This window comes from Glycine soja, chromosome 11, assembly GCF_004193775.1.
Source record: "Glycine soja cultivar W05 chromosome 11, ASM419377v2, whole genome shotgun sequence".
NCBI lineage: Eukaryota > Viridiplantae > Streptophyta > Magnoliopsida > Fabales > Fabaceae > Glycine > Glycine soja.
This window is the reverse complement of record NC_041012.1, coordinates 16572192-16633139: the sequence shown is the minus strand read 5'-3', so window position 1 is coordinate 16633139 and position 60948 is coordinate 16572192. Positions and strand designations below refer to the sequence as shown.

At 32.4% G+C, this 60948-nt stretch overlaps 5 protein-coding genes and 1 long non-coding RNA gene across 13 annotated transcripts; 1 reads left to right on the top strand and 5 right to left on the bottom strand.

Moving 5' to 3' along the window:
* Positions 1-19267: 19267 nt before the first annotated feature.
* LOC114374787 (recQ-mediated genome instability protein 2) lies at positions 19268-22096 on the bottom strand. Its single transcript, XM_028332475.1, has 4 exons — positions 21886-22096; positions 21690-21798; positions 20900-20961; positions 19268-19688 (listed from the first exon to the last, which is right to left on the bottom strand). The coding sequence occupies exons 1-4, from the start codon at positions 22027-22029 to the stop codon at positions 19575-19577; spliced, it is 429 nt and encodes a 142-aa protein (XP_028188276.1). The 5' UTR covers positions 22030-22096; the 3' UTR covers positions 19268-19574.
* An 803-nt stretch (positions 22097-22899) lies between these two features.
* LOC114374168 (GDSL esterase/lipase At5g22810-like) lies at positions 22900-26373 on the bottom strand. 3 transcript variants are annotated; one of them, XM_028331777.1, is made up of 7 exons: positions 26247-26373; positions 25652-25808; positions 25081-25485; positions 24830-24960; positions 24489-24722; positions 23849-24104; positions 22900-23339 (listed from the first exon to the last, which is right to left on the bottom strand). In XM_028331777.1, the coding sequence occupies exons 3-7, from the start codon at positions 25325-25327 to the stop codon at positions 23146-23148; spliced, it is 1062 nt and encodes a 353-aa protein (XP_028187578.1). In that variant the 5' UTR covers positions 25328-25485; positions 25652-25808; positions 26247-26373; the 3' UTR covers positions 22900-23145. The 3 variants fall into 3 exon arrangements, with proteins under 3 accessions (XP_028187578.1, XP_028187579.1, XP_028187577.1); XM_028331778.1 differs by lacking the exon at positions 26247-26373 and adding an exon at positions 26010-26174 and having other exon boundaries at positions 24830-24927; XM_028331776.1 differs by lacking the exon at positions 26247-26373 and adding an exon at positions 26010-26168.
* Positions 26374-31146: 4773 nt separating this feature from the next.
* On the bottom strand, positions 31147-32907 carry LOC114373744. Its single transcript, XR_003658457.1, has 2 exons — positions 32240-32907; positions 31147-31419 (listed from the first exon to the last, which is right to left on the bottom strand). It is a non-coding gene; the product is annotated as an uncharacterized LOC114373744 (long non-coding RNA).
* A 755-nt stretch (positions 32908-33662) lies between these two features.
* Positions 33663-38467, top strand: LOC114372883. Of its 4 annotated transcripts, XM_028330442.1 has the most exons (7): positions 33663-33967; positions 34121-36643; positions 36739-36895; positions 36995-37059; positions 37144-37408; positions 37490-37762; positions 38052-38467. In XM_028330442.1, exons 2-5 carry the CDS (start codon positions 36593-36595, stop codon positions 37300-37302), a joined length of 432 nt encoding a protein of 143 aa, XP_028186243.1. In that variant the 5' UTR covers positions 33663-33967; positions 34121-36592; the 3' UTR covers positions 37303-37408; positions 37490-37762; positions 38052-38467. The 4 variants fall into 4 exon arrangements, 2 of the variants coding, with proteins under 2 accessions (XP_028186243.1, XP_028186242.1); XR_003658377.1 differs by having other exon boundaries at positions 36739-37059; positions 37490-37685; positions 38052-38368; XR_003658378.1 differs by having other exon boundaries at positions 36728-37059; positions 38052-38368.
* A 2627-nt stretch (positions 38468-41094) lies between these two features.
* LOC114377620 (pentatricopeptide repeat-containing protein At5g66500, mitochondrial-like) lies at positions 41095-49793 on the bottom strand. 3 transcript variants are annotated; one of them, XM_028336225.1, is made up of 7 exons: positions 48073-49793; positions 45356-45851; positions 44595-44817; positions 43849-44452; positions 42899-43070; positions 42036-42301; positions 41095-41756 (listed from the first exon to the last, which is right to left on the bottom strand). In XM_028336225.1, exon 1 carries the CDS (start codon positions 49737-49739, stop codon positions 48096-48098), a length of 1644 nt encoding a protein of 547 aa, XP_028192026.1. In that variant the 5' UTR covers positions 49740-49793; the 3' UTR covers positions 41095-41756; positions 42036-42301; positions 42899-43070; positions 43849-44452; positions 44595-44817; positions 45356-45851; positions 48073-48095. The 3 variants fall into 3 exon arrangements, with proteins under 3 accessions (XP_028192026.1, XP_028192024.1, XP_028192025.1); XM_028336223.1 differs by having other exon boundaries at positions 43849-44132; XM_028336224.1 differs by lacking the exon at positions 45356-45851 and having other exon boundaries at positions 43849-44132.
* LOC114372974 (putative phospholipid:diacylglycerol acyltransferase 2) lies at positions 42715-46324 on the bottom strand. Its single transcript, XM_028330537.1, has 7 exons — positions 46119-46324; positions 45752-45831; positions 45356-45605; positions 44595-44817; positions 43849-44132; positions 42868-43070; positions 42715-42767 (listed from the first exon to the last, which is right to left on the bottom strand). Exons 1-7 carry the CDS (start codon positions 46322-46324, stop codon positions 42715-42717), a joined length of 1299 nt encoding a protein of 432 aa, XP_028186338.1.
* Positions 49794-60948: the final 11155 nt, after the last annotated feature.

Here is a 60948-nt window from a genome sequence, read left to right as displayed (position 1 = left end):
ACTTTAAAAAAAATCATAATTTTAATTTATATATTTTTTAATTATGACATTTTCTTCTCCACTTTAAAAAAATTATTATTTTAATCCCTTAATTAATTTAAGACTTGTTGACTGTACATATTTTAATTTTTTTAATAAATTAAGCTTATTAATAATTAAATAATTTTAATTGTTAATCAATATATTAAAAAGTATATAAATTAACGTTTGAAATTAATCATAAAAGTTAAAATTATAAATTTTTTAAAAAAATTAACGAATTATCTTAATTAAAAAATAGAAGACTAACATTATAAATTTTTTAAAGTAAAAAAAAAATTTAATTAAAAAATGAGACGATTAAAAACATAAATATAAGATAATAAGAAGACAAAAATTATATTTTAACATTTGTGATGTAAATCAAATGGAAGAGGTGACGAGATATTATTATTTAATTTAATGATTTTATTTTACATATTTGCAGGAAAAAAAAAACACGATTGGAATTCTATATAAATGATTGTGAGGGTATTTTTTTTTTTACTTGGTTTTCTTTTTCTTTTATAACACTTATTATAGCAAAAAAAATAATTTTTTTTGGAGTGTCATTCGAAAGCAATTTATCTACATCTTTCGGTTCAAGCATTAAGAGGGGGGTATTTATTTATTGGTATGTGTTGTGTTAACTCAAAAAGAGAATTTTATTATTCATTATTGTATCTAATTTAAGCATAACTTGAATAAAATTATCTCAACAGACGATACGTGGAATAATTTAAAAGTTTTGGGTATAAGAGGAAAAGACATGATTGGAAATTTTTTTATTAAAAGTGATTTGTTAAGTTTATTTCAAGGAGATTAATCATTTATGAACAATCAGTCCTTAATAGTTACATGATTTTAAATTAAGTTACCAACCTGAAACGGAAACACACAATTACTAAGTAAGCAGTATAAATATTTAAAGATTGGGTGTGCTGCATAAACGTAAACAGAATAACACGGAAAAGTATTCGAAATTACTTCTAATTGGAAGATTTTTTTCTTCCTTTGACAAAAGTAATTATAGCATTAAATTTATTAATTATTTATATTATTTTTTATCTATTTATTTTTTCTTATTAATATTTTAAAAAAGAAAAATTAAATAGAAATATATATAAAAAATAATAATTAATATATTAAAAAAAGAAGAGATAAATAAATTTTTAAAAAATGATTTTATAATTTAGGAGTATAACACTACCATTTGACGGTCCAGGATATTTTATTAAAGTGGGTCAAGTAATGTTCATTTGCAAAAGGTAAAATACAGACTCATATGCACTCAAAGTTCGAAAGAAGACAAAGTGCCTAGCAAAGGAACTGAACATGATAATAAACATAACAATGAAACTAATTGATCAATTTCATATATGACAGCAGCTTTGAATTAATATTGCGCGAGTGCCATGTGTGTTCTAGTTTAATGCATTGCACAGGAAAAAACAAACATTCTTAACATTGTCTCGTTGGCAAGGTCTTATGTTAGTGCATATCTTTTTTTATTTTTCTAACAGCATGTTCGTCAAATGCAATACTTTATTTTCCAAAATACAAGCCAATTCATTTTCTCCCTTTAGTGTGCAATTACAACTTGGAAAGGATATCCTTTGAGTTAAACTCGGATTGGGATTGGGAGACAGATTCCAACTTGCATACTGTATCGCAACCATTGCAGCTTCGAAGTGAAATTCTGTATACAACTGGATTTGAGAGAAAAGATTAAGAGGAAAGGTGCAAATTGTTTTCCAAATTCTTGCCTTCTTTGGCCTCCTATTTATTTCTTTTGCCAATTCTTGCATACTTCATTAGAACTATCAGTTTTAAGATCTATTGTTGAAAAATTGAGGAAAATATATATGGCAGAGATTTACCCAATGAATCATGAATAATTGCATAATAGAATTTAATATCACATTTTAATTCAAAATTTTAATATTCAAATTTATGATTTTTCTTCTTACTTGCTTAATTTTTTCACTGTATTAGCGTCAGATTTCACCTTAGTATATTTCACAACTAAGGCAAAACGGGAAAGAGATATTACTAAGAACCATCACGGGAGTCACTTTAATAAAATATCCTAGACCGTGAGACCTAAATAAAACAAAGGAACAAAATTAAGAATAACTTGAAATACTTTACTCTTTTACTCTTGGACTAAGTGAATAATTCCCTGTTATAAACTGTAAGATTAACGTATATTAATATTGATTTGAACTTACACCTGATGTTATAACCTATATCAAATGGTAGTGCTATAATTTCGAATATTTGTTCGGTGTTATTCTATTTTTGTTTATGCAGCACACACAATCTTTAAACATTTATACTGCTTACTTTGTAACTATTTTTTCGTTGCAGGTTTTGGTAACTTAATTTAAAATCGTATAATTATTAAGACTTTTTTAATTGCATTATGTCTGTAAATGATTAATCTTTTTCTACAAACAAACTTCACAAATCATTTTTAATAAAGTTTTTCCTTTCAATTATGTATTTTGTTCTTATACCTAATTTTTTAAAAATTACTATATATTTTCTATATGAGATAATTCTATTCAAGTCATATTCAAATCAAATAAAATAATTATGAATTACAAAATTCTTCTTTCAAGTTAACACAACACATACCAATAGACCACATTGGATGTTGATGTGTACAATCCTTTTTTTTTTCATCTAAAATATATAAAAAAAATTAGATGTTTTTCACCATTTTTGCATACATCAAACTTTGATATAAGGTAAATCTCTTCCTCATATGGCTTGGACTCAAAGATATAGATAAATTGCTTCCGATTAATATCTATGATTCACTTTTGATCAAATTTTTATATTGTGAGAAAAAAAACAATAAAAATTATTTATGTGATTCAAGTTTGAATGGTATGGATCTCAATCCAAACACAATAGTAATAGATCGGATAAATATTTGCTCAATAATAATGGATTACTTTTTTTACGTATCTAAGCTTAATCATTAAGTCATCTTAATTTTCCAAATCTCCAGGTAAATTGCTTTTACTTATGCTTTGACACTAGTGTTTCATGCGCTAATTAAAATAATTGATCTTTAACCTGTTCAAAAGTACAATTGCTTTACAATTGCTAGGCCACAATTGTTTATCTTTTCAAAGTTAGTGCTAAAAGTTCAAACAGTTGCTCTTGATTCAACCAACTTAGTTGCCACCTCGCTTTTTTGAAACGTAAGATAATGTAATTAATGTCTATTATTTTAAGTTGATTTGGTAATAAAAAGTAAAAATAGTTCATGTGTGAATAAATAAATGATAATATATTTAGATTTATTGTGTCAATTAATTGGATATTCAAGTTATATTTTTTTAAACTATAACGATGATAAAATTTATCATGAATTATATCAAGAAATGAAATTAGTGAAAGATATATAGTTCACAAGTTAAATTAAACACCAGTTGGTCGGTATAAAAATAATTGTCCACTTATTGTTATCTTCATTTTAAAAAAACTTTTCATATCGATAAAGTCTACATTTTCAGGTGAATAACTCCAAGGCTAACTTCAAAGAGATGTAATTTCAAACGAGATAAAATGTTTAGTTAATTAATTTAATTATATCAATTTAACTAGTTATATAAATTAATTAAAAGAATAGATAAATAATACAGTAAAGTGAATAAACTAATTATAAATAAATAAGTAATCATTAATCTATATTATCTTATCTGTCTAGATAGGACAATGCTTTTTGGATATATACATGTTATAAAGATTTGAATGGATTCCGTTACAATTATTGTTTGAATTCTTATCCTAGAAACTAGAAAACGAAAAAAAAAATTATTTGAATTATTTACAACTAAAGTACCGATTGATGTGCAATCCACCTCTCAACAAAGTTTTTTGTCTTGTTTTTTATTTTATTTTCTTTTGCAAAAAAAAATAATGATTTCACAACGGATGTTATAAATAATGCATGTATTTTTGCTGATGATATTATTTGAATTAGTTCAACTCTGTCTTTTTCTTTAATTATATATATATATATATATATATATATATATATATATATATATATATATATATATTATTTACAAGATTTAAGCTCGAGATTTTTCTCAAAATATTTAATCCAAAACCATTCGGATAAATGACATGTCGGTTTCCGATTTTGTTTATTGTAAAGATTTGTTAATTAAAAAGATTACATATTTTTCAACGAATATGTAAAATAAAATCAGGAATATAATAAAATGAGATAGAAATAATATTATAGAAACTAATTAGAATGCAAAATATTTTATTCTATTATTTAATTATAAAATGGTATTTGGAAATTTACAAATTGGCCCTCAAACTAAAGTTTTTAATTGGGTTCTTGGTCATGTAATTTGTTTAATCGAGTTCCTTAAATTATCATTTTCTAATGGTTTTAAGTTGCCATAATCTAATTGCAGGCCATACTTTTTTACTTTAGGGACATGGTTATAAATATTTTAGTTTAGATTTTACTTAAAATTTTTCAAATAATTCAAGAATTTACAGAATAATTTAATTATATATAAAAATTATTAATTAAGATGAGATTATTAATTTTTTAATAATTATTCTGAAATATATATTTATAATAATTTGTCATATATATATATATATATATATATATGATAATTTTAATTGTTGATAACATACAAATGTTTATTATAAGATAAGGTTATATACAAGTTAAATTTTAATTATTCATGCTTACTTTTCTGTTGAAAGAGTTCCAAATGGTTATTGAATAAAAAATTCCATTTTATATTTCTTAGTTCTTACAAAAACATGTATATAAATATATGTTGGTTCAACCTAATGTTAAACCAGCATTCTCATGATGGTTTAGATGGTGAAATAGATGAGTTGTGATTAAGGAGTCAGTCAATTAGACTATAAACACTTTTTTAAAACTAAATTAGGTGGTTTTGTAAAATTGAATAAAAAATTAGGTTATTTCAAAAATTATATATTAAAAATGAATGATTTTAATTTTTATCATGGGTTATAATTATAATCAATATAGAAAATGATTATTTTATTTTGGTTGTAACAAATTTTGGTACTCCTGGTATAATTCACCTTTAGCTGACAATTTTTTTTTATGTATATTATATTATGATACATTGCACTCGTACTCGAAAGAAAGAATATTAAATGACTTCAAGATTATATAAGATAGGTCTAAAATATAATAACATTATATATTTTTATTTGAACTTCTTAAAAATTAGATGATAACACATGTAGATTCAGTAAAAAAAAATGCAGGTTATCATTCATTAGGTTTGTTATTTAATGTACGTCAGAACAACATTGTATATTGAGAATTAATGGAAAACACCAAGTTCATGTTTATCTTCTTAGTAGTCATTTTTATCTTCCATAACTTCTCTTAATTTTATCGAAGCTATATTTTGCATTCTACGTTCCACCAAAAAATATTTTGCAATCTACTATCTTGTTTGAAGAGATCAAGCATATTTCTTCTCTGATCAACGGCAGTTTGGTTCATTTCCTTAGTTATTTTAAAATGAATCATATCTCATGAAAAATATATGTTTGCATAAAAATATATTAACATCAATGATTCTATAGAAGCCACCAGAAACCTCTCTTTGATACATATTTATCCATTTCCCTTATACACGTCTCTCAAGGTTGTGTTATGGTTCATTTGAATATTTTAGACGCCAGAAATACATCATCCATGAACACTTTTTATTTTTGATTTTGCCAACATGCATGGACTCTTCTGGATTCCTATATATTACTCTGTTTCGCTTTGGACTTTTTGGTCATAAACGATGGCTTTGTTTTATGAGAAAATAATGTCTTTAGTGAGTGGGGTCTATAGAAGGGGGTCATCTTTGTAACTTGCAAGACTCCACCACTTTTCTTTTTTTGCCAGTATTTTCCCTCCTATGCTATAGTATAGAGGAATAGGTTTGTAACTTTTATTGATAAATTTGATATTAGTTTACAGTGATATATATACAAGTGAACAACCCAAATATGTAGTGAATCAAGCTACCAATCTCCTAATAATTAAAGGAATTGAAAACTAATTATTATTATTGATATCCTCCCACAAGTTGTATAATCTGGATGAGAGATGTAACTTGGACAGTAGCGATTCGAACCGAGGGCGAAGCAGAGGCTTTGTTAGAATATCAGCAAGTTGATCATCGGTAGACACAAAAGACACTCGAAACTTGTCATGTTGAACATGTTCTCGGACAAAGTGGTAGGCTAAGGCTATATGTTTCATCCGAGAGTGGAAGACAGGATTAACACTGAGATTTGTGGCACCAAGATTGTCACAGTATATGACTGGATTGGCAGTGGGCATGTGACCAAGTTCTGTGAACAAGGAAAGAACCCATAATAGTTCACTAGCCGTGTCAGCCAAGGCTTTGTATTCTGCTTCAGTTGATGATCGAGCAACAGAACGTTGTTTGCGGGAGCTCCAGGAGATGGGAGTGTTATCGAGATACAACAAGTAACCAGTGGTTGAAACATAATCATCCTTGTCACCAGCCCAATCAGCATCCGAGTAGGCATGAAAGGTCAAAGGAGCAGTCGCTGAGATGAAGACTCCTTTGTTACAAGAGCCCGCCAAATATCGGAGCACTCGTTTGAGTGCAGACCAATGCGCCGTTCTTGGATTTTGCATGAACTGTGCGAGTTTGTTAGTGCTGAAGGCGATGCCTGGACGTGTAAGACTCAAGTATTGAAGGCTTCCAACCAGTGTGCGGTACTCATTTGGAGAGGGTAGGAGATCACCAGAATCCTTAAGTAATTGAACACTCGCTGACAAAGGAGCGGATGCTGGTTTTGTATTTGTCATGCCTGATTTATGTAGCAGATCAATGATATATTTCCTTTGTGAAAGAAGCATTCCTGCAGCGGAAGGAATTACTTCGACACCCAAGAAATAACTGAGACATCCAAGATCTTTTAACGAAAACCGAGCAGCAAGTGTGGCAATGAGTTTGGACAGCTCTGCAGATGAATTTCCAGTCATAATTATATCATCAACATATACTAATAAGTAAAGTGTAACCTCTGGTTTTTGGTAGATCAAAAGAGATGCATCTGCAGTGGAATTGACAAAACTAAGGGAGAGCAGGAATACGCGAAGCTTCGTATACCAGGCGCGGGGTGCTTGCTTCAGCCCATAGAGTGCCTTTTTGAGGCGACAAACATGATCAGGAAAATTTTTGTTGACAAAACCAGGTGGTTGTATCATGAAGACTTCCTCCTTAAGTGTTCCTTGAAGAAATGCATTGTTGACATCAAGCTGACGTATGGGCCACCCTTGACGAACTGCAAGAGTTAGGACAATGCGAATGGTCACCAGTTTAACAACGGGGCTAAAAGTTTCTGTATAGTCCCAACCAGGGCGTTGGTGAAACCCTTTGGCGACTAACCGAGCCTTGTAACGATCAATTGATCCGTCTGGATTTCGTTTGATTCGAAATACCCATTTACAGCCAACCAAATTTTGATCAGAGGACCGACTGACAAGATCCCAAGTGTTGTTGTGGTGTAAGGCATCAAATTTGGCTTGCATGGCTGAGCGCCAATCAGGGTCGCGAAGGGCCTGGGTGATGGTGTTGGGTTCAATGGGAGAGGAGGCTTGGACATGGAGATTAAGCTTTTGGATGGGTTTGATAATGTTGTTTTTAGACCGAGTGATGATCCCACCTCCATTTGGGTTGACAATGGTTTGGGGTGGTGGAGCAGACAGTTGCGGGGATGATTGTGAGGTTGGAGGAGGAGATTGAGTGGGGTTTGTGGGTTCGGTGGAGGACTGGGCCATATATGGGGAGTTGGTGATGGATGGGGAGGAAGGGGCAGGAGATGAATCTTCCGGTGGGTTCATGGGTTGTAAGATGGAGAGTTGAAGTGGGCCTGTTTGTTGCTCCGGACTTGGACTAGCGTGAGTTACTAGGGAGTTGAACGGGAATTCAGATTCAACGAACTTCACATGCTGAAAGGTGTAGATCCTTCCTGTTGTGGGATCGAGACACAAATATGCATGTTGATCAGCCGAGTAACCTACAAAAACACACATAGCAGACTTTGGTGCAAGTTTATGGTTAGCATATGGTTTAATCCAGGGAAAACACAAACATCCAAAACACTTTAACTTATGATAATCCGGACTAATGTTGAGCAATTTAGAATAGGGTGATTGGTACCCAAGAATTGGAGTTGGGAGGCGATTTATGAGATAAGCGGCGGTGGTCATGGCGTGAGGCCAATAGGTGAGGGGCAAGCCCGAGTGATGTAGAAGAGAGAGACCGGTTTCAGCAATGTGACGATTCCGGCGTTCTGAAATTCCATTATGTTCAGGTGTATGAGGTGGCGTTGTATGATGACTTATACCATGATTTAGTAAAAAAGGGCGAAGACCAATATATTCGCCACCATTATCTGTGTAAAGAATTTTTATTTTGTGATGATAGAAATTTTCAACGAGCGATTTAAATTTGGGAAATATAGTTTGCACATCATATTTTCGTTTCATTGGATATAGCCAAATATAGCGAGTAAAATGATCAACAAACATGCAATAATAGCGAAGACCATCAATTGATAAAATAGGAGAAGTCCATACATCAGAGAAAATTATTTCTAATGGATAACAAGATTTAAGAGTGGATTCATGGAATGGAAGTTTATGACTTTTGCTAATTTGACACGAGTTGCAATCGGATTGCGGAAATTTATTTGAGCCTAAGGAAAAATGTTTCTGAACAAATTTGAAAATAGAAGATGAAGGGTGCCCAAGCCTATGATGCCATGATGCAGAGGATTCTTTTCGAACCGTGTGGACGGAGGGTGAGGTGGCGGGCCAGAGATAGAGTCCATCCACACATGAGCCTTTATGGGTTGTGTGACCCGTCTGCAAGTCCTTCACATAAAAAGAGTTTGGCAGGAAAACAACAGCAGAGTTAGTTTGTTGGGTAAGTTTAGAGACAGAGATTATTTTTTGTTTCATGGAAGGAACACACAAAGCATTAGACAAGGATAAATCATTAAGTAAAAGTGTTCCAGAATGAGTGATGTTTAAACCTGAACCATTACCCATAAACAGTGAGTCAGGACCAGTGTACGGATGATGAAGCGCCAGATTATCGAGATCATTGGTTACGTGATGTGTCGCTCCACTGTCAAACAGAAAATCATGTTGCGATAAGCCGGCAGTTGCAGTATTGACCTGAACCTGTCCAGTGTGAGCCGGAGAGTTACGAGGTGGCGGTGGGACACTAGGATGCTGCTGCTGGAAGGTTTTGCACTGAGAGAGAACATGACCTTTGATGTTGCACCACTAACAGCGGCCGAGAAAAGGTTTGCGAGTGCCAGTGCGTTGAGTTGATTGTGCAGGGTTTTGTCCATGCCGAGATTTGTCATTGGAATTGGGTCGAGCCTGAGCATTCAAGGCTGTCAGCGGGGCAGGAGTTTGTCTTTGGGCAGCACCAATTGAAAGTTCCTAAATCAGAAGCCGTTCATGGAGGTCATCAAAATTGATTGGGGTGTCCCTTGCATTCACGGCATCAATGATTGCTCTATAGCCGTCGTCGAGACCGTGTAAGACATAATCAGTCATGTCTTCAACAAAAACAGGAGAGCCAAGTGATGCAAGGAGATCTGCAGTTTGCTTTAGGTGATGCATATAGGTAGTGATGGATTGGGTACCTTTGGAAGCCGTACGGAGACGTTCCTTTAACTGCTTGAGATGGCTGCGAGATGCTTTGGCATATGTGTTTTTGAGAAGGATCCAGAGATCATGCGAGGTCTTGGTTTGAGACACCAGGGAGGTCACTTCATTAGAGAGAGTGGTGAGGAGAGCACCATATATAAGGCGGTCCTGTCGACGCCAGATTTGGTAAGCAGGATTCTGAGTTGTTACCGGAAGTGATGCAGTGGTGGGGGTCGTTTCCGACGGAGTCGGCGTCGAAGATGTTGGAGCGGTGAGGATCGTTTCTGACGGCGCAGGAAAAGATACATCTGGATATTGGAGGAGATCATAGCCATCAAGGAGAGCTTCAACTTGTTGTTTCCAATTAGGATAATTGTTGGGAAGAAGTTTGGTGACATTGGTGAAAGTGATGCAAGCAAGGGGTTTGGATGGCTCATGGGGGTTGGGAATGAAGGAGTTGTTGTCGGCCATGGGAGGCAAGGGTGGGGAACAACGTCCTTAATTGAAGAAATAGGGAATGGGTGGATCGTTTAGGCTGATACCAATATCAATAATAATAATTAGTTTTCAATTCCTTTAATTATTAGGAGATTGGTAGCTTAATTCACTACATATTAGGGTTGTTCACTTGTATATATATCACTGTAAACTAATATCAAATTTATCAATAAAAGTTACAAACCTATTCCTCTATATGTAGTCCCATCCCATTTCCGAGTCATAAAGTTAAAGAGCAAAACTTTATTTTGGCTGTTGGAAAAATATAAAATTTTATTTTGTTAGTTACTTACTTAAAATATAAAAATCATTAAGATTTTTCTTTATATACTGTTTTTCATTATCAATTAATTACTATTTTAGACGTGAATTTTAAAATAAGAGCAAATAATGTATGCTCTAACAATGTAATGTCACAAACCGATATACTCCAATAATTATCTTATAAATAATATTTCTGTTGGCTTGACTGGTAAAATATTTTATACCGATAGTTAAAAATTAAACTCTTAAATAATTATAAAAATCAACAATTTTATCACGTATGACAATTTATGATTGAATATAGTGTAAAAACATCAATTATCAAATTAGTTTTTAACTTGTGAAGTCTGTGGTATTTTTTTTATTTATTTTTGTTTGCATTGTTAACTTTAAAAGGTTTTTAATAACATAAAAACTTAAAAGATGATACATTTAACTCAATCAATTGAGATAAAAACCATAGTCTTTTGTCAAATTTATGTATTACTATTTAGAATATCTGCATATCTTTAAAATAAATTCGGGTCATATGAGACCATTTGGACTTAATTAACTAGATGCGATTTATCATTTTAAGTTTTGAACCATTCACGTTAACATGTTACACTCATCTCAGAAAGGAAGGCTGAAAAAAGAGTTTACAAGAGAATAAATTGATAAAGAAATGTTTCTGAATAGGCAAAACAAAAGTTTATTCTAGGATATAGCAGCCCTTGTCGATTTGCCGTAAAAAAATTTAAAATTTGAAATAATTTTTCAGCTATCTTTCTGGTGCTATGAAAATCGTTAAATAATTTGGGCCGGATTCTGGGCCTGTTTTCCTGCTACCGTTGAGGGAATTGCTAGGGGCACCCAACAAGATTGTTGGTGCACCCAGCATTTTTTTATAATTCCCAAAATATCCCTTAATGTTTCTGCAGGAGAACCTTCTTCCTAAGTTAATTTATTTTTTTGGTTTTTAAATTTTTGGATTATTTTGTGTTTGCCTATATTATTTTATATTTTGTATTTTACTATTACAAAATTTAATGCATATTTAATTTGGGTTATTATTATAAAATAAAAAATATTTATTTGATATATATTAAATTTTGTAATAAAAAAAATTGTAATAGTAAATATTTTTTATTTTAAAAAATTATATGGATTAAATATTTTTTATTTAATCTGGGTTACTATTACAAAATTTAGTGCATATTTAATTCGGATTATTATTACAAAATTAAAAATATTTATTTAATATATATTAAATTTTGTAATAGTAAAAAAATTTGTGATAGTAAATATTTTTTATTTTTAAAAAAATATACGGACTAAATATTTTTTATTTAATCTGGATTACTATTACAAAATTTAATGTATACTTAATTTGGATTACTATTACAAAATTTAATACATTAAATATTTTTGTAATAATAACTCGAATTAATGCATTAAATATTTTTATTTAATTCGGGTTACTATTATAAATGTAATGCATTAAATATTTTTGTCATAGTAACCAGAATTAAATACGCATTAAATACTTTTTATTTAATTCGAGTTACTATTAATAATTTAATGTATATTTAATTCGGGCTATTATTAGAAAATAAAAAATATTTATTTAATATATATTAAATTTTGTAATAGTAAAAAAAATTGTGATAAATAATGTTATTATACATATCACAACATGTAAATTTAAATAATAAATTTTGTGATAATTAATTTTGATATAAATCATACAAATTATTTAATCTGTATATTTTTTTTAAAAAAATATAAAATATTTACTATTACAAATTTTTTACTATTACAAAATTTAATATATATTAAATAAATATTTTTTTATTTTATAATAGTAACCCGAATTAAATATGCATTAAATTTTGTAATAGTAACCCGGATTAAATAAAAAATATTTAATTCGAGTTACTATTACAAAAATATTTAATGCATTAAATTTTGTAATAGTAATCCGAATTAAATAAAAAATATTTAATGCATTAAATTTTGTAATAGTAATCCAAATTAAATATACATTAAATTTTGTAATAATAACCCAAATTAAATAAAAAATATTTAATTCATAAATTTTTTTTAAAATAAAATATATTTACTATCACAAATTTTTTTTACTTTTACAAAATTTAATATATATTAAATAAATATTTTTTATTTTGGAATAATAATCCGAATTAAATATGCATGAAATTTTTTAATAGTAAAATACAAAATATAAAATAATCCAAAAATTTAAAAACCAAAAAAACAAATTAACTCACTGAAGAAGGTTGTGGGAAGAACCTTCTTCCGTAGTAGCAACTCCCTACCGTTGATTATTCAAAGGCCTTTGCTGGGCCTGGTTTCTTGCTGCTCGTGATAATTCAAGTGGTTATTCTTCTATCACCCAAGATGACTTTTGTGTTATTAGCATGACACTCTACATCGAGTTAATAGATCAATTATATTAAAAAATAATTAATATTACTTTATATAATATTAAAATTTCTAATGTATATTTAATATGTATAAATTTATATAATAAAATTTGTAACAATTAATTTTGATCTAATGTATTTTTTTTACATATATAATTTTTTATTAAATCTATGATTTTTATTTAAAATTTATATTTGTAAAAAAATATTATTAGATCAAAATTAATTATTACAAAATTTATTATGTAAACTTATATGTATATTTAATATATATTGAATTTTTTAGTATTATATATAACGACGTTAATTATTTTTTTAATATAATTGGACTATGCAAAGTAGAAAAAGAAAGGAATGAAGAAGAAGTAAAAAAAGTTATTTTTTTTTTTAAAATATGTTGAATATAGAAAAAATTTATTGGGTCATAGAATAATAACCCATTCAAAGGCCTCCCGAGAAATATTATTTGTGGCCCAGGCCGATGAAGAATTGCACAGTGAATCCAACCGCTGAGCCCCAATTGCTCGACACTCACTTTGTAACATAATAAAACCAAAACAGAATATGTTATGTTAGACTATTTCAATTAGTTTGGAAAATAAATATTTTTAGTAATCTTTCAATAATTTCTAATATTTTTGAAATAATTTTTTTAAAATGTAATTTTTTATTTATTTTTTATATATTTGTTTTCCTTTTCAACTTTAATATATATATATATATATATATATATATATATATATATATATATATCAAATTTTTAAATAAATTATGATTTTATTGTTTTTTAGTTATTTTACACTTTTTAACCACTTTAACAACTAGTTTTATTAAATACATAATTTAATAAGATAGTTTTTCAGGTGATTTTATCAAACATAACCTTAGACCAGTTATTAAATTTGAGATAAATAGTCAAATTTATCCTAAAAAATATGATATGGTAATAAGTGAATTCCTAAAAGATAGAAAATACAAATTTAGTTATCAAATGTGTAAAAAATATGACAAATTAATTGTATTGTTAAATTTGTGAGACCATATTATCAGCTTTGTAATCTTTAAGGATTAATTTCACATAAGATATATTATTTAAGAAATAATTTGACATTAAGTTGTAAAGTTTAGAAATCAATTTATCCTCAAGATATATGTCGAACTAATTTATTACACTTTTGTATATTGATGAATTAAATTTAAATTTTTATCTTTCGATGATTTTATCAACATCTCATATATTTTTATAGACAAATTTTATTATTTACCCTTAAATTTGCATAAGAAAAGCCGAAATCCATGAAAACTTTCTACTGGATCATAGAAGGCAAATTCTGCGTGCCTGCATAATTCAAAGCATACAGATACTTCTTTTAGTAGATCAATTTAGTTTTTATATGTATCCATAAAAATGTGTTTGTAGTCTTTAATGAAAGATTAAAACCAAATCACTTTCGTAAATATATAAACTAAAAATATATTAATTTTTTATGGATATTAAAATTAATATTTAAAAGATAAAAAAATAATTTACAAAAAAATTACTTAGGTTGCGTTTTGTTCTAAAGAGAGAAATAAATTATTAAAGAGAAAGATGGACTCAGTACGACTGATTCGTGTGATTTTGGAAAAATTCTTTTCTTTCCCATTATAGTAAAATTGATTTTTTTTACATAAAAATCGTCTTTTTAGATAAAAAAAAATTGATTTTTTTAGACAAAAAATTGACTTTTTAGACAAAAGAATTGTTGTTTTCCGTAAAAAAAATTTGATTTTTTAGACAATTTTTTTATACAAAAATAATATTTTTCACCTATTTATATACCAAACAGCACAACATCTCATTTTTTTTTATAAATTATTTCTCTTTTTTTAAAATTATTTCTCTTTTATTTTATCTATCCTATTTTTGTTTAAATCAAACACACCCTTTTTTATTAGGAGAGAAGCCGATTCTAAGGAAGCAGTTTGGCAACTTCAGGAGGCAGAACCACGTGTCTGAACGGCAAATTAATATATCAAATAAAAAAAATCTATGAATTGTGACCCATCCTAAAAAAATTGTGACCTTGCTCGATTCAGTCTGGTAAGTGAAAAGGAATAGAGATACACTATTTACGAGACCTGAGATAGCTGAGTGGGGTGAGGAAAGGAAACAATATTGTACTCTGGTAATATTGGATAGAGAAAAGAGCTTAATGGGTTGGTTCTGCATTTATGGAAGATCTCAACATCTTAGGATTCTACGTGATTGCCTTACAAAATTGGTTGCATGGCTAATTTTTCTGATTAGAAATCTGCTGGACTAATTTTCCTAATTAGATGAGATATATGTTACAGATTTATTGACTATTTTTCTTAATTACATATATGCATTAACTCAGACAAATTAATCCTCCCATTGTGTTCCATGATTTTCTTATTATCCACTTAAGTTGATGTATAAATGTTAGAATTCCAATTGGTCTTAACCGATATGGGTTAAGACAGAAAAAGTCCATAAAACCAAAAAAATTATTTAAGATAATTATATACTCAAATTTTGAATATAACACTAATAGTAAAAACTAATACAATTTCATGCTAATTAATTCAAATAACAAACATGATTTAATATAAGCTTTGTAATTTTTTTTTATGATTTGAAAACATTGAAAGTTACATTGATCAATTTTGTTATAATTGACATTGTTGAGATTATACATATATATTATCTCTTCTGCTTTTGAGGAGGGGTAAAACACTCCAATTACACACGAAAAAAACGGAGCAAAGATACCCCTACAACATCTTCAACTAGCAGTAGCCTACACTATGCCGAAGGGTGATAACGATATCATATGAATACCTACCTCATAATTATGGGCTTCATTCGAAAGATAATCAACAATCAAATTCATCTCGAGATAGACATAGTGCAGGTGAACCTCCCACTCCCTATCCATAAGCTGACAAATTGAGGACACTAGGGCCCTGTAAAGGTGTTCAATACCCACACCATTGTTTATAAACTGAAACACCAATTAGGTGTCAGACTCAAAGATTAATCTTCTGTAACCCGTATCCCAAGCTAAAGTCAAGAGACCCTCAAACCACCTAACTGCACATACCTATATGTACTCGCTTTCACCCAGCCTTCTTGCGAAGGTTCCCATGATAAATAGCAAAGCTGGGATTCCACAAACCGATCATGTTGACTACTCTTATTTATCAAAGTTTCTCCTCCAACCAGACAACTCTTTGCCTCATGTATAACTTTATGCCTTTCAAAAGGAGTCTCGTTGAAAACCAAATCATTCTGAGCCTTTCAAATAGCAGACATGATAAAAGTGAACAACGTACTCCATTTATCAACTCCCAATACGTTAGTATGACACAAGCTATTCTGATATAACCAGTCTTCCAAACCATCCTCAAAAAAAGTGGTTATATAGGGTTTTGTGTAGGCTCAGCCTAATTGGTAAAACAAGTTGGCAATCACGAAGCACATGAAGCCTTGTTTCATCATGATCATTACGCAAAAGGCACAAAGCATTGTCTGTCATTCTCCCAAACTGGTGAAACACATTTGTCACTAGCCCATCATGGAGAATCTTCCAAATAAAATGTTGTTATCATGGTTGAATCCAAGAGGTCCACACCTGCTTCCATCTCCCAGGCCCCAGAAGAGGACTAGGATCAGCCAAAGACTCATACGCTAACTTGTTGAGAATTTGCCATCTGGAGTCAAGGCCCAAATGAATTTGTCATGACTGGGAGAGGGATGAGAAGGAAACACTCCCTTAATCTATTCAATAATCTAGCTTAGTACAATTCGAGCTACAAAAGCCAAGCTCCATTGACCCCTAATGGTTGTATATTGCACGACTTTGTTAGGAATATGCGAACCCGGAATGTCTAGCGAGACATAATCTTCAATAATCACACTACGGCAGCCAACGATCCTTCCAAAAACTCACTTGAGTTCCTTCACCAAGAATCCACCTTCCACCCTTCATAGTATCTTCCCAAGTAGCCACAATACCTCGCCAAAGATCTAAACCACTAGCAATGTTTCACACATGAGGAATAGACGAATCAAAACAATCATACTTGCTTCTTAGAACTCTCACCCGAAGGGCCTCTAGGTTCGAGATTAGCCCCTAATCTAACTTCATAATCAAGGCTTTATTGAAACACTGGATATCACGAAAGCCTAACCCAACCACTTGCTTAGGTTGACACATTGTACTCCCTGCAACTGAATGACACTTCCTTTCTCCCTTCAAAGTGCCCCACACAAACCTTCAGCTCGTACTCTCCTATTTGTTGCAAACTTGTTTAAGAAGCAATGTAGTTTGCATCATGTAGGTAGGCATGGCCGCAATGACCGCCTTTGACAAAGTACATCTCCTTGCAAACGACAAACTATTAGCACACCAATTTCTAAGACGGCGTTGAGTTTTGTCCAACAAGAACTGGCACATCTCTTTCTTCTTAGCCCATGAATCAAAGGAACCCCAAAGTACCTCTCAAGATACCTTGTTAGAGCAAACCCTGACAACTCACTAAGCTCCCTTACTGCATTATGATTCACCTTGTTGGACACTAACAAGCGTGTTTTGCCAGCTGACATTTTTTGTCCAGAAAGGGAACAAAACATATCCAAGCACCTGGTAATGGTGTCCATCTAAACCTCACTAGCTTCCCCAAACAAAAGTAAATCATCCACAAAAAATAGATGCAATATATATGGGCCAGACTTACTCATCTTAATGGGTTTCCAATGGTGATATCTTACCTCCCTATCAATCAAGTGAGCCAACCTTTCCACACAAAACACAAAACAAGTATGGCAATATTAGATCTCCTTGCCTTATCCCCCGTGTTATAGAGAAACTTTCTGATAGGATCCCATTGAACATTACCTACAGGGAAGGGGGGATATGCAAGCTAGGATTAACTAAAAATAATGTTCTTGAAAACTTACCTCTTTTAGGGTATCAATGAGGAAGTCCTAATGAACTTTATCCTAAGCCTTCTCCAAATCCACTTTGACAGCCATAAGCCCTCATTTCCCTTTTTTCCTCCTTATAGTATGGAAAAGTTCCTGGGCAATTACAACATCATCCGTTTTTTGCCTTCCTGATACAAAACTACATTGAGTAGGCCCAATAAGCATAATACTTTTGAGTCACGTAGCTAATATATTTGTAATGATCTTATAGGTAACATTACAAAGAATTATGGGCTGAAACTGGTTCACATGAGTAGGGGCATCAAACTTGGGAATGAGTACCAAAGATGTACCATTAATATCTTTGATGGTCAAGGGATGCTCATAGCACTTACGAACCATAGCCACAACAGATTCACCCACCGTGCTCCAATTAGCCTGAAAAAATATAAGGTGCAAACCATCAGTCCCCGGGGATTTAAAAGGCCCCATACTAAACATTGCTTCCTTAATCTCCTCCTCTTCAAAAACCTTTTGAACATTCAACATAAGAACCTCCTCAATTCTTGCGAAATTATTGCACAAGTTCCACAATTCACCTCCTTCCTCCTTTTGATACAACTCTTGAAAGTAATTTTGAGCCATACCCTTCAACAAAACCAGGCCCATAATCAGGTCTCTCGATGAATCTTCCAAGGCTTCAATTCGATTCCTCTTCCTACGAATAACAACCGAACTATGAAAAAATCGAGTATTCCTATCCCCAAAACGGAACCACTCGCATCTAGCCTTTCGATACCAAAATAGTTCCTCATGGACAAGAATCTCATTATACTCCCTCCACAAATATTTGTTCTCATCCATATCCAACTGAGCATCTATTACCTCAAGTCGTCCTAGAAGTCGTCTTTTCCTATGGAAAATTTCCAGAGAAATTACGATTCCAGTCCGAAGCTTTAATTTGGAATTGCCCTACTGCCTCATGCTAATTACTCGAGTCTTCCTAAGATTCTTTGACTACATCTTGGAACAATCTGCCAACCTAGCCAACTTGCCATAAATCTGAATGGTTTGATACTCACAGCTTACATTTCCTCATTAAAAGTAAGACAAATACATATAATGGGAACCATTTTCAAGTGTGGTGTTATTGGCGTTTGAGGATTTGAGTGACAATGATTTAATCCAATGAAAATGATTGTCGAAGGTCTTTATTTATAGGCCACTACTGCTAAACAATCAAATTCTAACGATTTCGACACGTATACAAATTTCTAATTAATTAGATCTAATGACATCTAATGTCTTTACGTAATCCTTTTCATCAACCACTACCAACTGCTGTTTCGAATTTAAAATTTTCATTCTTAGTGCTCTTGTCTTCCATGTGCTTAATTTGCTCATCGAAACATTAGCCTCATCAAAATTTATTATTTCGATAACCATTTTGACATCCTTGACTCGTGCTAAGTATTTTAGCCTTGTTATATTTCTTGCCATCGAAATGATATACATCAAAATTCATCTAAGTCCTAGCACATAGAATTTTTTTATAACAAAGAACAGATTTCTCATAGATATGTGAATACCAACTCAATCTTAGAAAATTCTGTGTGCTAACTTAAACTTGTCAAAAGAAGGGAAAATCCATATGTCAGATGCCAACCTCAATACCCATTCTCTGTTTAATCAAGAACTCCCATCATGTAAATTCTTCAACAAGAGGCTGATAGAACAGTTTGTATGCTTCCATAACTTCAAGATACCACATAGCCTCTCGGTTAGGAGACGATGAAAGATCAACAATCTTGTGAACCTGTTACAATTATCAGTTCAAAATTTCAAATTAAACTATTTTGCCCCACAATCACTTCATTATTTCCACTAGTGACTAGTGAGAGCAATATTATGATGCGTTCTATTATTGCATTTGCATTCAACATTGGAAGTTTAGGTGCCTTCAGTCAAAATTGAAATTTCACTTCAGTAATTCGTTTTGGCCTTTAATACCAACCTTTATTGCATGAGCCACTGATGTAAACTCCAATTTTAATCAGAGAATAACACAAAAAACACTCATGATACTGCACCTAACTTTTGAATTGTCCTATTCCTTATTGGTGAGATCAGCATTAGATTTCACACAATAATAAAGGGTGATAAAAGGAGTGCCAAAAGTGTTGTCTAGCATTTTCTCTTTCTAGCAATGTTCCAATAAAAGAAAGAAAACCAGTTCCTTTCCATGAAAAATTTATTCTGTTTCAGGTCACACAAATTATAGGCTAAGCAAACCATAGGAAGAACAAATTCAGCTTATTTCATGTAAGTTTGGAAAATTGTTGCACCTTTTTCAAAAGTATGTTTAGAATAAAAGATAGAGTGCATGTTTGGTTTGGTGTTGAGAAATTGATTCTGAGTTTATAATTGATTTTGGATACATTTTCACATGTTTGGTTTCACATTGGAGAAGAATTCAGAATTGATTCTGGGTCGAAACAACTTTGAGTAGCTTCTGCGTTAGATCCAAAATTTTGTACTGAAATTGACTCCTAACTTGATTTTATAATAAAACATTTAAACATAAGTCACGTCACTTCAAAATCAATTTTCACCAAAACCAATTTTATTAACGCCCATCCAAACACACAAAAAGAGTTTCCTCCAAAAGTACTTTCAACACCCAAATGTAAATTCAGAACAGTTATCCAAACACAAACAGTCGAAAAACTACCATAGGCATGTAGCCGTGGTGTTCCCTATACTCTACCAGTAAACAAGACACCTAATAAATATTTCTTCCCACTACATACATCCACCTAACCTGAGTGCATATAGCCATATACAAATGCTCCTCTTGATAGACGGAAATTGAAAATCAGATTTTATACATTTACTTGAACATCACCAAAAACAAACTCCATTATTTTGTGTGAGAGAAAATAATGCAAGTATGAATGCTAATTTTGAGATTAATTCATTTATTTTAGAAGTGCCTCTAACTCAAAATGATAAAAACGTGTACAATACCTTGATCATGGGAAGCTTCCCTGGACGTGCAGCATACCCTCCAACCACCATTACATACATCCCTGACAAAGTAAATAAATCTATGATACACAGATACAATACATGCATCAGATACGATCCGTATCCGATAAGGCAGACCTGTATGATTACAATAACAACAACAAAGGTGAAGTTCACTGCATGAATCACACGACGTCATTCAGTACGGTTGCAGTACCATGCGATTATTCTAAAAAGTTATATAGAATACAATTCGTGTAAGATACATGTATAAAAATGCATAAAAAATGGAAGGTAAATATTCATTTTGGTCCTTGAAAATGTAAGACCATGACAAATTGGACCTTAAAAGACGAAAAATTTAAATTTAGTCTTTGAATGTATAAAAAGTGTGAGGTCCTGTCATTAAATCCTTGAGACCATTTTAATGTTCAAGGATTAACTTAAAATAAGTTATATTTTTGTAGGACCTATTTAACATTAAGTTACAAAGTTGAGGGTCATTAAATTGTAAGCAGGGCCAATCTATGGCACTTTTAACACATCCAGGAACTAAATTTAAATTTTTCATCTTTGGGGATCAATTTAACACCGCCTCACACTTTCAGGACCAAAATAGGTATTTACCCAAAAGATCAATATAGAATTGCAATTCTACAAATTACAAAGCATTATCATTATAAATCACCTCCTATTATTGTCTTTTGTTGAGGAGAATTTCCATCTTTTGGTTCGTTAAAGACATATAGAATACATTGAATTGAACAAAGAGAGAAGAAGCATTGATTACCGAGTTTCCATGGACGGTGGCGAAACTCGCTATTGAGGGAGAGCTCGACGAGGTCGGTTCCGTCGTCGAGAAGCAGAGAGCCGGCGTCGGAGGCGGAGACGAGAACGCCCTTAGAGAGAGAGATTAGGCGAAAATGAAAATGGAAATGAGAGAGAGAAAACGGCGGCGTTTAGGGAATGGAAATGGGAGTGGAAACCTGCAACCAAGGGCGCTGGAAAAGGAGGCCGCCGAGAGTGAAGCTGCTTTGACTTTGACTTTGAGTTTGACAAGGCATTGCTACTTCTCGAGCCTGCTTCAGCTGCGAACAAAAAAGCTTCAACGCTGCTAAATCGTAATCCATCACTTTCTCTCGTTCACTCTAACCTCTCTCGCGTTATTTATACGAAAAATGCTAACAACACTGTATCACAGTCTTTTCAACACTCTTTTTTATTGTATTAAATTTCTTTAAAATTACACAAAATTATAATTAATTATCTTATTTAATAATTTTCTCTCATAATTGGATAGTTTCCAATCAATTTAAATCAATAGCATTTCTCTTATAAGGTACATATAATCATAATCTTTCGGATGTCAAGAAGAAAAAATAAGACACGTTAACTAGAAGGATATTTTAGGGAAAAAAATTATTAAATAAGATAAAGTTAGTTAAAAAAAATTATATTTATATTTGAAATTAATAAATATATATATATATATATATATATATATATATTTAACATATTTGTACACTTTTTTTTGGACAATTTTAATAAAAAAACATAATATAAATAGTAGAAGAGGATAGATTATACACTGAAAGTAATATAAAATTATTTTATATCGTTGTTTAATTAGAACTTTTTATGTATGGTAATAACTCTAGAAGTTATATTGATAATGATTTATGATTGGATAATAATATAAAAAATTATATTGTCAATGTATGACCATTAAAGTCAAATATGAGAAATTTTAATTAAAAAAAATAATTCTTAAACACTAAATTTCAGAAATTAAAATGATTTTTCAAAACCCTTTTTAATTACAAAATAGTACATTTGAGGGAATAAAACTACATTTTCTAAAAATTTCGTGACCAACATTTTAATATTTAAAAATATAATCTTCATTACTAAATATCACAATTGTTTATACTTGAACAACAAGCACTTAAAACATGGGGAAGAGATAGAAAAATTGTAATTTAAATATTTAAAATTTAGTGTAAAAAAAGATGGAAAAATTATAATTTAATAATAGTATTTAAAATGCCATAAGCGTTCATTTTCACTTTATTATCAACCTTAGACGAAAAAGTCTTTGTTCAATAACACGGAACCTAAAACCACACAATGATCTTTGGGATTTAACATCTAGAATATCCTTAGTCTTTTTCACAAGCCATCTTCATGCAACAGCAGCAGCAACCACAAGTGTAGGAAATCCAAAGTATGACTCGTGAAGTGTTTGATTAGGATATAAGAGAGATGCCAGAAGTAATCAATTCATCCGCCAAAACCTTGTTTGCAGCCTCTGAGGGATGAAAACCATCCCAGAATACATATTCAGATGCATTAGCACATGTTCCTATGGACTTCTTATTGCACAAAATAGATACCTCTATCAACCCCGTTCCACAACAAGCCTTCCTTGCTTCAAAAAATCCTGTAATAACAGAACACAATGCATGCCATACATGAGAAACAAATTAACAATCCTAGTTCATAATTCATTAGATGATTAGTTCACTTCACTAGTCAGATCATAATTAAATTGGACAAAACATGAATGCAGTTTCTTAATTAAGTACTTTTTGTATTGTTTTTCAATCAGAATTGGAGTTTTAATCCGGTAGCCTACAATGATCATTTGATTTTTGGTGCAAACTTTTTATTAAATTTTATCTAGTTAAATTTTGTACCATTTTCCAAAGACTTTGGTGACAAATTAACAATCTTGGTTCATAATCCATTAGATGATTAGTTCACTAGTCAAAGCATAATTAGATTGGACAAAACATGAATGCAGTTTCTTAAGTACTATTACTATTGTTTTTCAATCAGAATTGGAGTTTCAGTCCAGTAATAATTAACGATCATTTTATCTTTGATGCAAACTTTTATTTCAAGCATCTAAGGAACTGTATCAAAATTTTATCTAAATGGACTCTATACCGTTTTCAGAAGGCTTGGTGGCCAAGTCGTAGAGGGGTTGGTAGATATCAAAGACGACCAAATTGAGGCCTGGAAGCATATTTTTTAAGTTCTGAGATGTGGTGTTGAGCTTTTCATTGAAGTTAATTGCATCACTGTTTAAACTGGTCACACATTCGTTGATATGAGCACCGAAGAGAGTGATGACTGCAGGAAGGCAACCAATTGGAGGTAATGATGTCACACCAATCCTCCTTGCTCCCAATGCATATAAACTCTATCAAAGGCATGATGAAAAAGGCAAATCAAAATCAGCAAAAGCAAATAACTTTTCTTTTACTTTTTGGTAATATTTAATTTTAATGTAGGCTTAAATATTTTTTTTCCTGCATATAATTTAGTGCTTTTTTTTCATTTTCGTCCTTGAAAAACAATCGTTTTAATCCTTATAAAATGTGTTTGTTTTGTTTTTCATCTTAAAGCATTTTTTTTTTACTATTTAAAGAATTTTTTCCTGTTGAAAGTTCTACCCAAAATGCTTTAAATATGAAAAACAAAACAAACACATTTTGTAAAGACTAAAATGAAAAGAAAAAAACTGCAAGAACAAAAAAAGTATTCAAGCCTTTAGGGCAAGATTTCAAGGTTGAGAAAGGCATGCCTGGATGAAATTGGAATAGCATCGCAAGAGAGTGTCTGAGAATTGATCAGTTGTATAAAGCTTGTTAAGCAGAGGATTTATGTAGTAGTTCTGAACAAAATCACTGGTCCCAGCACTAATAAGATATATAGCATCAGATATAATTGATGAAGCACTTGATTGCCCTGCTGCTTCCACCAATTTGGTCTGGCACTCCTTGTAGCATTCAAGCTGCTTGCTCAATGGAATTGAACTCTGCACCCAGGAAAACATACAACATCACTTGACAATTATATGATGTTAAATAAAGAAGAAAAAAAAAGAACAATGAGTTTGAGTTTAAGACTTTTAAATGTATTTACATATAGTTTGGATGTCAATTCAAAGTAACCAGAAGAAGCTGAGGCAAAGTTGGCACCATTCAAGAGGTTCTTTCCTTTGGTCTTTAAGTTGAGGTAGGCTGGTTGATAAGAGGTAAATCCAAGGATATCAGCTACAGTGAATGAATTAATGAAACAAAGATCAAATCCAAGTTTTAAAAAAAGAGAGTAATAGGAACTTCAGGGAAAAGATATTTAGTAAAATGGGAATTTTGAGGAAAAAGAAAAGGTACCAATGAAGTCTGTTGCAAGCTTTCCATTGCAGAACCTTCCTGTTGGAAAGTGATTCTCAAAGTCCCTTCCATAAGGAGGGAAGTTTGCTTTAACAATAGTCAATTGGTGGTTATTATTGCCAACATCTACAATTGAGTCCCCAAATGTGAAAATTGCAGGGACTAGAGGCTGCCCATTAGTCACATTGAGCAACACAGCAAGAAGAAAAGAAGCCAAGAAAGACCTTGAATACCCCATACTTGACATTTTTTTTTCTCTTCAGCAATGAGCTTCTTGTTCATGCAAAAAGACACAATAGAGAAAGCAGACTCTGAAGATGGGTTGCAGTTTTGGGAATTGATAATCTGACTTTAGTCTTATGCTTTGAATCTGGTGCATACAGTATAGTAGCTGGTTTGGCAAGGCTGCATTTCCAAGAATTTCATTAATATTCCAACTTAAATATAGGGTATTGAACTGTACTAACATAGTAAGTCAACACAGAAAATATCTGTCCAGTGTCCACATTACTGTAACTTCAAAACACTACTATTTGAGTTGTTAATTTGAGAATTTGAAAAAAGATCTTACATGCTTGGTTAATGCTACCAAAGTTTACTGTTGAGATGGTATTATTTAGGTGGCAACATGGCATTAACTTTCTTAGCTGAATATCACTCAATCTTGAGGAAATATTTACTCATTCTCAATTCTCAGATGAAATCACTTGCATGTCTTGAGCTGAGGCCTATTAATTGGAATCAGAGAGAGCCATAATGAGTGAGAGCACAGTAAGGCTTGAAGCTGAGTGTAATTTTCAGCATATACTAAAAACATGTAGAAGCAAATAAATAGTAGTAAATGTCTACTTCTTAGTAAGTTCACTTACCAAAAACATGACAGTATATGATAGTAGTAATAATGGATGTTTGTTAGTACTACCACTTACCAATAAGTACAAGAATTGGACTATTGACACACGATGTCTTCAACTTTCCCAGGATCCTAACTTCCTACTTTTCAACCATACTACCATATGTATACAACAGGACACAACATGAACTCAACTAAAAACATGGGCAGAGAAAACAAAAGGGAAAGGAAGAAGAAATTAGAAAGAATACTGAAAGGGACACGTAATAGTAACTTGTATTTGGACGTATTGATACGGTTGGTGACCACTTACGTTTTTGTATTGCGTGCCTTATTTACTAAAGTGGCAGCACCACTTTGATCACTGTGATCACAACCTTCCTCCTCTGACAGCACTAATGTAGAGCCTTTTAGGTGTCTTTTCCTCACTTGACCTTTTTCTCTTGGCTGGCTCAATTGCTTCACTTGCGCCGGGAAGTGGGGATTTTCAACACTTCCACATTTGGTGGGACAGTTTTTATGATTTTTTTCTTCCACTATCCACTACAATGATGCTCCTTTTTTCTTGAAAAAAGCCAGACTTTAATGAATGCTTGAGCAATCAGCTAAACTACATTAGCGATGTTGAGTTGTTATCCTGATTATAAAATTCAGAGTTTGGATGAGTAATTTTTAACAAACTAGAGAGAGGCCCGTGCCGATGCACGAACTCATACTAATATTTGAAATTTCATACATATAAATTATTACATGTATACACTTATATAATTTTGTTTATTTGGATAATAATAATGTTTAAGTATTGACAGAAAAAAATACATTAAATAAAATATGAATTTGAAACATGGGTTAAGGTCTGTACCGTAGACTTGTTAATGATATTGCAAATGAAGTCGTTCGAATTAGTTTGAGTGGTCATGAAGACTCAGAAGGAAACATACTAATTTTTGTTATAAACATTAACTTTTTTTTATCAATAGTGTTAAAATTCATAATGAAATGATGGAAAATTTAATTTATTTGTATAATAATAATGTTTAAGTATTGACAGAAAAAATACATTAAATAAAATATGAATTTGAAACATGTGCCAAGGTCTGTACCGTAGACTGGTTAATGTTATTGCAAATGAAGTCGTTCCAATTAGTTTGAGTGAACATGGAGAATCAAAAGGAGACATACTCATTTTTGGTATAAACATTAACTTTTTTTTATCAATAGTGTTAAAATTCATTATGAAATGACTGAAAATTTAGTTTATTTGGATAATAATAATGTTTAAGTATTGGCAGAAAAAATACATTAAATAAAATATGAATTTGAAACATGTGTCAAGGTCGGTACCGTAGACTTGTTAATAGTCCAAGAAACATTCATTGAAAGAAAACTGAAACAAATTAAACGCAAAAGATAAAAAAATAATAAATGTTGATTGACATTGACAAAATTGATTTATTTTGATGATGATTAGCATTAAATTATATTTATTAATTATTTATTTATTTTTCGTTTGAAACATTAATCTTATGTTAACATTAATCTTATTTTTTTAACTAACATAATTAAAATATCTAACTCTTCAATAAAAATTTGAAATATCTCCTCCTAGTTTGAGTCATCATTCCTATTAATTTGAATGACCATAGAGAATCAGAAGGAAATATTTCATAAATATAAATTATTACTACATGTACACACTTATATAATTTTGTTTATTTGGATAATAATAATGTTTAAGTATTGACAGAAAAAAATACATTAAATAAAATATAAATTTGAAACTAATATTGAGTTACGTGTAGGTAATAAAACATAATTTTAAGGTAATGTGTAAATGTTATATATTGTTTGATATTGTTTGGAATAAAAGAAAGGATGTATAGTAAAAATATGTGAATCAAACGATTACATGATTGAATAATATGTCCCTCATTAAGTTATGAAACATCAAGAACACTAAGTCATGAAGCATCAAGGGGCAGGAAAAAGAAATGATAAAAATATAAGTAAACGAAATAAATTCAGAATTAATTAAAGCAAACCATAAACTGTTCAGTTAAAATTAAAATGGAATTGAAAAATTATTCGATACCCAAAGGTATTGAACTTACAACATTAATAAAAGTATGAGAAAAAGGCACATGAAAGAACCTTTGGAATGCACATAACTAAAATCAGACATTAGTAGTGTTAGCCCGTACCTTCAAATTGTTTGATGTATTTCTTCTTTTTTTTATTGAAGAACCTTTGGAATGCACATAATTAAAATAAGATATTAGTAGTGTTAGCTCATGCCTTAAAATTGTTGACTGTATTTTTTTGTCTTTTTTTTATTGAAGAATCTTTGGGATGAACATGACTAAAAATAGATATTAGTAGTGTTAGCCCGTGCCTTGAAATTGTTGGCTGTATTTTTTTCCCTCTTTTTTGATTAGAAGACCTTTGGGATGCACATGACTAAAATCAAGTATTAGTAGTGTTAGCTCGTGCCTTTAAATTGTTGATTGCATTGTTTTTCTTCTTTTTAATTGAATCTCCTCCACCATAAATTAAAGAAAGTAATACACACACAAAAATTACAGAGCATAAATCTTTCGTCCAAATTTAATCTACAATTAAAATTCATATAACATAATAACAGATGGTAACTGAAATAAGACCACACAAAGAAAAGAATAGAGATCTCATATGGAAATACGTTTGGTTGAACAGTATGGGTTATTATAAATCATCTTATATTGTTTTTAATTTCTAAAGATAAAACAAAATAAAAAGGAATAAGTCAACGTGCAAATTATGTTTATTTCGATATCCTAATAAAATTGTTAAGTAGTTTAGAATGAAATGAAAAATAACCAAAATAAAAATAAAATATGGTTATTAATTAAATGTTAATAAATTGAAAATGACTTTGGCAAAAATAAATACAAAATTGAAGCTGATTTGAATAAAATGTTAAAATTGATAGTGTAATATTTAAAATTGATTGTTTAGTTCAAACTAATTAGGAATAAGTCAATGTCTACATTATCATTATTTTGATATCCTAACAGAACATGCTTATTAAAATTGATCAAACTTTTATAAAGTGACAATCATTAAGACAGAAATAAATACAAAAGTGAACCTGATTTTAATAATTGGTTAAAATTGATATGGTAATATTTAAAATTTATTGTTAAGAATCAACTAATTAGAAATAACTTAACTGCTAAATTATTATGTTTATTAATTAAAAAATCATGAATATTTTAATATACTAACTGAATATTTAAAACTGATTGTTAAGGATCCATTAATGGAAAGGTTTAAATTATGATTATTTACATATCTAAACAGAATATGTATAGTAATTTGAAAATCATGATTATTTTCATATACTAATAGAAGATTTAAAATTGATTGTTAAGTACCTATTAATGAAAAGGTATTTTAAATTTCCTAACGTTTTGTTTAATTTTTAAATCCATAAAACATATTTTTAAATATTATCGATTGTTAAGTTTCTACTTATTAGGAATAACCAGGTTCACTTTTTAAGATTAATAGTGTAATATTTAAGATTGATTGTTAAGTAAAATGATATTATGATTAAATTTTTATAAATTGATGATGATTAAGACAAAAATAAATACAAAAAGAAACCTAGTTTTAATAATATGTTAAAATTGATATGGTAATATTCTAAATTGATTGTTAAGAACCTATTAATTAGGAATAATTCAACGTCTAAATTATGATTATTTACCTACCCAAACAAAATATGTTTAGTAATTTGAAAATCATGATTATTTTAATATACTAACAAAATGTTTAAAATTGATTGTTGAGTACCTATTAATGGAAAAGTCTTTTAAATTTGTCTAACGTTTTGTTTAATTTTTAAATTCACAAAACATACTTTTAAATATAATTGATTGTTAAGTTCCTACTAATTAGAAATAATATGTTAAGTTCCTACAAAAGTGAACCTGATTTTAATAATATGTTAAAATTGATATGATAATATTTAAAATTAATTGTTAAGAACCTATTAATTAGTAATAACTCAATGTCTATATTAATTTGAAGATTAATAGTGTCATATTTAAGATTCATTGTTTCCATGTCCTACCAGAATATGTTTATTAATTATAAAATTATGATTATTTTCATATCTTAACAGAATATTTTTAATTGACTGTTAAACCAAACAAATTGATTTTATTATCCATAAATTAATTTCCTTAACTGGTCCAAGATTATGTGACTCGGATATACCAATTAAATGATAAAAGTATAAGAAAATGTAAAAAAATAAAAATTAAAAACTAACATTCCAATGAAAGTTATAAGTTACTAAAAAAACTTATTTACTGGATAATCAATTAAATGAGTTTTTTAGCTAATAAAAAAACTAAAAACTATTTAAAATGTTTTGTCAAATATAACTTAAGTTGACTAAAAAATTAGTCAATACTTTTGAATTTGTTTCATTTAAAATGGTCATGGTAGGAATGAAAATACAAATATATCAGGAAAGAAGAAATGCAATAAATGAATAAAAAGGAAAAAAAATTAAATAATTAAAAAATTAGGAAATATGGAGAAGCGTGAAATGAAAGTGCAAAAGCAAAGTGTATTGGTAAACGTAAATATAAAAAAATGAATCAATAAGCGTATTAATTACGTTTTTTTAAAAAAGTACATCGATAATATTGTGACATTTAATTACAAATGAATAAAAAGGACAAACGTCTTGTCATGTGGTCATAATTGTTGTTGGTTTTCGAAAAACATTAGTAATCCAAAAGCATGGGTATTGGTATTCAAAAAACATGAGTATTGGAAACACATCTTTCTTTCAAATGTTTAATTTATTATTTAATTTATTTGTTATTTGAAACACATCGTTTTATTTATTGAAAATGCGTCGTTTAATAAAGCACTATATCACGAATTGACATTTTTAGACGGTAATTACAATGAACCACAGCTTGACATGTAGGCCATCCATGGCCTTGTTTGTATAATCCCTTCCTTAGATTTTGAATTCAAACTCGATCTCTGTTGATCTATTGATTGTAGATATTTTCATTTTCAATTTTAAAATGTACATCTTCTTTGTTTTGATTTTAAGTTTTTTCCATTTATGTGATACGAATATAAACTGGAAAACAAAAAAAACCAACAAATTTTAACTTAAGAGCCAATAGGAAAAAAAGAAAGGGAAATAGAAAATAAAAAGTAAATATTCATTGGTAAAACTGGTTGTTGTAATTACAACACAAGATCTAGGCCGTGAATATTTTTATGAGTGATCTGAACAATTTATATACAAAAGATTCAGATGCTTATTAAAAACAAACTTGAAATTAGAATTACAACACAAATGTCCTATTTTACAGATTCACTAAACAGGTAAAAAGTATTTTGTGATGAACTGTTGAGTGATCCCATTGAAGTAGTTTTTCTTGGCCTAATTGAATTACTGGTCAATCTTCAGCCTGATGAAGTGAAAAATAAATAGAAGTCAATCTCACTGATGTCACACAAAAAGAGGATTGAAGTTAAGCAAATTGGTTCAAAATAACCCTTAACCAAACCACAAAATAAAAAATAGAATGCATGTGAAAATTGCAAACCGATAATATCATCCTGATGACATCGTGGCTACTCCCCCGTGCGTGACTAACTATTCCAAGGGATATATAAGGACATAGTTAATGTTGCTTTTGAAAAAAAAACCAAAAATGGTTACATTGACACAAATCTGAAACGAAAGCAAAAAAAACCAAAGTTCTAAGCTTTAGAACATTTAAACTACATGCAGTGAAAAAAACCCGAAAAAATGCATACAAATGCAAATACAGGTAAAAAGAAAACGTAGAAGAAGACAGGGAGGCAAAAATCAAAGCTTTTTGGGATAAAGCAAGAAAATGAATCTGTATTCATGGAGTTTGGAGATAAAAATCGAAGCTTTTGGAGATAAAAATGATAGCTTTAGAAGAAACAATAAACATGCAGTGAAAAAAATACAAATAAAAAAGCACATGGAGAGGGAAAACGAAGCACATTCATGGAGTTTGGAGATAAAAGTCGAAGCTTTTTGAGATAAAAATGGTAGCTTTAGAAGAAACAACGAACATGCAGTGAAAAAAATTAAAAAAAAAAGCACATGGAGAGGGAAACCGAAACACATTCATGGAGTTTGGAGATAAAAATCGAAACTTTTTTAGATAAAAATGATAACTTTAGAAGAAACAATGAAAATGCTGTGAAAAAAAATCGAAAAAAAGCACATAGAGAGGGAAAACGAAGTATAACCTTTGAGTTTTTCATTCGGCATCTCCGTCATTTCCGTTCGGCATTTGGAGAACAACAACACCAAGGCATCGTCTTCGAACAGTGGTAGGAAAAAAAAGGTAGCTTTAGAAGAACAATGAACATGCTGTGAAAAAAATCGAAAAAAAGCACATGGAGAGAGAAAACGAAGCATCACCTTTGAAATCGAAAAAAAACACATGGAGAGGGAAAACAAAGCATAACCTTTGAGTTTTTCGTCCGGCATTTCCCTCATTTCCGTCCGACATTTGGAGAACAACAACACCAAGGCATCGTCTTCAAACGGTGGTAGGAAAAAAAAGAGAATGAGAAAGACAAAGGGTGGGGAGAGTGAAACAGAGAGAACGGTGGTAGGAAAAAAAAAGAGAGAATGAGAGAGAGAATGAGAATGGGAAACGGTGGAGAGAGAATTGTAGAAATAATTGGGAAGACGTGTAGCAAACAAAGGACACCGTGTAGCAATGGAAAGCGTAAAAAATTAAAAAACGCATTGGTAACTGAACGACCAACGCAAAAAACGACAAAAATAATAAATGTATAATTAGACGACGTTTTTGGGCGGGAAGTTGGATTGCTAGCATTGTGACACGTTAGCCCTGACAATGCCACGTCAACATTGTCAGAGCCTTATTTGTATCATAATAGATGATTTCAGTTAATATTAAAAAATTTGTTTTTTAAGAGATGCACTAACAAATGTATTATCAGCCCTTCTCTACATTTTAGTAATATATTGAGATGGAGAGGTAACTTTTCTATAGCTTTTTTTTTTAAAAGAAAGATTAGGTATTTTCACATTTTCTAAAGATTTAAATTTTTCACATTCTCTAATATATATTTGAATTTTATTTTTCTTTTTAATAAAAAAAATTCTTTATTTTTGCTCTCTGGTACTAAAAAGTTTTGATTTGTGTCCCTAATCTATTAATTGCTGATGTGTGTCTGTTAATTTTACACGTCAATTTTGTGTCCCTAATCTATTAATTAGACTTCCAAGTAAGAAGAGCTTTATGGTTATATTAATTATTAATAATATTTATTAATTTAAAATATAATTAACAATTATAATTATAAATTTATCTTAGAATTAAAATAAGATTTAATTATTCATTTAATTACTATAATTTTTAAACTTATCATTTTTAATCCTATAATTAATAAGGGGATTTTTTTAATTCTTAAAATTTACATTTTTAATTCCTGAAGGTTTCATGTCGTTAAAATTCGAGTTAAAAACATTTAAAATGTAAAATATAGGACAAAGTTGAGAGACTTGAAAATTTGCTTATCAAGGGTAAATAGTAAACAAAATAAATTTAGAAATGATAGAGATTAAATAACTAATTAAACCTTAAAATAAAAACTGATGCAACACAAAATACTTGTGTTGTTTTGCTATCTTAGAAAGGCCAAATGGATCAGCCTTTCCTCAGTCTCATACTTGTGTTCCCTACACACGCTCCGCCTCACTTCACCGCAAAAGGGCTAGGGTTCGCAATTGCGAGTCATCATCGCTATCGTGGAGGGTCTCGCTTGGGGACGTGCTGACGGCGATCACGTGAGTTGTGTGCCTCCGAGGTTGATGTTCTCGTGTTTTGGGGGTTAGGGTTTCGTGCGAGTTTGAAGCATACGCGTTTGGCTGAAGGTTTGGATCAAGGTTCTGGTATTGAAGGTTGTGGTTCCAAAAGTGAAGTAGGTGGACCAAAACAGGTGAGTCTTCTTTATTGTGCTCATGTTTTTTATTCTCTCATGTCTGCTACTATGTTGTCATTATGTGGTGGGGTGCACATGGGGTGGGGTCATTGTTGATGGAAAAAATAATATTTTTTTAGGCTAATTATTTTTTTTTTCTGGTTTTTTCAGAGATGGCTTTTACTGTGGAGGTTAACCATGGGGGTTATTTTACTCCTGAACCCTTTTTGAAGTATTTTGGAGGAGACATAACTCTGTTATCAGAGATAGACATTGACAAATGGAGCTTTTTTGAATTTGTTGGGATTCTGAAGCAGGATGTTAAGATTAAGGGAGATTTTAAGTTATGCTGGGAGGGGGCTAATGCTGGATTTAAAGAGTTGGTGTTGGATAGCCATGTTGCTGAGGTGCTAAATTTTGGGTTGAGTCAAAACTCTCCAATGGAAGTTTATGTGGAGAAGTTAAATCATGGGTTGGTTGATGATGTGAATGTTGTTGATGTGGAGGAAGGTGTTGGTGGTGGGATTGTTGAGCCTGAAGGTGCTGCTATTTCTGATAGTGACTCTGATGAAGGTAGTTTGAAAGTGATTTTGATGGAGATAATGATGGTGTTCTTTTTGAAGATAGTGAGGAGGAGGGAGCAGTTGCAGTTGATGATGGTTTTGATGAGGATGAACCTTTGGTTAACCTGATTTTGAGGAAAAAAAGGAAAAGCTCAAGCTGATGGTGAGATTGGATCTAATGGTGTTGATAAGCATGTAGAAGGAGATGATGAGATGACTGAGGGGTATGAAACTGAATAAGTTGTTAGTGGTGGATCAGAATCTAATGAAAAGGATGTAGGTAAGTTTGTAAGATTTAGAAAAGAAGAGTTGAGCAGAGATTTTCAGTTCAAGGTGGGTTTGGATTTCTCCAGTATACATGAGTTCAAAGAAGCAATACTTGAACATTCTATCCTGAATGGGAGACAAATTGTGTTTAGACCAAATGACAGAGTAAGGGCCAGGGCAAAGTGCAACCAAAAATTTGGTCATGTGATTTTTTGCAGCAAGGTTGGGAGGAGTGAAATTTACAAGATTAAGACTTGTAGACCAAAACATCACTGTGGTAAGGTTTTCAAAAACAAGAATGCAAGCTCTGAGTGGGTGGCTATGCTTTCTGCAGAGAAACTGAGGTCCAACAATGATATTAAATTGACACAAATAATGGATGATGTCATATTCAGATATGGCATTGCCATAAGTTTGGTTGTTGCTTGGAAACTGGATGATTGCTAGAGGAATAGTTGATGAGGCGGCTATCAGACAATACTCATATCTTAAGACTTATGGTGATGAGCTTAAGCATGTCTGCGTAGGGAATAGCTATAAACTGATATTAGAAAGACTGCAAGAGTTGTTGCTGCCTAGGTTTGGTAGCTTCTATATGTGCCTAATTATTGATTGCAGTTGGGAGAGATCCCAACGATCAATATCTCCCTTTAGCATTTGTTGTTGTGGAGAATGAAACAGAGAATTCTTGGAAGTGGTTTTTGGAGCTTCTTGTAGCCGATATTGGAGAGATAGATGCCAACAAACCTCTTTATACATGTAATTTTATTTGGACTTGTTTGCTTGATACCAACAAATTTATTCTTTCTATTGCAAGGATTGGTTCAAACACTTGGAGCATAGGGGCCGGTGAAGAGAATAGGTTTTGCTTGAGACACTTGTATCAAAACTTCAAGAATTTTTTTGGTGGAGGGACACTTCTGAGAGATCTAATGATGGGTGCAGCAAAGGCAACATATGTGCAAGCACATGATTGGGTGATGATGACTGTTGACAAAAATGCATGGTGCAAGCATGCCTTTTCTCGTTATCCTAAATGTGATCTATTGATGAATAATTTGAGTGAAGCTTTCAATAGCACTATTTTAGTGGCAAGGGAGAAACCAATAATAACATTATTTGAGTGGATTAGGTCGTATTTAATGGCTAGGTTTGTTACACAATAACAAAAGCTAGCAAAATATAGTGGTGAAATTATGCCTAAACCCATGAAGAGGCTAGATGGGGAAATTGAGCTTAGTCGTAACTGGAGTTCAAGTACTCTTATAAGATATTAGAGATTACCCATGTTTTAAATGGTGAAAAGTTTGTTGTGAACTTGCACCATAATTCTTGTACTTCCAATTTCTGGGGTATAGTTGGTATCCCTTATCACCATGCGGTGGCAACCTTGTAGTATGTTGGTCAAAAACCTGAAAAGTTTGTCCATCAGTATTATAATAGAATATATTGTGAACTGTGCTACTCAAATGAAGTGTCTGCTATGAATGAACAAAGGATGTGGGCAAATGTCAGAAATGTGGAATCTGTTTTGCCACCTGAATATAAGAGAGGTCCAGGTCGACCCAAGAACTTAAGGAGAAGGATCCTACTAAATTGAGGAAAAAAACAACACCTTACCAGTGTAGAAGATGCGGAAAAATTGGACACAATCAGAGGAAGTGTGATTTGCTTCCTCCTACCGTTGATGAGGAAGCTGTCAATGCAGTGCTTATGGCTGAAAATGGAGTGCCAATGCAGTGCCTGTGGCTGAAAATGGAGTGCCAATGCAGTGCCTGTGGCTGAAAATGCAGTGCCTGAAGCTGGAAATGTAATGCCTATTACTCAGTCACAACAAGCTGGGAATGATCTACATAATAACATGGTAAATTTGCTAATTTAACTTAGTGTATTAAATGAACATTCAATAATAAACTTTCAATGGCATTGATGATTTTGTCATTACAAGTAAATGAGCAGAATGCTGGAAAGGTGCAGAAAAGAAAAGCACCTGCCAAGCCTGCAAAACCAGCTCATGTCAAGCCTGCAAAACCAACACCTGTTAGTGTCAAGATTGCAAAAGCAGCTCCTGTCAAGACTGCAAAACCAGCTCCTATCAAGAATGCAAAACTAGCAGGTAAATCTAAGCAACCATCAACCAACACTGATTAAGAAGGATGTTTTGTATGTTCTACCATTGGATCTGCACAACTAAAGAATACTGCTGCTACACCAGCTGCAACAAGTCCTGTTGGCCATTATACAAAAATGTCTTATGGTATTGCAAAGTCAGCTAACACGGTATGTTGTCAACAAAGTGAAAGTAAGATGAACATTGGGGTTTTTGATTATGTGCAGCTAACATTGGTATGCTTGTTTATGCAGGGAAAACGTAAGGATGCTGTATTGCACAACAACAATGATAAAGCTAAGAAAAAGATGAAGCTATCTGAAAGGACAACACCCTCTGCAAACGCAGCCCCATCAAGCATTCATAAGCTGAAAAAGTTGTGTGAATTGACAAAAGGGTCAATCTATGCATGATGTGATTGAAAGTAAAATAATGCAATCAACCAGATTGATAAAATTGTGCATGAGCTTGGCTTATCCAAACAAAGCAAAATCAAATGGACAAGCAAATATTCAGAAGGTTATTTTATGTTCAAATCCTAAATGCTAATCTTATTCAAGAATGATGATTAGATGCTGGCAAACTTTTTGTATTTTTCAGGGTGATAAGGAAAAATATGATGCGAAAGTGCAAAAGAAGGCCCAAGGTTTGAAGCCACCAAGACCAGTCACAAAAAGCTCCGCCACAACAACAAAGGAATCTTTGTCACAAGAAGTTAATAGCCCTACTCTAGGGCTGCAAAAAACACCTAAAAAATAGTAATGGACATTGTTACATGCACCCAACAAAATTGCTGGTACACTCAGCAATTATGCGCTTTTTTCATTTTCCGTATGAGGTTTACGGATTAGCTGATCTATATGAGCCTAATTCGTAAGTGTTTTTTTAAAAAAAAACTCAAAAATATGTTTTACGAATTAATTTAAAATTAATGGTTCAAACAAGAGTCAAACATGTGATTTTCATGTTATTAGCATGACGCTCTAACTAACTGAGTTAATAGGTTAATTATGTTATAAAGTAAATAATGTTATATATAAAACTAAAATCTTTAATGTATATTTAATGTGCATGTAAATTTAAATAATAAATTGTGACTATTAATTTTGATATAGCATAAGTACTTTTGAGTATTCGAATTAGACCTTTTTTCTCTGTGCAGAGAGGGTGCTTGCACTTGTCGCCAAATTCACGTTCCTAATTCAACAACTTTACGTTTTTGGGTTTTTTATTTTTACAAATATCTTTGAAGGAAAGTTTATGTTGTACATCTTAATAAGATTTTGACAGGATATGTAATGGAAATTTGTTCTTGTTAAGGGATCTTAGTAAGATTTTATCAAAGTACACAATATAAACTTGATTTTGTTATGTATGTTTACAAAATCTTGCCAAGATGTAAAATAGAAGCAAGTTTTCTTGGTGTATCTTGACAAATTCTTTCCAAGACATACTATAATCCCACGAATACATTTTTCTTCCTTATGTGTTGCATTGGAGCAGTCTTTTTTATCAAGTGTAGACTGCACTCTTTATCACGGTAGCACTAACTTAACTTCAATAGGACTTCTTTCCTTTCAAATACCATTGTCCAACACTCATTCCAATCTAAATTTTCTCATTCATTCAAATCAAGTGATTAAGCACAAATGATTAATGTGTTAAAATTAAGGGAAATTGTTTTGGTATTATCTGAGTTTGATTCTTGATAGAAATAATTTTTTGTTAAATTTTACTTCTTATATCAAATAAGTATTCTGGCAGGACAAAAAGAGATACTTGATGCAATATATCCTATGAAACTGAGTACCCTCTCGACTATATACCCACATTTAGAAACGTGAATTTTGTTGCTATGTATTGAACAACTTCTACCATGTTTATCTAAATGTGGAATCCAAGTACTTATGACAATTAGACCGTGCATTAACAATAAGGACCTCGCAACACAGAAAACATAGGTACCTAAACCTAAAATTTTTAATTTATTAGGGACCTAGCACATACTGGATATTTAATGAAGGACCTAAATTAAAAAAAATTAATTTATTAGGGCTTAACACATTGTATAGTTTATTCGAGACCTAGCACTGATTGAAAAATTTTATGTAAAAAGGATCTAAATCAAAATTTTCATATCAGAAATCATGTATATATCAAGAAGTATTAACATATTTAAATCTTTTCTAAATTATAGACAAAATTAACTTATATTACGTTCAAATTAGAATTCAAATTTAGTATGGTCCAAATTTAGTCCAGTTAATATAGTTATTAAGTCAACAAAGAATCTAACTTAATTAAATTGTGTGTCTAAGTTGTTATAAATTTCTGGCATTAGAGTTTGACTTCATCTTTCAAACAAAAAAAATATAATAATCAAGTTAAACACATGTTACTAACATGAAATTTCTAAAGTTTCTCGCATAGTATATTTGTTACAAATTTTTTTATTCTTAAGAATTAAAGACAAATACTCAAAGATTACAATAGTTCATGCAATCTAGGCAATAAGTTATACTATATCATTCCATCTCGTCACAATTTATCTTTTGTTCTATGCTAAATTGGAATTTATCTTTCGTTCATAATTCTTAGTACCACATCATACATGCTTAACTAATTATGAGTTGCCAAAACTCAAAAGGATATCCGGAGTGGTCCCATTGTCTGCCACGTCACTGTGAAACATAAATATCATCACAGGCAATCAATGTTTTTTAAGTACTTTTACGCAGAACTGTAATAGCATTGACATTGTGCATTTTTCTATTTTAAGAAAAACAAAACCCTTAACTTCTCAAACCATTAATGGTGTATTCTAGCACTAACATACTCGTAATGCTTAAACATGAATTTAATTTCTATAAATTCGTGCTTTTTAAATTTTGAGTCTTATATATATATATATATATATATATTTGTTTTTAATTTACGTAAGCTTATATTTTTTTTTAAATTTTAGTCCTTATAAATTTACTTATTCATTTTAATTCCTGTAAATATATATATATATATATATATATTAATTTTAATCTCTTTAAAATTTCATTTTTAATCCTTGAAAGTTCATACTTTAGAGACTAAAACTAGAAAAATACAAATTTATATGGACTAAAAATAAACATGAAAAATTAACAAAGACTAAAATTAAAAAAGGCAAACTTACATTAACTAAAAATAAACATGAAAATTTACAAAGACTAAAATTAAAAAAAAACACAAACTTATCAAACTAAAAAAAAACTTAGAGAAACTAAAATTAAAAAAAAACACACAACTTACAAAAACTAAATTCATATTTAAACCTATTCTTAATAGTGCAAATGGTGCATTGTTAAATTTAAAGGTGTAACAACATTATTTGAATAAAGTTAAGTTGAATTAGGATAATCTCCCAGTATATAACAAACCGTTAATTTATTTATAATTTATTAAAGAGACTTTGAAAAATCTATTTCTAATCTATTTAATAGAAAATATTCATGCTATATCATTATTTTTTTAAAATGTAGCAACAAAAAAAAATAACATAAATATTGGAAAGAGTTATAAGATTAATCTAATGGTGAAAGAAAAAATGAGGAGATGAGAGGTCGCAAGTTTGACTCTCCCATTAATAAAAATTTAACAATTAGCAATTAATATTTACCGATAAAAAACATAAATAATTAAATAAATTGGAAAAAATAATGAATGAATTATTAACTGGTCACTTAAAGTGATATGAGAGCAAATATGAATAGAAGATATATATACATAATGAGCTGTTGCTTTTTTCCACTATGTTTTTTCCAATTAGTTTTATTTTAAACATCATGTACAATTATACAAAATTCTGTTAACCATTCAAATAGAATAATAATAGGATGTGTTACTTATATTCAATCTAACTTGAATGGGAAGTTGATTGTTTCAATTGTAAGTGCCCATGTCTGACCCCAAGGGTCCATTCAGTTTGTGAAAAAAGAAAGAGAAATGGGCAGAAAGTTTCAAAAACTTGGTATGTGTCTCACATTCTTACTGTTTTAATTTAAATATTTCTTCTCAATTCTATTTTTTTTCCATTTATTTTCACTCTACGGAACTGTAAGTTTAACTTGTGCTCCGTGGTGTGTAATTTAGCATTCATATATTATTGAGACCATTTGATGCTTCTACCCTGTCCTTGCATCCTACCATGAAACCTCAACAGCTTAGGAATCTCAGAAACCTCAACATTCAACAGCTTTCTCTTGACGGCAGATGGTTACACAAGTTGTCATCAGATTCCACCTACATACCTGTTATGTCAGTGATCATTCTCTATTTCTGCATTAACCTTTGCATATTTCTTCTACAGCTCTTATCATGCAAGAAAAATCTAACCATTAAACACAGTCATAGTCTGAGAATTATCCTATCAGACATCCTCATTATATCTGAAAATGTCCTATCACCTCTAATATCTACTCCAGTGGCTCCAGCAGCTACTAGTAAAACATCTTCAATTAAGGCAGCATTTCCCATAATGTTGGAACTTGCTCCACTCTCTAGGCTTGTCCTATCGAAAAATCTACTTGGTTGTTTGAGCTGATACTCTCTTGTATATGTAGCCATGCCAGTTGGATTGAACCGTGTTCTTCCGCATCATCCTTTGGCACACATGAAACCAGAGCTTACAATAGGCACACTCTCATCACCATCCACATAATAAACACCATTTTGTAACCAACTTCCCTCCTCTTCTCTATCTACTGAACTATCAATTTGGAAAGGAATACTCTTGTCCTTTTCAGAAGTGGAGAACTTGTGTATATGTGATCTTTCAGTCAGAATTCCAACGCCATATAGACAGTATATTTCCATATCCGGAGCATCTGGTAGTCTGAATCAGAAATTCGTGTTAATTTTTCTAATATGCTTAATTAGAAAAGGAAAAGAAAATTGCTCCGTCTGATCATCTAAAGCAGATGCTCAATTTTGGTAGCAAGAATTCTATAACATGTTCTTTTATGGTGTTGTAACAAATGAGTGAAAGTAAAACTAAACTTAGACATAAGGAATGTCTGAATAACTATGAAAGTTTGTGTCAAAGTTAAAGGAATGTTACAGAATCTTTTAAGAAAAAACTAGTTAAAAGTATTTCATGAACCTACATACTTACTTGGTCTCAAGAGGATTAGACCAGTATTTGTGGTGAGCATATTTTGGATCATCTAAGTTCTTTGCTATTCCGTGAGAGAAGTGAGCCTCACCACGCTTCATCATTTTTGGAGCCACAAAGTTAAGTAGATCAAAAACTGTACTCGCAGTATAATCCCTTTTTTTAGCAACTTTTTGGATGCTTTCTCTGCTCATCTCATCATAATCAGTCCACACAGCCTCACATGATAAGTTAAAGGTAGCAGAATTGCTTCCCCATGAAATTTCCTGCTGATGACAAGACACGTGAATCATTGTTGTTCTAAAATATGTTTATTACACTGATCAGAACAAAAAAGTGGCAAATCCACATGGAAACTGAAATAATTACCATCATATGCTTCAAAGTTCAATCGATGATAGGAATGCCTTATTAAATATGCACAGTATTATAAACACTTATAAAACAAATAATATATATTTAGTCTTGGATGCTCTAGAATAAATGGAATCTGCCCTGGAAAATTACAAGATGGCCTCTTCTAATGGTAGAAGACTATACTTAAAGCACGGCATATAAGAATCATTACTTCTGTTCTTCCATATCACAATTACTACACAGTTGAAAATTGAGCAAGTTCTTTGTTTCTTCGGAAAAAAAGTGAAGTGACATTTTATTAAGAACAAAGAAAAGTGTGAAGTTATGGTATCTCTGAATGAAGGGTAATGAGAAGTGAATCAGGTAACTGTGAGCCTGCCTCACCAAAGGAGATTAAACTTCCAGAATTCATAGTTTCTTTTACATGGAGATCTTCCTGCGATTCTGCTTATCACTGCTTTTAAAGTTTTCTTACTTGCAAAGTGCTTCACATATTCCTTCTTTACCTGATCATAGGTATTCCATTGTTCAAGACACCAATCCAAGCCACCCCAGATGGTTTCACCACCTTTTGGCATCAATGAGATGATTGAATCCCACGTTCTACACACCCGCATAACTCGCTCAAGAGTTTGACGACCAAGGTAATCAAAATTTAAAATGCCAGAAGCCAAAGCTCTGCAAAAAATGAGTGACTCCATCATCTACTAAATGTGTAATAATTGTTTGTGGTTAAAGTTGAGATTTTGACATATTGACCTTTACAATCCTAGTTGTCAGTTGTTTAGTGGATAATCCTAAATTTTCATATTCAAATAGTCTCTCTTTTACCTTTGATTTATGGAAAAATACAAGTAGATGAGTCGCTAAATGCGTAACAATTGTTTGGGGTTACAGTTCAGATTTTGACACATTGACCATTACAATCCTAGTTGTCAGTTGTTTAGGGGATAATCCTAAATTTTCATATTCAAATAGTCACTCTTTTACCTTTGATTTATGGAAACATATAAGTAGATGATTCACTGTTGAATTAGATAATATCAATCCACAAGTTATTACAAAATCTTAACAATTAGGTAAGTCAAAAGACTTGCGTGTATATAAGCAATGTTCCAATCTTTTTCATTTTACTATACATATTACTTGCAGACTGCAGAGATTCTGTTGTGTCCAACTTCTTCTCTTCTTTAAAATGTGACAATCAGTTGCAACTTAATCATTATCCTGTATTTTCTTTCATTTACCTTTTAAAGTTCTTTTTCTAACTTAATATTACTGATACCTTCAATATTTTACTGAAATTTGTACTTTAAATCCCCAGATTATTAGAGACAGATAGCATTCAATCCACTAATGAATCATGATTTCTACTATTTCAAATCATACCTTCAAATTTCATAATTTCATAACAAGACGCCAGATTGAAATAGAGGATTTTGTTGCAAATACTGACCTGACAAATGTAACACTGCCTTCGGTTGAAAATATATTGCTAACTGCCCTAGGATCACCAAGAAATGCAGGGCTAATATTCATGATTGCTTTGATGTACTTGTCACACCAACCTGGACCACCACCGCCTCCTCCCATGGGAGGAGGTGTCTCAACCCATTTTAGGAAATGGAGAAAATAAATAGCCCCCATAGATTGTGGTACCACTACCACTTTCTTATAGCCATTTGTTACAAACATAAGCTCAATATGACTCTTCAATCTACTAAGAGCTTGGTCTCGAATCTGATTTGTCCAATTCAAAAACAATTAGCTGAAACTTGTTTCTGCAAAGATGCCGACCATGCATGATTTCAACTTAAATTTAGGTAATAGGAACGGAAAGGAAGGAAAGGAAAGAAATACCGAGGGGGGAAAAGGTTCCAAAAAGAAAAAAGGGTGAGATTGGGAGAATAAAATGAAGAGAAAGTACACCTATATCATCTCTCGTGAAATTAAAAGCAAATATCACATTCTTTTCTTTCAACAATGAATATGAAAGCCTGGTAGGCAGTTCCATACCACAGTGTGATTGCAATTCATCATTGATTTCATCTGTAGTTTTCCTAATAGTAAATGAACAAGAACAACTTATTCTAGCACAAGGATCATTTGAGCAACAAGAATTGAACAATGACAGATTGAGGTTGAATTCAATAAGCATTATACCATAAGGTATTGATTTTTCTTTTTAAATAATCATTATACCTCAGTATTCTGGAAAGACAGTCTCCAGTCATAGGCAGACATGAACAAATTCCTCCCTTCATAACCAATTCTTGCCAAATTTTCAATCAAATCTGCCCAAAGAAGATAACCAGAAGCAAAATTATCAGCAGCAACAAGCCCTGGCACTGCCCTGACTCTAATGCCTGGAGGGTCCAGCCCAGTCTCATCATGCAAGGAGAGATGCTCTAACCAGCACAAAGGTCTACAGAAAAGAAAGTGCTTGTATTAATATGTATTGATTAATGAATTAATGAGTGATTGGATTCACCATTCACACTCACAACTTAAACTAAAGGACTAAACTAATACGCAGTTCAATAAGTGCTTTTGGTGTTATCTTCAAATCAAAATTAAAGTTTTACCTTAGTAATATGCGTAATTAAAATTTCTATTAAAAATTAACATAGATTACAAGATGAAACTCCAATTCTAATTGGAAAATAGTACTAAAAGTACTTGTAGAACTGCATGTAAGTTTTTTCCTAAACTAAAATCCTAGGTCATGTAAAGTTTCAACACCAATATAATTAAGAGAAAAATGATTATGCATTTTATACAATCATCCAATAAAAAATTACCGTTCCCGATAAGTTTGTTTAAATTATCTTATAAGTCTTATCTGATTTGTATTTGTAGCTGTGAGTGCATCACCGTTGAACTCTATATTTAACACCCTAGCTAACTTACTCTACCATGAGTTAAGAGTATGAACAGTTAATGAGCTTTAATTATAATCACACCTTTTGAGGATTTGAACAAAACTATCACCCCACAACCGTTTTCTGAAAAGTCCTTCAGCACAAGACCTCCCTTCCCAAAGCTCCAACCCACCAATCACAATGCCCGGTACAAGAACAACTGGGTGAAGTGCAGTGACTCCCTCACGGCTTAGCCTTACCCCAGGTGACTCTGGTGCCTCAAAGCCAAACAACGTGGCAGGCAAGCACCCATACACCAAAGAGAGAAGCCACCAAGTGGTGCACATGTACCCTATCATCCAAAAGCAATAATCAATGCACCTCCACTCATGCTTCTTTTCCCTCTTATTCCCTTCCACTTCATTTGTAACAATGCTCTCGTCCTTCTTCGTTTCTTCAAAAGATTGAAAACCAAGGGAAAGAGGACTTCACAATCACCGGCTCCACCAAGCAGAACTTCTTCAACCTCCAAATTGAAACCATTTTCAGTACTCAAACTCACTTGAAATGTTGAAATGCTGCTTCAGATGAGTCACTACTGAATCAGTAAAAGTGTTCACTGTTCAGTATTCACTATTCAGCGATACACATTATTGCATATTTGTCAGTGACAAATTAATGACACTCTTATTCATGAAGACCATGTTGGAAATAGAATATATTAACTCAAATAACGGGGCTTGCTTTGGGGTTTTCACTAAGACACTTGTCTTGAAATAATGAAATCTACACCATGCAGCACTGTATAAGGTGTCACTGTGCTGAGTTCCAAGCGTTTCTATTCTGTTAGATTTCATCTTAAAACCAATTGGCATTAACTGAAGTTGCCCAACAGATATATAAGCCGCACTCCAAGGATTGAGGCAGCCGATGTGGGACTTGGGTATTTCCCAATACACCCCCTTCACGCCCAGCACTTATTGGGCTTGGTGCGTGAACCACAAATGGTGGGTACTCGTCGCAGCGGAAGTGAAGACGAGGTCCCAAGGTCAGAACCTGCTCTGATACCATGTTAGATTTCATCTTAAAACCAATTGGCATTAAGTGAAGTTGCCCAACAGATATATAAGCCGCACTCCAAGGATTGAGACAGCCGATGTGGGACTTGGGTATTTCCCAATATATTCTGTGTTTTCACGTGGATATGCTCCTTTTTCTTTATCTTTTTTTTTTTTACCCTTTTGGACCTTTCCACCAAGCATGGAATGTGAAATGGAAGACACCAAAGAACGCAAAGAGGTTTTGTCTTGTGTGGTATAGTAATCAACGATGTTATATTTAAACCAGTGGAAATGACTATCTTGAATTATTTTAAATAGATTAAATATTAACATAAAGTTTATAAAAGATAAAGAAAAACCAGAACAATAAGATAAAAAACAAAAGGATGATATCACTAGTTGGATTTTTTAAACTATGGTCGGTAGAGTTGGTTATGTTACGAAACTTCATGGTTCGTGCGAACAGCGAACTAGAAAACGAGCAAGACATCGAACCTCAACTATGTTCCCTACTTGATCGATATTCTCAACCACTCTTTCACGAACTGTTCACTCTCTCACGTTCACTTCCCTTCAGACATTTCCCAAACGAACTCACTCATTGCATGAAATGTGTGAAGAACTTTTCCTGTATACGTAACATTTGCATATTGAGTTACAACAACTGTTACAGTATTTTTTTTTTTGCTATGTATAATAGTCACACTAAAGCTTAAACATAGGATCTCATACATATTATTCCAAACCTCCCACCACTAGGTCCACCTCGGTGGTTACCACTGTTACAGTATTACTGCTACAATAATAATGTCCTACCACAGAAAATGACACTTTATTTTTACTGTTAACTAACGAAAGGAGTTCCAAGAGATTAGAATAAGTGCAAAATATGCAAGCATATAGCAGATTTTTTTGGTCTAGACTACAAGTATCTTCCTTTGGAGGTAATCTTGTTCTAACCAGATAGAATCACTATGAGCGACAAAGTTTTCACTCCAAATATTTAACGCAACTGCATGTCAAAACTCAAACTTCAGACTACTAACTAAACTAGAAAAATCCTACTCCCACACCAGTTAATCCGCATACTTGGTGATAGGCATATAGCAGATTGTTATGTTCCACCCCACACCAGTTTATAGAAGAACTCTTGGAAAGTAGGAAGTGTTGCCAAGTGGTGAGACTTATAGTCAAGTTAAAAAAATGACGACTTTGTCTACATTTTTAGGTAGTAAAGCAAAACATAGAAATTTTACATTTTAGGAAAGTAAATTTTGGTCATAAATAAGGGGAATCTACTTTTTACAATAGTAGAGGATTATGTTATGTTCCACCCCACACAAGTGCTCCTCTCTCTCCTGTACTCCCACATGTTGAAAAGGAAAGAAGTCCTTATTTGGCTAAAGTGACAAATAGATTAGATCCTATGATTGGTAAAAGAATGTTCATGGAATACGCACTGCTTCTCTAACGCTGGCTCAGTACAAGAAGCAAAATACAAAATGAAGGATTCTTATGTTTGAATTTGAAGTTTGACCAATTTCATAGCTACTATTATTTATTTACTGCAATCACACGATGTAATTCCATATTTGGTTTCAAATATGCATTTCTTTATAAGCATACTTTAGTACTTTACCATGTTCTGCCCATACTTGTGCCACCTACCCATAATCCAAAACATCAACTTCACTTCTAGTTTGCACAATGATTTTTGGTTTTCCTGCATCACACAACTTAAGACATTAAAGCTCTCACCTCCTAGTTGTTTAGCTGAACAATCAAGCAGATAGTGATATGGCATGTCGATTGAAGCCTGGAACATTGATCCAGCTATTCCCAGCTTCCTTGGCCAACCCTTTTGTCCTCATGATGCTTCTCAGCTCTTCCACACAATCCCACCTGTCAATGGCTGCATAAAAATTCGATACAAGCACAATATTGCTAGCTTTATTGGGTTCCAACTGCAAGAGATGCTTTGCAGCCAATTCACCTCTTTCAACATCCTGATTAAGACTGCAAGCATTCAACAATGCTACCCATACTCCTGCAGTAGGCCTAGTACCTTGCACAACCATGTTGTGATATGCAGACCATACCTCTTCTATATTACCCGCTCGACCTAAGATATCTATGTAACAAGCATAGTGCTCCGGATCCGGTTGAAGACCATACTTCTCCCTCAACAATTTGAAACAATTTTTCCCTTCCTCCACCAGTCCAGAGTGACCACAGGCAGATAAAACAGACAAAAAAGTCACAGAATTTGGCAACACCTTACTTCCAACCTCCCTCATTTCTCGAAACACCTCAACAGCTTCACGTCCTTGCCCATTTCTTCCATACGCATCAATCATACAAGTCCAAGAAATCACATCCTTCTCACAAATTCCGTCAAACACCGACAGAGCCTGCGAAATCCTCCCGCATTTCGCATACATATCCAACAAGGCATTGCACAGCTGAGTGTCGAAAGTAAAACCCCAACGAACCGCAACACAGTGAATCTGCTTCCCTGCCCACAAATCCAAATTCTCAGAGCAACCCACCAGAGCACTAGTGAGTGCAATAGCATTGGGCCTCACAAAACCCATAACTCTAAAAGCCTCATCATACCTCCTACTCCTAACACACCCAGAAACCATCGAGTTATACATCATATCATCCTTCCAACAACCCTTCAAACTGTAAAACACTTTCAAAGCATCATCAACACACCCAACACTGGTGTAAAAATCAACAAGAGCAGTGCTCAAAACAACCAAGTCACGCCCCATACACACCACCAAACCATGAACCTGCCTCCCAAGCTCCAACGCCTTCAACGAAGCGCAAGACTTCAACGCGGAACACAAAGTGAACTCACTAAGCTCCACATTCTCCCTCCCCATCTCTCTCAGAACCCCAAAAGCCTCAACGGGACGATCACACCTCAAAAAACACGAAAGCAGGGCATTCCAAGCAACAACATCTCTGTGACGCATTTCATCAAACACCTTTGTTGCTTCATCCAAAGACCCACATTTCGAGTACATGTCAAGCAGCGCGGTTTTCGCCACGGTTCCGGAATCAGCGCCGGTTTTGAGCATCTGGGCGTGGACTTGCGTCCCGAATTGTCCGGAGACACGCAAGAGAGAAGAAGCGCGCAAGATGGAGGTGAAGGTGTAGGCGTCGGCGACGACATCGGAATGCGCGCGACGACGGAGAGAATGAAAGAGGGTCAATGCGGAGACAGGGTCGCCTCGGCGAACGTAAGAGGCGATGAGGGAGTTCGTTTGGGAAATGTCTGAAGGGAAGTGAACGTGAGAGAGTGAAGAGTTCGTGAAAGAGTGGTTGAGAATATCGATCAAGAAGGGAACATAGTTGAGGTTCGATGTCTTGCTCGTTTTCTGTTTCAGCTTTGCCGTTAATGATCGCACGAACATCTTTGTCTGGTGATCCTACTGTAGTTCGCTATTCGCACGAACCATGAAGTTTCGTAACACGAACCATAGTTTAAAAAATCCAACTAGTGATATCATCCTTTTGTTTTTTATCTTATGGTTTTCGTTTTTCTTAAACTTTATTTTAATATTTAATCTATTTAAAATAATTCAAGATAGTCATTTTCACTGGTTTAATCTTTAGTATTTGGGTTTCTTATTTTATTTCTTTATTTTTTTTATTTTACAAAAAGAAAAAAATAATTATATATTAATATTATAAAAAAAATTACAAGTCATTTAATCATAATTCACATCATAATTCACTATGTATGTGATAAGTTTGTTAACTTTTAAAATAATTATTTTAAAGTAATTTAGATGATTATTTATGATTAGATAATGATATAAAACTATTATATATATATGAAACTCTTATAATAAATGCATGTATAAATTAATTAGATAAAAAAGACAAATAAGGGTATAATTGATAATAAAAAAAAGATGATTGATGTAATAATCTTGACTTTGCATATGATAAATAAATAAGAACAAAAATTCTCCAAAATTTGACAATTAAAAAAACAGAGAAAGTAATAAAATCTTATTCGAGTTGGATATTTGACTAAAAATATTTTAAAATAAATAAATATGTATATATAAAAGTTTACTTATAAAGTAATAGTAGTAAATGTTATTATAACCCTATATTGCATAATATATACAATAGATAATATTGGGAAATACCTAAATCTTACATTGGCTAAAGATAGTCTCAAGATAGAGTTTATAAGGTGAGGGTAACTCTCACTCTATGAGCTAGTTTTTGGGGTTGAGTTAGGTCTCTCACATTATACACTCTAAGATGATATTAGAGTCAGTTCTGATCTTGGAACCACGCTTCTGTTAGTCCTCGCTTTGTGGTGACAAACACCCACCATTTGTTCACGCATCAAGTCCAAGGAGTGCTTGACGTGAAGGGGTGTGTTGGAAATAATCCAAGTCTCACATCGGCTAAAAATAATCTCACATTATACACTCTAAGATGGTGCAGGGTCAATATTAATGCAAAGGGTCACGCACCAAAAAGCCCAAGAAGTGCTGGGTGTGTTAGGAAAAACCCATATAAATGAGGGAGGACCCTCACCCCTTGAGCTATCTTTTGGGGTTGAGTTAGGTCTCTCACATTACACACTCTAAGATGGTATCAGAGCCAGTTCTGATCTTGAGACCACGCTTCCGCTAGTCCTCGCTTTGTGGTGACAAACACCCACCATTTGTTGTTCACGCATCAAGCCCAAGGAATGCTTGGCGTGAGGGGGCGTGTTGGAAATAATCCAAGTCTCACATCGGCTAAAAGTAATCCCACATTAGAATATATAAGTGAGGGGCAACCCTCATCCCTTGAGCTAGCTTTTGAGATTGAGTTAGGTCTCTCACATTATTCATTCTAAGAGATAATTTATATCAGTTCATTATTTAATAAAATATATGCTAGTATACATTGAATTTGATGTTGTGAAGTGTGAATATATGTCTCGGGATTATTTAATAAAATATATGCTAGTATACAATGAATTTGATGTTGTGAAGTATGAATATATGTCTCGGGAGGGTGAAGGCCACACAGAAGACCCATTGAGCAAGTTGGCAAGTGAGCGAAAGGAACTCTTAAGAGTGTCTTTAGTATAGAGGATGAAAATAAATAATATAAAAGTAGAAGAATATTTTTTTAATTAAAATAAAATGTAAAAAATATGAATTTAAAAAAATATATAAAATTTCCCCGTTATCTATCAAACATACCATAAATCAAATTTGGTGTTTAACGGTGGAGGCTTTTTCTCTCAGAATGAACCTCCGATCCAAGATTCCATTATTCGTATCAGTCCAATATCTGTTTTGTTATCCTTCTGTGATACGTTCCAAGGCCCTGTAAATTTTGAATGACACACATACAATACAACTATATATATATATATATATATATATATATATATATATATATATATATATATATATACACACACACAAAAGTTAATATATATAGAGTTTAGTGGAAGAAGTGATGCTTTGCAATCATTTTAGAGAGACTCGGCATTGGTTCTCGGCAGTTTTGGGAGGGGGGGTCATGAAAATACGAAATTATATAAAATATTTGTATTCAATAAACATAGAGAAACTCACGTAGGTAAAAAATTCACATTCGCGTTAATTACCAAATTAAAAATCTATCAATTAAGGGTATGAAAACATCTACGGCTCAAATCAAGACCGTCCAAAACTCCAGAGAATGAACTAAAGACTCAGCATGTGAAACAAAAATGATAAAAACTACATGTCTAAAACTTCATGCAATTAATACAGAAAATTATGCCTCAATGTCACATCATATCAGAACATTGTGTCTCAGCGTCCTTTAGCATGAGGTTCTTTAAAGTCATCCATCGAACCATTTGCTTTCACGAACACAAGATTCGAGATCATCACAAGATTCAAACACAAAAGACACACATAGAGTGAGTTATCACATTCATAAACAAGTAAAGATAAATGAAGGCACACATATATAATATAAGTATAACAAGTTCAACTTAATGCAATTGACATCATTTTACCACTCATTGCATAACATCATTTGTCCCAAGGACTTAATCACAAAATCACATTTCACACTTTCACATTAATCATGTGTTCAAAACAACACATCTCAAGTACAACACAACATCTCACACTCACACGATTTATTTACCCACCATCATGTAACAAGTCACAATGATCATTACATAGGCATTATGCAACAGATACACTAAGACTCAATCTTATATGCAATGTGGTACCATGTCAGTGAAAAACCTCGTAGGGTGCCTAGGAGTACATGACAAGACAGATCACGCACTGGTAAGTCGGGTCACTCTCACTAGGTAAAATCATAGGGAGACCAGTCAAGATCATGTTGTTTTGCGAGAATGCTTCAATCATGTGGGATTGATACAGGCTTAAAGGAGTACTCAAATTGGGTGTATTTACCCCCAAGGCCTAGACTCCGAAGAGTTCGTCAGGACCTTTCCCTCCTGATTTAGGTTCAACCCGAAAAACATTTTAACACTCAGACTCTATCTATGAAATATACAAAATACACGACTCCTCAATTGTTCTCAAAATAGTTTTAACTCGTTGCACCTCAAAGTGATTCAACTCATCGGGTTCATACAATGCATCCCATTACAAACAATACTCGTTGTGCATTAACTTATTGCCCTTAAAGGATCTTACAGTTGTGTGATTGTACGATACATAGCTCACAACTCAATGCACATAATATCTCAATACTCGTGTGATCTCACAATTTAACACACTTGTCACTTATACACAGTTCATCACACTTTCATATATATATATATATATATATCACGCAATAATGATATTAATATGTTATGTTCATATGACTAATCATCTCATTAAAACAGACATTTAAAATCATATATGTGTCACTGGAGTTTGAACTATGCAATACACACAACTACTCAATTATTTTCAAAATCATTTTAACTCGTCGCGTCTCAAAGTGATTCAACTCGTTAGGTTCCCACAGTGGATCCCATCACAATACTCATCACGTATTAACATGTCACCCTTAAAGGATCTTACAGTTGTGTGATTGTACAGTTCATAGTTCACAACTCAATGCACACAACATCTCAATACATGTGTGATCTCACAATTTAACACATACCCAACTTATCACTTACACACAGCTCATCACACTTCCATAATTCCAAGACAACATGTTATCATGCCTCATGAATCATATACATGTCACATAGTAATAATATTAATATATTATATTCACATGATTAAACCCCTTAAATAATTTCACATAGTCATACCAAAATCAAAGGAATCAAAATCATAGGTCAAAAACACGAAAACACTAAGAGCATTCAATTTTATCAACCAATTTGCATCGAGGCATCAATTGGTCTGTCAAACATAACAATCTCATAATTATAATTATAAAGGAAAAATTACAATACAATAAACATCCCAAAATAAACCTTAATTTGATTCTCTAAGGATCCCTACGCATGTTCATTCTAACCTCAATTGCGATAAACTCATCTCTTACCTCATCCTTTGGTTGATCTGCTGGGATTTTCAATTGTTAGAGAAAAGGAGAAGGGATTGAAGTCTTAATTTCATTGTCTCTGTGCGAGGGGTATTTCTCTCTATACAAACATTATTTCGCAAATCCCAATGAGAAGAATATGAGAAAATGAGTTCCAAAGGTAGTGCCCCCAAATGTAAGGATGATCCAATGTTTAACGAGTTTGGAATCATAGTTGTACTAGGACAGATTTGAGTATATGCGGGGAAAAAAAGATTTTGGGAGAGGAAGAAGAGAAAACCAATTTGAGAGAAAGAAACAGCATATAGGCGTATCGTACTTGTAAAAAATGACCTAATATATTTTTATTTATAATTAGGATACTCTGAACCTATTATTTATTCTATTTTTCCTTATTTTATTATTTTATAAAAAAAATTATTTTACTCTTTCATTAAAAAAAATAACAAATTAACACATCCTTTCATTTTCTAAAATATCATTTTACTCTATTTATTTTCTAATACTATGAAACTCTTATTTTAATTAACAAAAACTATTTCTTCTTATTTATTTAATTTCTAAAAACTCTATTAATTTTTAAATAATACTTTTTTATTTTAAAAAAAGCGGATTATTACACAAAAGGATCCAACAACAAACAATAACGAGAGTGCACGAAGCAACATCCCCAAGACGATTATGCGATGATCCAAATTTCCATGAAGCCCATTGAGCACGTAGAGTTGGGCCTTTAAATGTTCGTGGTCCAATATGAATACAAATAAACATGAAGTTATTGTTAAGGGAGTTGCTACGTGCACCCAGCATTATTGCTGGGGCACCCAGCAAACAGTGAAGTGGCGAAACTGCCCTTCAGCAATTCTTCTTCCAGAAGAAGATTTTTCCGGAAACTTTCCGAAAAATCTCTTTCCGGAACTTTTCCGGAAGAACCTTCTTCCGGAAGAAGATTTGTGTCTTCCGGAAGTACTCACAAACAACTTCCGGAAGAACGTCATCCGGAATGTTTCCGGAAGAAGCTTCTTCCGGAAGTTAGTTTTTTTAAAAAAAATATTTTATTTTGTAATAATTTACTTTTAATTGGATAAACTAATTTATAAAATAATTAATACTATTATACATAAATAATTAAATAATTAGTGAACGTAATTATGACTAATATTTATAATTTTTTTTACGCGCATGTCAAATATTAATTTGTGTGACAATTTAATATAATTTAAACCATAAAAATTAATTAATTCATAAATTTTATTAAAAATATAAATTATTTATTATGATAACATTTAATTTCTATTACAAAAGTTAATATATACTAAAAAAAATGATTATTATTTTATAACAAAATGAAGAAAAAAGAATTTTCATTTTATAATAATAAGTAAAAATAAAATAATATTTAATGCGTATGTAATGACGATTTTGCCCTTGTGTAAATTTCTTTAAATTAACGTGTTCAAACTGTGTTTTACTGCGCTTTCTTCTTTATTTCTTCTTCCGTTTGCTTTGTTTGTTTCTTCCGTTTGCTGTTGTTTCGGTGGTGGTCCCTTTTGCAGTCTCCGTTGGTGGTCCCGTGAAGTATTTGAAGATTTGGTGGTCCCGTGTTCCGTATTTGAAGTTTTATTAGTGGCTGTTGTTCCTATTTCGTCGGAGGTACGCATTTATTTCGTTTTCCGGTTAGTTTTTAGAGAAGAAAAACAGTAAAAAGTGTATCCGGAAGAAATTTTAGGCACAGTAGGAGGAAGGTCCGGAATGACCACTTCCGGAAGAAGGTCTTCCGGAAGTTACTAAGCCCAATTCCAGAAGAATGTCTTCCGGAAGTAGTTTCCGGAAGCACTTCTTCCGGAATTGGCCTTAGTAACTTCCGGAAGAAGGTCTTCCGGAATGTTAAATTATTAGCAATTTTTTTTAATTTCTGTTTTATAATTTATATATATATATATATATATATATATATATATATATATATATATATATTTCTGTTAGTTAATAATGGATTATTGGTTTAATTAGGTATAATGGTATATATTGTGGATTATAATTGTTTTGTTTTATAATGGTATATATATATATTTCTGTTTTATAATTTTTTTTATTTCTGTTTTATATATGTTGTGGATTATTGATTTAATTAGGTATAATGGTATAATATTAAATGATTTAGGTAACTTAAATGTATAATGGTACAAAAATGTTTTATTAGTTGTTTATTATAGTGATAAGTTTAGTTTAAGTAAATAATGTAGTTATAAATTTAGAATATATTTGTATTAGTTGTTAGTTAATAAGTAGTCAATTTATCGATGTGGTTATATGATAATTTTAATATAGTCGTGTATGATGCATATGTGCTATTAATATGTTTGTTATTTAAGGTGTAGTAAATTTTTGGATGTGGTTATATGATAATTTGAATGTACTTGTGTATGATGCATATGTCCTTAAGATGGACGAAGATCAATGGAGGTATGACTTTGCGATGTCACAAGAAGTTCATATGGATTATGATTATGATAATCAAGAAGAATGTGGAGTGAATGAACCACATGTCGATTGTTCAAATGCTTTTAATACATCTCAGGTAATCATAGATAATTTGAGTCATTGGTTGAATTGATGGTTTGTATGAAAATTAATATGTTAGGGTTGCGTTGTAGGTATTCGCTACTCGAGATTATGTTTTGCAATGGGCTCGAACAGTTGCCCATGAAAATGGATTTGTTGCAGTGATTATGAGATCTGACACAGAGACCGGTAGCAGAGGAAGAAGTTCATTTGTGTTAATTGGGTGTGAAAGGAGTGGTACGTACAAGTGTAGAAATAAAGAATTCGTTAGAAAAGACACCGGGAGTAGGAAATGTGGTTGTCCCTTCAGGCTTCGTGGGAAACCAGTGCATGGAGGGGAAGGTTGGATGGTGAAGTTGATCTGTGGGATTCATAATCATGAATTGGCGAAGTCCTTAGTTGGACATCCATACGTCGGGCGATTGACTAAGGAAGAAAAGAAAATTATTGCTGATATGACAAAGTCGATGGTGAAACCGAAAAACATCTTGCTAACGTTGAAGGAACACAATGCCGACAGTTACACCACGATAAAGCAAATTTACAATGCAAGAAATGCATATCGTTCTTCAATAAGAGGAGCTGATACCGAAATGCAGCATCTGATGAAGCTTCTCGAACGTGATCAATATATTCATTGGCATAGATTGAAGGATGAAGTTGTGGTGCGTGATCTGTTTTGGTGTCACCCAAATGCAGTAAAGTTATGCAATGCATGTCATCTGGTGTTTTTTATAGACAGTACCTAGAAAACAAACAGGTACAGACTCCCACTACTTGACTTTGTTGGAGTGACACCAACGGCGATGACATTCTCTGCTGGGTTTGCATATCTGGAGGCTAAGCGTGTTAATAATATTGTATGGGTTTTGGAACGATTTCGAGGCCTATTTTTAAGACACGATCGCCTCCCTCTTGTTATTGTCACTGACAGAGATCTAGCACTGATGAATGCAGTGAAAACTGTGTTTCCCGAGTCTACTAATTTGTTGTGCATGTTTCATATCGATAAGAATGTGAAGGCGAAGTGCAAATCTTTAATCGGGGAAAAAAATGCGTGGGACTATATAATGGATAGCTGGGGTACTTTGGTTGATTGTCCGTCCGAATACGAGTTCCATGAGTCACATCAGAAGTTTCAAGTTGCTTGTTCGCCTTGGCCAATGTTCGTTGACTATGTTAACGACACATGGATTATCCCCCACAAGGAAAAATTTATTACAGTATGGACAAATAAGGTCATGCACCTAGGCAACACAACAACAAACAGGTATTAACAACTGATTTTATTTGTTAGTAACGATTAGTATTAAATGGTATTTAATTGTTGTATATTTTCATGTTTGTTGTGTATTTTAAATGTAGGGTTGAATCAGCTCATTGGGCTCTCAAAAGAGTACTACAAAATAGCGTTGGAGACCTATGTAGTGTTTGGGATGCCATGAACAACATGATCACGCTGCAACACGTCGAAATTAAAGCATCCTTTGAAACCAGTACGCATGTGGTTGGCCATGTATATAAAAAAAACCTTATACAAGAGGCTTCTTGGGATGATTTCGAGGGATGCTTTAAATCAGATTGCTTCTGAGATTGACCGTCTACGTTATCTCAGCAACAATCTCTCTTCTTGTGGTTGTGTGATGAGAAGCACGCACGGCCTTCCTTGTGCATGTGAGCTTTCTAGGTATACTGCTGGCAGCATCCCATTGGAGTCAGTCCATCTTTTTTGGAGGAGACTTTGCTTTTCAGACCAAGGGTTATGTGAGACGGAAGTCACCATCAAGGAAGAAATAGAGGTCATATCTAAAAGGTTTGATGAACTTGATGTGGCTGGCAAAGTAACTCTGAAGAGTAAACTTCGAGAAATTGCATAACCTGATCATAACTCTATGTGCCATCCTCCGTCAAAGGTGAACACTAAAGGTGCACCGAAGAAACCGATGAAAAGAAGTCAAACATCCACAAAGCGTGATCCGTCTTACTGGGAGTATGTTGATGCTTTTCATTCTGTTCAAAGCAGCAACTCTCCAGTGAAACGAAGTGCATCATGTTCTCAACCGCGTCAGCCAACAAGGATCATCCCGATGTTGGATCAATTTGCGTCATTCTTTCAAGGTTTCATTCGTGACGTTGTGGATGTGAAAGCGGACGGTAACTGTGGATATCGGTCCATTGCCGCTTTATTAGGTATGGGGGAAGATTCGTGGCCGTTAGTGCGTAATGAATTGCTTAAAGAACTTGGCAGGTGGTCGCATGAGTACATGAACCTCTTCGGTGGCACAGAGAGATTTAAACAATTAAAGTTGTCCCTACTTGTTGATGGCTTTTCAAAGGTATGTTTTTAGGTTAATTTTTTTTAATAACAATGTTTAAATTTCTTACATGTGTATGTTTGGTTCATTCAGGTTAGTGTGGACAAGTGAATGGATATAACAGACATGGGATATGTGATTGCTTCACGGTATAACGTAATCCTTGTATTGTTGTCCCAACAACAAAGCATGACATTTTTCCCTCTTAGAAGTCAACCACCACCTGACTCTTCTGGCCACCGCATCATATGTGTCGGTCACGTGTTTGGAAATCATTTTGTTCAGGTACATTGAATATAGTTAGTGTAACAATTATGCAATGACTTCGCTGGTTCGTTTGGCACGGTCAGCGCATGATATAATGTTTGTTCATGTACAACAGGTTTATTTGAAAGATCATTGTCCGTTGCCGCCTCCAGCGCTGTTGTGGTCAAGCAATTGTTATTCTCAAGCAAAGCAGTGGGCAATTCCATATATTAGTAGAATGCAACAATACACAAGCTTGATGTCATTCAAAACACACTATGTAGGCCTAAATGAAGACTAAACATGCATTGTTTATGTAATTGTATTCATTATGAGATATAATTTGTTGTAACCCGTTACTAACGAATTAATATTATCAAGTACTCGTTTGGTTAAGCAAGGAAATTGTTGGTCCAACAAAAATCATTTACGCGTGCAGCATACATCATTGTCATAATTGACAACACATAATGACATGCATGCGTATTACAGTTTGAGCGCGACAACACATTGGCTGACTTCAGTACACATTCTGAAACTAGCAGTCGCTCGACAACACATTGGCTGACTTGACTACACATTTACGCGTGTCTATTTTTTTGTAAACAAAGTTAAACAAAGGCTCGGTCACAACCATCTATATATATGGCAGACTAGGCTACTAAATCACACATTATCTTGCTTTCAAATAATCTCCCAACTGATACACAAACTATGGCATTTCTAGGAGAAACTAGCAGTCAGACGATTGTCAACTCAAGGTTGGCTTTCATTTATCCAAATGGATCGATTATTCACAATGATACTGGGGTTTACTTCCAAACTTCAACTCCGGTGCCCATTCGAGTACCAAATAGGTGTGATTTTGCAAGCCTAAAAACCAGAATACACAATACCCTTCAGCTATCCGACAAACAATTTTTGGATGAAATTCACTACCGGAAGCCATTCACCGATACAGGTAACCAAATTCGCTTTGAGTGTATCAAATTGATAAATGATGACGATGTCAACACAATGTTAATGTGTAATGATCAATTTTCTTGTGTTGATCCGATTGAGTTATTATGCATCGTTGGAAGAACACCAGATGGAATAATAAACTTACTTGAACGCACTATGCCTCGTATTCATGACGCGATCCTGTATTACAACGGGAAATGGAACATGCCACCGCAGAACAAATTTGTTGGATGCGCGTTCACAGGAAAAAATCCTAAGAAATTTCAAATTCCTTCAACATGTACCATTGATGAACTGAATAATTTAATCAAGCAAGTTGCACCTAAAGGGATTCCCCCTCTTGGAATTCATGAATCACAAACGGTAAGACGATTATTTTTCCGCCAACCAGCTCGGTTTGAGTATTCAGATACGGTTATAAAATATGAAATAAATGAGCTGATCACCAACGAAGAACTGCTGAAGGTGTTAGTACAATCTAACTGCTGAAGGTGTTAGTTCAATTATTTATAAAAAAAACACAACTAATATAAAAATAATTCATTACTAAACATCCACAACTTAATTTAAAAAAAAAAATTAAACAAACTTCATTTATAAAAAAAAAACACAACTAATGTAAAAAAAAATTAATTAGTAAACATCCAACTCTTAATTTTAAAAAAAAAAAAAGAAACTTCATTTCTAAAAAAAACACAACTAAATTACTTAGTAAACATCCACAAGTTAATTTTTTTTAAAAAATAAACAACTTCAATTATTTATAAAAAAAAAACACAACTAATATAAAAATAATTCATTACTAAACATCCACAACTTAATTTAAAAAAAAATTAAACAAACTTCATTTATAAAAAAAATACAACTAATGTAAAAAAAAATTAATTAGTAAACATCCAACTCTTAATTTAAAAAAAAATAAGAAACTTCATTTCTAAAAAAAAACACAACTAAATTACTTAGTAAACATCCACAAGTTAATTTAAAAAAT

Excerpts from the sequence above, each read along its gene's own strand:
- LOC114374787 (XM_028332475.1), bottom strand. The coding sequence starts at position 22,029 with ATGGATTACGATTTAGCAGCGTTGAAGCTTTTTTGTTCGCAGCTGAAG. Across the intron at positions 21,799-21,885 it reads TCCAGCGCCCTTGGTTGCAG|GGCGTTCTCGTCTCCGCCTC; the intron begins GTTTCCACTCCC and ends TCTCTCTCTAAG. Across the intron at positions 20,962-21,689 it reads CCACCGTCCATGGAAACTCG|GGATGTATGTAATGGTGGTT; the intron begins GTAATCAATGCT and ends TTACTTTGTCAG.
- LOC114374168 (XM_028331777.1), bottom strand. The coding sequence starts at position 25,327 with ATGTCAAGTATGGGGTATTCAAGGTCTTTCTTGGCTTCTTTTCTTCTT. Across the intron at positions 24,105-24,488 it reads GCTATTCCAATTTCATCCAG|AGTTTATATGCATTGGGAGC; the intron begins GCATGCCTTTCT and ends TGCCTTTGATAG. Across the intron at positions 23,340-23,848 it reads CACCAAGCCTTCTGAAAACG|GATTTTTTGAAGCAAGGAAG; the intron begins GTATAGAGTCCA and ends CTGTTATTACAG.
- LOC114372883 (XM_028330441.1), top strand. The coding sequence starts at position 34,123 with ATGGCTTTTACTGTGGAGGTTAACCATGGGGGTTATTTTACTCCTGAA.
- LOC114372974 (XM_028330537.1), bottom strand. The coding sequence starts at position 46,324 with ATGGTATCAGAGCAGGTTCTGACCTTGGGACCTCGTCTTCACTTCCGC. Across the intron at positions 45,832-46,118 it reads ACTTCAGTTAATGCCAATTG|CATTTCAACATTTCAAGTGA; the intron begins GTTTTAAGATGA and ends CATCTGAAGCAG. Across the intron at positions 42,768-42,867 it reads ATATGTGAAGCACTTTGCAA|GCTCACAGTTACCTGATTCA; the intron begins GTAAGAAAACTT and ends TTGGTGAGGCAG.
- LOC114377620 (XM_028336225.1), bottom strand. The coding sequence starts at position 49,739 with ATGTTCGTGCGATCATTAACGGCAAAGCTGAAACAGAAAACGAGCAAG.